At 43.4% G+C, this 72,089-nt stretch overlaps 1 protein-coding gene across 2 annotated transcripts; it reads right to left on the minus strand.

Moving 5' to 3' along the window:
• Nucleotides 1-13,768: 13,768 nt before the first annotated feature.
• LOC147641006 (isocitrate dehydrogenase [NAD] regulatory subunit 3, mitochondrial-like) lies at nt 13,769-53,488 on the minus strand. 2 transcript variants are annotated; one of them, XM_086817209.1, is made up of 4 exons: nt 52,759-53,488; nt 51,672-51,911; nt 14,373-14,451; nt 13,769-14,261 (listed from the first exon to the last, which is right to left on the minus strand). In XM_086817209.1, the coding sequence occupies exons 1-4, from the start codon at nt 53,335-53,337 to the stop codon at nt 13,987-13,989; spliced, it is 1,173 nt and encodes a 390-aa protein (XP_086673335.1). In that variant the 5' UTR covers nt 53,338-53,488; the 3' UTR covers nt 13,769-13,986. The 2 variants fall into 2 exon arrangements, with proteins under 2 accessions (XP_086673335.1, XP_086673344.1); XM_086817218.1 differs by having other exon boundaries at nt 14,373-14,488.
• Nucleotides 53,489-72,089: the final 18,601 nt, after the last annotated feature.

Consider the following 72,089-nt stretch of genomic DNA (forward strand, 5'->3'; position numbering starts at 1 on the left):
AGGCACTGGTCGCGGGCTATCAAGTAAGAGGGAAACTTGGTATAGGGTCCAGGTGTGCTCAGAGAGTATTCACTTGAGGGGAGGTGTTGAAATATACAAGTGAATAGGGTGTGTGCAGGAACAAGCCCTTGGTTAGAGGCTGTAAAAGAGAATGTGTAAATGTGAAAGAACCTATGAAAAGGTGAGAAGAATCTACTGGGAGAGAATAAAGGGTAGCATGAGAAGATCTAGGAAGTATGGAGATATTCTGGGAAAAGTGAAGAGGTGGAGAGAATCAAGCAAAAGAGGTGGAGATATTCTGGGAGAGGTGGAGTGAATCAAGGAGAAATCAGTGGGATTTGATGCTTGGATGTAAACTCTATAAATTGAGGCATTGGCCTAATGAGAATTTGCTGGTTTTTGATTATCCATGCCTACATTAAGCTATTTGCTAATTACTCACTAATTACGTCTTAATTATTTGCTAATTACTCACTAATTACTCACTAATTATTTGATAATCACTTTGTTAATAATATTGATTCTAGTATTTGATCCACCATAGCTCATCACATTGCTCTAATTTCAACATGCTCAACCTACATAGTTGGTGTAGGGTGTTGCAAAATTCAAATGTCTTGGACAACAATGTCGATAAACTTGACTTGTTTGTACCAAATGATATCCCTAATACACCAACCAACTACGAGGTTGTAACAAGAAGTTATCAATGAATAATTAGTCATGGATGGCTAGAAGTTTATCACACACACCAACACTTAAATATCAATGAATCTACCCTCTATCATCCTTATGGAATTCTCAAACTTTATCATTATATACATAAACATCTAGAAGCCATGATGACTATAGTAATCTATAACTTTGATAAAGTACACATCGAATATCCTAATATAAGTAATGAAGATATCATAGAACTCTAGGAGTTTATGAGACTTAACAAGCCCTCCTACCCACCCTCTAGCTCCGGAGAGGGTCAACAGGAAACACCAAGTTCTTCAAATCTTACCACTTATCCTGTGTTTTCCTCTATAGTAAGTAAACTACTACATCCACACCCTAGTGTTACCTCTACTAACAAGTATGAGGCAGATTGTATATTCTCTCGTCTTCCTTCTATCCCTTTAGAATTTCCCATTGACACTCTTGCCCCCGAGGAGTTGCCACCTAGCACCCCACCCATCTCCACCATGGCCAACTCAAGAGGTACGTCACATTCAACCACAAGACAAATTCAGCCTTTTATTGATGACACTGTGCTTGAGTCTTTATCTAGTGCAGAATATAAAGGATTAATCAAAGTAGGAAACCCCTTGTTAAAGCCGAAATTGATGTTCAAGGTGCTGATGCAAATCACACCATTTTAACCAACCAGAGGAATACTACCAAAAGCCTACTCTGAAGTCACGTCTACAAGGCAACCTCATGTACCATATCCTCTCCACACACCACTGCCAGAAGTGGAGGAATTTTTGCCAGTGGTGGCAGGAGAAGGAACTTTATGGGCAAATGTGGCAAAGCATACCAAACTGGCCAACCCTCATTTGGCAGATCTACTGGAGATCAGAATTGTTACCTTTATGATGAGAGCTACTATTTTTGCCGATGGCAAAAATCACATCTTGTACATACACGAGGGGGCTACACCACAATAGTCACAAATGATGCAAATCCCAAAATAGAAGATTTTGGTATACAGCCAGCATGGTGGAAGGAACACTTAACCATTCCAGAGTATAGTCAACAATACCAATGTGCCCCACCCACACAAAGAGTGGACCCACTGTACATGCCAGTAATAATAAGAAGGATGACGCCCCTAGAATTCCATGATGCAAAGCAACGCGACTCACATCTATGCCACAACTTTCCATTATTTGTCCCAGCAGCTTTTGCAACTATAGCACAACAACGACAGCAAATGCTGACATGGATATGTGCGTGGTGCCGTATTCCAGATCCAGTAATTGTGGCTAGTGTTCGATTCTTAAAAATGATCATGGTGCTCATTAACTAACCCAAAGAAAGATATGATGGCTTTGAGGTAGATCATCTACTCTTCAACATGAACTATGGCCCCAATGAGCGCGGCATAATGTTGTACTACCATCGCCTCTCAAATGTCTACCAAGTTACATGCATGTTACATTTGAGGACATGGTAGACACTGGGTTCTGGACTTCCCATTATACATTCAGAAAAACCCTAAAAAATCGTAAGTCCTATCAAAAATTTTATCATCATGAGTTCGGCAACCAGGTCTTTCGACCTCGAGAATAGGTTCTGAGGACAGAACCTACATCAGGTAGAAGGGGATGTTAACAAGTATGCTCCTCCATTTGAGCTAATTAGCTTGAGTTTTAGCTATTTAGTAGGTGCACTTTGCTAAGATGAGGTTAATCTCAGCATAAAAGCTCTATCTGAAAAGGCCTTCTCCAACTTGTTCCTGATTGTTGTAGCTTCCACAAGTTTGCCACATCTCAATGGCAAGATTAACAATGATAATCAATACCTAATGATAGTGTTTAATGGGTCAATCACCTCCTTGGACCTTGTACGCTCTATATAATCCTCTGCAAACCTCTGCGCTGGTTGTCATCATAGTGACATTTTTTGTTGATTATACCTTATACAAGCCCAAGACCAACCAATGTATTGCTTTTAGCAAGGTTTATTAACATCTAATGATGATATTTTGGCAGTTGAATGAGCTCAATTGTGGTTAGCTATACTGCTCAAGTTGGTTGAATGAGCTCAAGTGTGGTTAGCTAGCTGCTGAGGGTGGTTGATTGAGCTCAAGTGTGGTTAGCTAGCTGCTGAGGGTGGTTGATTGAGCTCAAGTGTGGTTAGCTACTGCTCAGGGTCTTTTAAGGGGTTTACGTTAGAGGACAGGCTGCTAGCTGCTTCAATATTGAGTTGAAATGCTTTCCAATTTGTTGCTAACTTCAATAGGCAATGTCCAATGCCTCAAATGTGTACATACAAACCATTAAGTGCTTCGCTCTTGCATACATGACCATGGATAACCACCTCTTTGTTGAGCTACTAATTGCTAGATTCCTCCACAACCAAAGCTTCAAATGTTGCTATAGCTTCACATCTAGATGCCAAAAACATTTGCTAAATTTCCATAATCAATATAACAACTCCACATTGCCAGACATTCACTCTAACCTCTTCACAGCTTCCATGAAGAGCTTGAAAAACTAGTTTTTCACTTGCTTGGGCAGCCCACTATTTGCTTAAACTTTGTTAAATCACCTGCAATCCGCTCAACTATGTTAAGCTATTCTTACCCGATAGTCCAAGCTCTCATATCTGTTGATTTGGTGTGCTCCACAGCTTCTCGTTGCTCCACAACTTCAATGGAAAGCTCCAAAAACCAGAATTTTTCCTTTTTCTTACTCACTCAAGAAACCCTAATGAGAGATACCCAGGCTTTAATACCATGAAAAGAGAATACATGAGACACACCTTAACCATAGTTTCTCACATAAGCTCCATAGCTTTCCTTCATTGCACTCCACAAAAAATTAGTACATTTCCTAATGATAAGTTCACACTGAAATAACCTAAAGCTAATGTCCACACACTTGGCCAATAGGACACGGCCATTATTGTCCACACACACACTACTAGACTGGTGTCCACATACTACCGCTATCCACTAGATCCCGAGATGAGCTTGTATTCTCAACAATAGATATGCCATGTTTATGATATGAATGGCTCTCAACACATTGTACCCAACCATGTGGTCACACCATTAGCTCTCAACATATTGCATTCAATATACAAGCCATATTACCACATTAATGACTCCCAACACCTTGTACTCAACAAGTAGGCCATATTACCACACCAATTGCTCTCAACACTAATCAATTAAGCAAGCCTTACTATCTATATGTGTCAGTGGCTACACTATCCCTCCTTAAATGTAATGGATAATGCTTTTGCCTTAACATATTGCGGGGAACTTGTCGACTCCGAGCCCGTATCTCTTGAAGACTCCAAGCTACACTAGTGGTTTCTAACTCCATTCATGTCTCTTGAAGACTCCAAGCTACACTAGTGGTTTCTAGCTCCACTCGTTTTCCTCCTCCCTCATGCTATCACCACCAAGAGGTCACCACTCTCCTTGCAAGGAATCTCTCTTACACTCATAGATATAAACACAAGAGGAACATGCACCAAGAATATATCACTCTCTCCTCTCAACTCTCTGACACACCATAAACACACCCAAGAGAGCAAGGAGATAATCCCACACTCAATTGGCACAAAGGGGGACTGTGTCTTTGCATTATGAGAAATTGGTATTTATACAACTAGTGCTTATTCACACTTGGGTGCCCAAACCTTAAAAAGAAATGAACTAAATGATTACAAAGCCACTTAGGCTTAGGCATGGCTAGTCGTTTTCATAATTACAACGTTTATAGTGCTGTTTCATGACACTTATTATGTTATCTCTCATGTGTAGTGGAGAGATGCTCACTTAACCAAATGGAGTTAACAGCCCCCTACCTCAAATGTAGATTCTATCCTCCGAATCTCACTGATATAGGGCATGTTTCCCTAGATATTCTTTGTATTGACTCTTCCTCATCTCGAGCATTTGAATTGTTCTTCTAAGAAAGTTTAGTGTTTTCCAGAATCCGATGTCAATCATGTCTTCAAATTTCATACGCACATAGGACATAGGACAGAAGACATCTAAGCCTATGGCAATAGTACATTATGTCACTGTCTTCAAATTTCATACGCACATAGGACAAAAGTCATCTAAGCCTATGGCAATAGTACATTATGTCACTGTCTGAAGGCCCTTTGTTTAGATTGAACTTCATTCCCTCCCTATTATAAATGTGCACATAGTCATCTTAGATGTCGATTAGAAGGATGATTAGCATGAAGAATCTTATTGTTGACTATGGCAGGATCTTGTATGGCCCTCCCATGCTTGAACTGTAGTGAGCATATACTACCTTTATTTATTCAGTCTGTCAAACCTACTATGATGGAAGTGGGGGAAATTATAGATAAAGTGAGAGTCCTCGGCCCTTATTTCTTGGAAATCCCTTTCTATATATCTTCTTTTGATCAACATGTATAGAGGGTAGATTATTAGTGGTCTTGGGTAGCTGTGTAGATGTCCGCACACTGGTTGATTGCATGGACCCTCCAAGCTACCTGGATACTAAATCTTTTTGTTGGTATGTGGCCATCGACATCAGCCTATATGTTGCCGTATACCCACCTCTTGATTCTTTTGGATTCTCTTTCTTTCCTCTTACATGTAGGCATAAGAAATCATAAATGTTACCACCCTGATTTCCAGCAAGTCTGTAAGCCACGGATTTGCGAGCCTTGAATTCCTTGCCACGTTCACCCACCATAATGTCTCTTTTGTTAGTGCAAAGATCCAAGCTCTACTACCTTTGGCCTATCACCAACCACTGGATATGGTGAACTCATGACTTTTGGGGCATTGTCATAAGCTTTTGCTATAATTGGCATTGTCGGATCAAAATGGTGTTATCTATAGAAGTGCCCTTCTCATGAGATGTAGTTTTAGCAAAGGATTGCATGTTTGGATTATCTACTTGTACTCTTTTGGCAGGAGACCTAGGATTGGATCTTTCCTATAGTTGGTTAGTTCTTCTTATCTTGGCTAAGGAGAGAAGGGTCAAACTCTAGCTAGCCATCCAAAATGGTTCCTCGGGGTCAAGTGGGTTAGTAGTGAAATCAAAAAAGGTAGAAGGAAAGTCACTCTCTATTAGTGGTTGGTTAGCTTCCCCTTCATTTTTATTATCAGAGATGTTAGATAAATAAGATGTGATTGGGCTAAACACTGGGTAGGTAGTAGGGTTTTCTTCTTCCTTATCCTTATCCTTATCCCCTTCATCGATGGGTGATGGTGGCTTTTTGGAGATGAATATGTCACATGAAGTGCATGGAAATCCTCCTCCTCAAGAAATGTTGGGTATTATGTAAGCACTTGGTCAAAATCATTAACAAGTGTGTCCATTAAGGTATTGAGATGTGCACATATTGTATCAAAAAGTTTTAAAATACCATATATATGAGATGTTTGGTTGTTATGTAAGAGTAAATTTTGGTGTGTATCCCAAGCCTCCACCCACCCATGTGTTAGCATCCACTCAAGGCTTCTTTGTATCTTGGGAAAGGGGGCTATACAAGAGTGGCAAAAATAGTGGGCTTTAGTAGCTCCTCACCCCCTCAGTAAAGTTAGTGGAATGAAAGAAGTACTCTACACTAAGATCTAAAGCTAAGAGCATGGGACGTAAGGGGTAAATATAGATGGATCCCCCTTTGTTAGCTCCAAGTTCCCATTGAACACAGACATAATTATGATAGGATCTGCATATCTAGTAGTATTTTGTTTGATCTGTTAGATTTGTAGAAATGTGATGAGCTACGGTGGATCAAATGCAAGAATCAACATAACTAGCAAGTGATTAGATGATGATTAAGATGAGATTAGTGTACAATTAACTAATAGCTTAATGTAGGCATGGATGCTCAAAAACCAACAAATACTCATTAGGCCAATGCCTCAATTTATAGGGTTTACATCCACAAGATGCCAAGCGTTAATCCCACTGATTTCTCCTTGATTTGTGCCACCTCCCCTACATCTGGGGGCACCTTTTCCTAGAATCTTTCCACACCCCTATATTCACTCATGCTACCCTTGATTCTCTCATCAATAGATACCTCTCACCTTTTACTGCTACCCACTCAATTATACCCCTATATTCACTCATGCTACCCTTGATTCTCTCATCAATAGATACCTCTCACCTTTTACTGCTACCCACTCAATTACAGACTCCCTTTTACAGTCTCTTGCTAAGGGCTTGTTCCCGCACACACCCATTCACTTACATATTTCAACACATCCCCTCAAGTTAATAACTCTAGCACACCTGGACCCTATACCAAGTTTCCCTCTTACTTGGTAGCCCGCGAGGGCCTCAAGTCCCTAACTCATAGTCCTTGACACTCTCTCTCTCTATGTGTCCAAAGCTACTACAAGTACCCGTGACCTTGACTAAAGTGCTTACACATACATCTACCACATGGCCTACATCATCGGTGGCTCAAAGGTGGTTTTACTCTGTTGGGGCAGGTTACATTGGGTTGTGGGGTTTCTCTCTCTTTCTCTCTTGGAAAAGATGTCCTAACTCCTCTTCCTTAGGAGTCTCCATGAAGTTTGCCAATGTTGATCCTTCTTCATTAAATTTGCTATAGCAGTCTCTAGCCATATATCCTAGCTTCCCACAATTGTGGTAAATGAAGGTCCTTCCTCCTCCCCTGCCTCTTCCTCATCCTCATCCTTGTGAGAATCCTCCTCGGGTGTAGAATGCTCTCTCCTCTCCAGTTGTTGGATCCAACCCTTTCTTCTCTTCTTTGACCTTGGTCTCTTGCTTTAGTAGAGCTCCTTCTATCTCATGCAGCTTCAATTCTGGTACATTCTTTAAGGTTACCACAATGTTCTCATATTCTCCTTTGTCCACACTCTTCAGAAGCACTGTTAGTGCCTCATCATCCTCTACCTTCTTCCCAATGGTTGGCTGCAAGTTGTTGCTTAATGCCTTTGTATTTGTTCAAGTGTGTGGTTAGAGGTTCACTTTCCTTCATGTCAAGTTTGTAGAATTGCATTAGCATATTTCTTTGAATTTTTTGCTTAAGTGCCAATGTGGTGAATGATTTCATCATTTAGGCTAAGTGCAATGAGCCCTAATGCTTTCTCATTCCTGCTCTTCCACTCATTCTCCCCAATCTCCTCTGGACATTCATCTCTTCTCTCAACTAGACCCCACAGATTTTTTCTCATGAGCAAATACATGGTCTTTGTTTGCCATGTATGGAACTGCTCCCCACCCATTAAATTTAGCTATTTCTTGTGCCTCTCGTGCTTATGATGATGTGAAGGGAGTCTTACCTCTTGATCCTATTCAAGATTCAAGGGCAGTGTCTACCCTTTTACAACTCAAATCTAGTGTTAAATGATGATTACAACAGATTTATGAGCATAAATTCACCAAAAATTACATAAAGCCAAGTGTAGCTGATCCTGTAGTAGTACTGAATGGTTGGAGTATCAAACCATCTCCAAGTTGCAATATGAAGTGATAGGGATCTGTATCAGATACCCAATGGTAAATTTGAACCATCAATTGTACCAAAAACTAGTGATTAGTATTAATTAATCATTGATTAATAAAATAATCTCTTTTTTGTGTGCAAAAAATAGAGTGTGCGGGGAGGCCAGATATGGTGCCTTAGAGTTGGCCGTGGTACTGGAAGTACTCCTTCTTGTTCTCAACCTTCTCGGTGTGGTTGATTATGGTTCCTTGACACTTCTCCATGAGTGAGCCAAGGTGGGTGGTCTTCTGATGCATCGTCTTGGCCGATTTTCCCTTGCTCTTCTTCTTTAGTGTTCAGTCTTTACCACACCCGAGGTCAGTGGTGACCCTAGCTTTTTAAGGAAGGGGTCCGAGCTCAACTCTTGGCCATGACACTGAAAAAAGAAGATTTATCAGTCAAAGGACTGGTAGGAGCACCTCCTTCCTTTGTTAGTGTTCTCTTCTTATTAGTTTGGGACATCTAGTGTTAGGTTGTGACTTCGGTATCAATAAAGATGTGTATGAGGGAACTGGAGGATGATTTTCAACTCTTTGGATTATGTCAGTTATGGTCATGATTCTGTAGGCTACGGAATCACAACATGCCACATGGCATTATTTTCACTTGTTTATGCACCAAAGACATTGGGAAGTATAATTGTCTTTGGGAAGTATAATGTAACTTGGTCTACGTCCTTTCATGTCGATCTTCTAACCGTGATTTTCCAGACACGGTGGACAGTGGCATGATTTTGTAGAGATAACATGGCATTATGATTACTAACGTGGCCAATCTCAGTTGTGATTTGGAAGGTGTAGAATCACGGTGAGAGTTTTGTTGAGATTCATCTTGGAAAGGGCTATTGGCATCTTCTTTTACATTTTGTAGTGGTTAATTAATGTTTGTTAGAGGTTTCAGCAGAGCCGTGACTCTTGCTGACATGGCCATCCCCATCGCCATGATTTTGTAGGTAGAATCACGGTGAGTGTATGGTTGAAATTCATCCTAAAAAGGGCCATTGGCATCTCTAATAATATTATTGTATTGCCAATTTTTTATTTTGTGAAGTCTCATTTGCCGTGATTCTACAATCACGATGCCAAGCCACCATGGTTGTGCAAATCTACAAAATCATGCTATTTGATGTTGTGATTTTTTTTATTTTGAGGGTTTAGAAGGATTCTCCTAGGCAGTGCATACCCTTATATGTGAGTACATGCAAGGTTTATGTCATTCATAAGAGGAGAAAAGAGATTTGAGTTATGTTTTTTTTTAAACGAGGGTTTCAATTAGGTGTGTTGATTAATGGATTGAAAGCAAACTCAACAACAAGAAAGAAAGAAAGATATATTAACGTCTCCTAAAGGCCGAAATGGCCCTTGAGACCAAAACAAGGTACAACTGATGATGATGATGCTCCCACCCCAAGTGTGTTGTGTGTGGTGGCGATTTATTGGCATCTCTCTTGCTTTGATGGATGAATATGCAGCACATGCAATCGTTTTGCAAGAGGAAGCAATGAAAGCTCAAAGCAGGAACTCGAAAATGACAAGAACGATGAAATAAATCACCTTTGTAGTCGATGGGATCACGACGGCGGTTGGGTATTAATGTGTGAGTGACACATGGTAGCATATCATTGGTCTAAGTATATGTGAAGTGATCATGCCAACCAATCACGATGAGAATCACGTCAGGCAAAATGAATCAAAATGGTGAAATATGCAAGCATAAGCAATCTTAGCTCATCATGGGGGTTTAGGATTTGGAGGTTTTGTCTCAATTTGATTCACAGTGATTGCCGTGATTTTGCAAGGGTAGGAGTCATGATCGTGTTTCTTATAAAATCATGACAATGAAACTTGTGAAGCATCAAGAAGGCTAAATATGCATTCTAGGAATCATGTATAGCTATAAATGTGGATTTTACCCATCTTGGTTTGGCATGATTTTGCAAGGTTAAGAATCACAACCGTGATTCCTTAAGAATCATGGTGATGAATGTGTCCCAATTTTCAGTAAAGAGGCTTTTGAGTGGTTGTTAATAGTATTAAAACTCAGTTAGCATGTAAGTCCACCTTGTTGGAGCTAGTTCTATGATTGTGATCACGTTATGTGTCATCCTTCTATTTTGGTGTTGCAGCTTCTTCCTAACTTCCTTTGCTTTTTTGGAGCTCGCTTGGCTAAACCCAAGCATATCTGGATGAAACTCTTGATGTAGAGGGGTTCTGTTGGTATAGCATTTCTAGTTCATCCTTGGATTGCAGTAACTCTTGATCCATCCATTGAATCAACCAGTCCATAGAATATGTAGTAGATTCTTATGGATACATTTCCTGTTTGGAGATGTGATCTTATGTGTCTACGACAACAGCTTTGCCTTAGGGTAGGGAATCATGTAATTCTTCTATTTTACCCCAGTTTTATTGGCACGTGTGATGTTGGCACTTAGTGTGACGTTGGGTTGGGAAGGTTCTTGTGGCTTTTATTCTCCTGTTTTACACCAATTTGATTGGCACTTAGTATGACCTTGGGTTGGGAAGGTTCGTGTGGTTCTTGTGGCTTCCTAGTGACAACTTTGGTGGGCTTTTGTTTGCATCGACATTCCCATCTAACCTTGACCTCTTGGGCTAGGATTAGTGAGGTCGGATTTTGACTTGGCTTCTATTTTAGCACCCACATCTTCTTTGTTACTTATCTTTGAGTATCTATCTTCTTTGTTTCTTTTGCTACTACTTCCCAGTCCGAGTTTGGCCAATTAGCTTTAGTGTAGCAGTAATGGGTTGTGGTAGTCGATGGTGAGGTGACATGACAATGTCTTTTTTAAGGGATTACAAATTCAATTTTTGGCTTTGTGATTATTTCATCAATGCAAATGTCCTTCAAAGTGTGCAACATACACTAGAAAGAGAAAACCAAACCCCTTCCAATTTTATCATGACCAAGTCAAGCAAGATTAGATACTTCACAACCATATATGACTAGACGTTTATCTAACAAGGCTTGCACAACTTCGTGTCTCCCTAAAATTGAACCAAGAACTATACTAAGTGTAAGTGAAAGTCCCTAATCATACCTATATACCATACAACTTCCCATGAGATTTCAGGCGCTTGTTCCACCTAGGTACGTTCTAGAAATGCTACTAGAACCTCCATATTCTAGCCCATTAAGGATCTAGAAAAACTACTACCACATTTAGCATGAAGAGACGAATCCGTTGATGCAAATAGAATTCATATTGGTGGTGTTGGTAGCAAGGAAACAACTACTAGAATCAAGGTCACCAATGTCAGTTTTAGGGTAATTGAGAGGCCGTGAATTATGTAAGATTAATTTTGATTGAAGGGATTCGAAAAAATATGAAATAGGCTCTTTTACCTCTCCTTCCAAGCCTTTTTTTTAACCTTTTTTGGGCCTTGTTTTTATTACCAAGAATGCAAGTTATAGAGTTATGCATAATTCTCTTACTAAAAATCAAAGGTAAACATACTATGGCAAGGAAAAAATTACGAACTATTTTTGACTCAAGGGTTATTTTTGAGGGGTCTTTGATATTGTCAAGCTATTTCGCTTTTTTTAAAAAAATTAAGAAAAATTGCCCAAAATTTTTTAGTTTTTAGCGAGTTCTAGAGACAAATTTGCCAAAAGTACACTGTATACTGCCATATAAGATAGAAATTTTCAAAGATTCGCCCAAGTTTCTAAAGTTTTAAGTTTATATAAAAAAACATTCGCCAACCCATCTATACTTGTACTATTTGACTGGTGTCTGATTTTTTATCATGAGTTACTATACTATATTTTTGTAATAGAGTTCAAGGCATAAGAAATAGGATAGAAAAGAATTCACTATAATTGACTTTTTTGAGTCAACCACTTAACAGAACTAAAAGTGTCCCATGCCACTTTTATATCCAATTACCAAACTAGTGCTAAGGAAGATTCGCAAGCCCCTGTAAGCCCCTGTAGACCAAAAGAAATCACATGGTTTGTGCCCATGTGTCTAATGTAGGATTCTCATATTTGTATAGGCCAACGAGGATGAAACAGAGGACATCTCTAATCATTCTAATGATCGACAGACATACCATACCATCTCTCGCTAGAAGGTCAATTCTTGAAAGGCACGTCTGAGACAATATCAAAGGCTTTGCCAAAGTTCACAAAGGAACAATAGACTCACCACTTTCACAACTTAGCATCCTCAATTATCGCATCCTCAATTATCGCTCTCAATGTAAAGACAAATTCAGATTTTATCACAAATCAACATATCTTGGCCACTGCACGTCCAATCATGATAATGCAATAGTCATTAGTGTCCAATGGATCCCCATCCTTGTAACTCATGTGCATGACCAAAGTGCTCATAAGTTCTCGCAGTCTTTACCAATGTCAATACGAAGTTTTCATAAGGCTTTAGTAAGATTAGATATGGTGAAGAGTGTAGCAATGTGAATCTAAGAGGTGTGCTAAGTTGGGAGGTGTAAGATTTGGTCAATGTGCGCCAAGTAGTACGGCCAATGATGGGAGTGAGTGATGTTTTTAAATTTAACTCTCACAATGCATCACTGCTTATCTACACTGGAAAATAGCTGCTCAATAGCAGGTAAAAGTCATCCTCACGCTTAGCCGAGAAAGTGACAGCAGATACTGCTAGGATAATCCTTTGCCCTTGGAGCTCAATAATCACCCAACCACCACCTTAACTTGTAAGATGCATAAGCATGTGGCTTTGCAATCTTCACATACTAACTATTTTGAGGCATGGTCCCACATGGGAGCTTAGGTGTGATGCTAGAAAGGAATTGTGACCCACCTCTGTGTGGTCAGATTGGGCACCAACCAATCCACATCAGCCAGACATCCATGTGGCAGGGAAGAGGGCAAATCAGACAGGACGGACATGCAACAATTGAGCATGCCGACCCTTGCCTAGGAACCTAAGAGGCTCTATAAATAGAACCCTCCCCCTGCTCACTAATCATCATCAGCTATTCAGCTTTCATCACCATTGACGCAGGCCAGAGCAAGAACCCACCTGCACATCTGAAGGATGTACTCAGTAGGAGATTGCCACTGATCAAGGAAAGTCCGCATTCTCCATCAGCTTGTTGTTGACCGTTTGTATTGTGCATACAATCATTGTACATTCTTTATTGTATAATTGAGCTTGGGTTCTCATAATTTACACCAAATTAGAGTAGAAACTTGAGTGTGCTTGTGTTGCATAAGTCTTCCAATGTAACTCTCTTTATGTTAACAATCATAACACCAGTAGGTCTACAAGAAGCTTGGGCGGATTCGTGCAAGCTATTGGTGAATTGGGCTGTGAGTAAAAACAATGCGGCTGAGGGGTCAAGGGTGGAGAGCCGATGGTAGAGGGGTTTCCCGTAAATGACGTCGAAGTCATGGTGAAAGTGAGCCTGTGTAGGAAAGGGGCCTGATATAAAAAAGGAGACGTAATGTGCACGTGCATGCGTGTGTGTGTGTGCGCGTGTGTGTGTGTGTGTGTGAGAGAGAGAGAGAGAGAGAGAGAGACTAATGAAGCAAACAATAACACACATGCAGAAAGCCAGCCCCACAGTTCATAACCCGACCAAAAAAACTAGACATCTAACCATGGTATTCTCATCTCAATAGTAGGAGGCTTCATGCTGGGTTCAGGAAAATTGACCTCTTTCATTCTGCTTCCTGTTTATGAACAGGAAACTGCTTTGCTTATTCTGGGTTGAATTCTCACAATACACCGTGTACGTTAACGGAAAACAAAAAGAACTCACAAGTGATGTCTGTTTACCACTCCAAAACAGGTGGTTCTACTTATCCCAATTTTTCAATCACGGCATCCACCATCTCTTGTGTTGTGCTGTTCCCACCGATATCCTTTGTGCGATGAACACCCTCCTTGATCACACCCATGACAGCCTGCTCCAGTCTATCAGCAAAGGCAGGGAACTGCAGATGTCTCAAGAGCATAGATGATGATAGAAGCAGTGCTATAGGGTTTGCTCTCTTCTGCTGTACAAGCTTCTCATTTCCGACATTGCCAGCTGAGGCTCCCTGCTCAAAGATAGCATGTTCTGCACCTACATTCCCTGGATGATGATGATCATGCTAAACGATTATATTCAAAGAGAAAAAGGTATTCTTGTAGAAATCCACTGCCACTGACAGAAACATAAAAACTGCTGAACACAGCTACTTACCTCCAGGCATTACACCAGTTCCACCAGCTATACCTGCTGCTGTATTTGCCACAAGGTTGCCATATAAGTTTGGCGTGACCTGCAATCCAGACAAGTTTTTCCTTGTGGGAATCAGCCTATCAAACACAAGAGAGCAAAGATCAATTTGCAACATGCAGAGTATGAAGATCACAAGCACAAGAAGCCAGATGTGGGGAAACCTGCCTCTCCCTCTCTCCCCCCTCTCTAAGGTTTCTAGAACCCCTCTCAACTGGGAGCCTCAGAAGTGGAAAGCCTAGTCCACCCTTTCCAGTCCAGATCATCCTGTCAGCTCATCATCCCAAACCCCACCCCCCACTCACTCTGTTTGCTCGCATTGCCTGCTCATCCCTCCGCACAACGTGGCCACCAAGGCTCATAACCCAACCAGCACACAGCTTCAACTAGGCTCTCTCCTGCTCTCACTAAAAAATACACATGATTTACTAAGAAACTTTAGATAATACACTTCATCTTGGAAAATGAAATGAAATTTTAAAGCAATACATCGTGTACTCAATGTAGTGGTTTAGAAATTGGAGGAAATTCAGAGAGGATATGAAGGAAAGAAAGACATGAAGGAAAGAAAGACAAGTAAAGAGGAAGAGAAGAAAGAAGGAAAGAGGGAGTATGTCACCGAAGCATCAAAATACAAATTGCTGACATGCAAAAACGCAATGCAGCGGAAAAAAAAAGGTTTTAAGAAAAGTGGAAATTTTTTTTAAAATGTACTGATGTGCTGTTGATGACGTGGCACTGCCACATAGCAAGATAGTTGAAGGGAGCTATGGAAGCTCAGCTGAAAGTTAGGGTTTCATGTGGGAGACACACACAGAGAAGAAGGGGGAGAGAGAGAGAGAGAGAGAGAGAGAGAGAGAGATGTGGGGATAAGTCAACTCACCAAGTATGAGTGTGTGACTCCCCTATCACACATGTATATTTGCTCTAGTACACATAGTGCACTTAGTACATTAAAAGTACTAAGTGTACTATGTACTATAAAACTTATGGGCTTGTACACACTATAAGGGTGGGCATAATGCCTTTACCCCAACAACCTCCCACTTAAAGGCAAAGTGCCCTTAAGTAAAGGAAAAGAAAAAATCAGCATGTACATGATAATATACAAGGCCATATCAAGGCTGAAACTGGCCTCATCCAATGCCCATCAAGTGTCTGCAATGAGCAAACCGCTCTGGAGGCAAACTCTTTGTCAACAGATCAGCCGGGTTGTCATCCGTATGAATCTTGACAAGCTGAATCAGCTTGTCCTCTATCACCTCTCTGATGAAGTTATACTTCACATCCACATGCTTCGTCTTTGCATGAAAGACAAGGTTCTTTGCCAACTGGATGGCACTCTGACTGTCACAATGCAACAATGGAATATCCCCTGTATAACCCAAATCAACCACTAACCGAGATAGCCATAATGCCTCCTTGCAAGCCTCTGTGGGCTGCAATATACTCGGCCTCTGTAGTAGATAAGGCAGTGCACTTCTGCATCCTGGATATCCATGACACAGCACCTCCTGTGAATGTAAACACATAACCGGTAGTAGACTTCCGGTTATCTGGATGACCGGCATAATCCGAATCCGTGTAACCATGCACTAATGCATCCTGTTTGCCAAAGCAGATGCACATATCCTGTGTGCCCTCTCATGACACCTTTCACTGCTTCCCAATGCTTCTTGCCAGGGTTGGCCATGTATCTAGTAACCACTCCCACTGCAAATGCAATGTCCGGCCTGGTAGCAACCATGGCATACATGAGACTGCCACAAGCTGAAGCATACGGAATCTTGGCCATATCAGCCCTGTCACTATCCGACTGTGGGCTGTCCATAGCACTGAGTTTCACATATGGAGGCAAAGGAGTACTAGTCTTCTTCCCCCCTTCCATATTGAACCTCTGCAAAACTTTGCCAATGTATTCCTTCTGAGATAAATACAACACATGCTGATTTCTGTCCCGAAGTATCCGCATACCCAAAATGTGATTTGCATCACTTAAATCCTTCATATCAAAGGTCTGATGCAGCCTCTTCTTCAAGGCATCCATCTCTTTACGAGATTTCCCGGCAATCAACATATCATCAACATACAAGATGAGGATCAATAGACTGCCATCCAAAGCTTTCTTGGTGTATAAGCAGTGATCTATGTCACTCCTCCTGAAATCCTCGGATTTCATGAATGTATCAAATTTATGATACCATTCCCTTGGTGCCTGTTTGAGCCCATAAAGACTCTTTTTCAGCTTGCATACAAGCTTCTCCTTCCCATAAAAAGCAGTCTTCACATCCATCTGAATCAAATCCAGATCATCATGAGCAACCAAAGCTAATACAACTCTAAGTGTGGTCATTTTGACCACTGGAGAGAAGATCTCATCAAAGTCCACACCATATTCCTGCTTGAAGCCCTTAGCCACTAACCTCGCTTTGTATCTTGGCTTTGCATCAGGTGCAACTTTGAGCCTGTAAACCCACTTGCATGGCAAAACCTTCTTGCCTGTAGGCAAATGCACCAACTTCCATGTTCCATTTTTGCGCAGAGAATCCATCTCTGACTTCATAGCACGCTCCCAAAGAGCCTTGTCTGCCCTCTGTAAAGCCTCCTTATAACAAGAGGGCTCCCCACAATCAGTAAGCATCAAGTAGTCAACCCCTAGAACAAACCTGTCAGGGGGTCTGGAGGGTCTTGTGGACCTCCGTACCCAATGATCATCATTTGCAGATTGCTGTCCAGCCTGCATATCACCTATTGGTGGCTCCTGTTCCATGCCATAAGGTTGAAAGATCATGCCAGGTATCTCCTGGAACTGTGGGATATCCATAGGGATATCTTCTGTCATCTCTGGCTGTCCATTTGGACCATTTCCAGCACCATTTAAGGGCTGGTTTTGTTGCTGTAATGGCTGATTTACAGCCCTTGGTTGTTGCCCATGATGTCCATCATCATCAAAGATGACTCTGCCAGGCTCCTTATACATGCATGTTTCATCAAAAATGACATCATTGCTGCGTATAATCTTTCTATTCACTGGATCCCAAAGTCTATACCCCATTTCACCTCTGTCACCATATCCTAGGAATATGCATTTGTGAGACTTAGGATCAAGTTTGGTGCGTATTTCCCTGCGTATGTGCACGTACGCAACGCAACCAAACACTCTCAAGTGCTTGTAGGACGGAGGCTTCCCTGTCCATACTTCCTCTGGCACTTTCCCACCAAGTCTCGTGTTAGGTGACCTGTTTATAAGATGAACGGCTGTCATAACAGCTTCAGCCCAAAAACCATGAGATAACGCAGCATGTGACAACATAGAACGGACCTTCTCTTGAATGGTCCTATTCATCGTCTCTGCTGTCCCGTTTTGTGGAGGATCATAAGGAGTAGAGAGCTCCCTCTTGATGCCTTTAGCATCACAAAAGTCCTGAAACTGTTTGGACATATACTCTCCACCATTGTTGGAACGCAAAGCCTTCAATGTTTTGCCAGTTTGATTCTCAACATGAGCAACAAACTTCTCAAACACTGAGAATGTATCACTCTTCAAACGAAGAGGATAAACCCACACCTTGCGTGTGGCATCATCAATAAAAGACACAAAATATTTTGCCCCTCCCAAAGAAAGCTGAGGCATCTCACATACATCTGTATGCACAAGCTCTAACTGAGCATCTTTCTGTCCAAGAACTTTCTTGTGGGGGCACTGGAGTTGCCTGCCATATATACAATGCTCACAAAACTGAAAACTTGAGAGCTTCAGAGAAGGCAAGTAACCAAAACGAGACAATTGCTCCATTCCTTTGACACTCATGTGTCCCAACCGGCTATGCCACATAGAGATTTCCGGCAACTCGGTTGCATTTACATTAGCATGGTGACAAACACCACCATGCATGAAGTAAAGAGTGTCCACCTTAGAGCCTCTGGCAACAACCAGTGAGCCCTTACTAATCTTCCACTTTCCATTACCAAATGTGGTAACATAACCAGCATCATCAAGCTGTCCAGTAGAAAACAGGTTCTTCTTGATCTCAGGCACATGCCTGACATCATGGAGCATAAGCTGTGAGCCATCTGAAAACACAAGCCTCACATCACCTCTGCCAAGAATCTGGCATGCATGGTTGTCACCCAAATAAACTACTCCTTCATTGCCAGCAGTATACCTGACAAACAAGTCTCTGCAACCTGTGACATGAAAGGAGGCACCTGAATCAATGATCCATGAGTGCATACCATGACCATCTCTTGCATGGAGTGAATGGGCATCAAGTGAAGACATGAATAGGACTTCATCCTCACTGTCACCTGCATGTGACACATTGACTTCTTCAATCTTGACTCCACTTTTGCCCTTTGGCTTTGCATCTTTGGCTTCATCTTTGTCTTTGTCTTTTCCTTTGTCCTTTTCCTTTTGATCATTCTTCCATTTGTAGCATTGCTTTTTGAAATGTCCCTTCTTGCCACAATAATGGCATTCCAAGTCCTTTTTGGAGCGGGACTTGCTCCTTCCCCGTTCTTGGCTTTTACCCCTTTGCTGGGATCTCCCACGTGCATTCATTGCATTGGACTTTCCAACAGAGTTGTTCTTCCTGTTCATCTCCTCTTGAAGGAGAGCACCCTCCACATCTGCATATGACAGCATAGCATTTGAATTGCTAGTGGCTGTCCTGAATGTGTCCCAACTCTCTGGCAAAGTGCATAAGCGAAAGGTGGCTTTGAACTCATCGTCCATTGTCAACTTTTGATTGATGACCTGGCTGACAACACCATTAAACTCATTTAGATGGGCTGTCATAGACGCCCCTTCCTTCATTTGAAGACCTATGAGTTTCTTCAACCAATACACTTTGCTTGAGGCACTTTGCTGGGCATACAAGTCCTGCAATCTTTGCCACATTCCCCAAGCTGTCTTCTCTTCACGTATGCTGAAAAGTAAAGAGTCTGACACAGACAACATGATGGTGGATCTTGCCAGCTCATCCATATCTTCCCATTCTTCAGCAGTAAGAGAAGCGGGCATTACACCCCTTTCTTTGATGGGCTTGTGCTGCTGCTTCTGGAGCAACACATTATAGCACTGGGTTTGCCAAATGTCATAATTATGTGAGCCTTCAAGCTTCTTGATGTGAAGCAATGAAGAGCCCTCACCTGTGGTTGCCATAGCAATATGCAACCTTTGACACAATCAATGCCTGACTCCCTGCAAGATGTGCAAACACTGCACCAAAAAAAGCACACAAAGTGCTCACAGTTGTTCTCCCAAAGTTTATCTCCCACTGCGGAAGCACGAATGCAACTCTCCTCCCACTAAATGTGATAAAATCACCAAAATCTGGTTGCTGCAGATTTATGACAGCACCTTAGATGTGCTCTGTTCCCCTTCCAAAATACTGTACAATAGTACTAAGTGCTCACCAATGATGTACCAAATCTGTACCGCCAAGTACAGCAGCTGAAAATGAGCCTTTTCCTCACTCAAATCAATGTACAGCCATGCCAAAACTTGTACAAAGTTGTACCAAATCTGTACCAGCAAGTACAGTAGCAATAAATGCTCTCCTGGCTGTCCAAATGAGTGAAAATCAGACCTTGACAGTCCCCACCATTGCATACAACAGTCCCGGACAGAAATTGGGCAAAAGCCCCTTGACTGCAAGTGGATTTCTGAGGGTTCAAGGCATAAAAGTCTTCCTTGCTGCTTTGCCAAGCTCAACAAGCACAAAATCTTGAAAAGCCCCTTGATTCAAGATCAATTTCTGATCATGAATGGTACATTAATGCACATGAAGGCATCCAGAGTCTTCACAATGCTTCCCCCTGGCCACATATACATCCAATACATAAAAGCCCTTTGATTTACTGGCACATTGTGTGCTTGACAGGCATCAACACATTGCCCAAAGCATCAAATGCAAGTGCCTGCATGCAAAACAACCCAATTGGCACAAAAGCCCTTTGATTTGCACTCCAATTTCTTGCAATTTAGCCCCGAATGTGAGATTGCTCACATCATACAACATGTATGAATGCCCAATGGCACAATTACATCAAAAGCCCCAAATGTTGACACACAATTTCCTGCCAATTGACCCGGAATGTGACCAATGTCACCCAATGTTGCCAATTGTGCTCAAATCTGAGCCATTAGGACCTGTACCTGCTCAATTGATGAAAATGGACATGCAAATCCCAAAAAATTGAAGCAAATACCTCTGAAGCGATGATCAATCAGTGCTGCACACGGCAGCACCTGCTCCCAGGCCTTGGACACACACTACGATGACTGCACAATCTCAAAGCTCTCTGAGCCCAGACGGTAACAATCATGGCCGCTTCTCTGACATCACGATTGGCCCCTTCCTTCGTCCAGCCTGCGCTCGAGAAGGGCTCTCTGGCTGCTCTCCAGCCCGCTTCTGTGGCTGCCTCCTTCGGCCTCAAGCCTTGCTCTGCAGCCAAGGTCTCTTGCTCTTTTTCAAGATGATCTGAAGGACCTGGCCTCCAAAAGCAGCGAGGCGGGCAAGCTTGCCGCCGTGAGCTTGATGACCTCGGCGCTGCCCTGGAAACGACCCCTGCCGCCTGCGTTGCTTTTGCTTTAAGCTGCAAGTGGGCGTGAAAGCACCGGGGACGCCGATGACGATGACCTTCTTGCCGGCCGCGTTGGAGTGGATGGAGACCTGCTGTAGCTTGTCCTCTGCGTCGAAGTAGGCCAGGGCGCCGTCGGGCAGAGGATCACCCACTGCGTGGTACTTAATCTGCAGAAACTACCCGTGAAGCTCTGAAAAGCTTCTTTAGAAAGAGAGGAAGAACTCGTTGGCTTTGATACCAGTTGAAGGGAGCTATGGAAGCTCAGCTGAAAGTTAGGGTTTCATGTGGGAGACACACACAAAGAAGAAGGGAGAGAGAGAGAGAGAGAGAGAGAGAGAGACATGTGGGGATAAGTCAACTCACCAAGTATGAGTGTGTGACTCCCCTATCACACATGTATATTTGCTCTAGTACACATAGTGCACTTAGTACATTAAAAGTACTAAGTGTACTATGTACTATAAAACTTATGGGCTTGTACACACTATAAGGGTGGGCATAGTGCCTTTACCCCAACAATAGCAGCACAAGGCAACCTTACAGGCTTGGAATGATGCAACCAGCTTTTGGAAAGCAAAAGGTTAAAAAGCTTTTTAAATACTCAAAAGAGGAGCTTTAATTATTAAAAAAGATGCTTTTTGGGCTATGAGTGAGTTTTAAAGCACTTTTCCCACTTTTGGGCAAGAACTATATATTTAGCTATTCTCTCATTGTTGAGACATGTAAAAAGACGAGGGCTCTCTAGCTCTAAGAACTTGTACTCACGACTCCTCCAAGGGGTTTTATCTAATATAACTCGGAGAGGGGGGGGGGGGGGTCAGCCCAAGGCTATTCCGACCCCTAGTGTGGTGTCTTCTCTCTCTACTCTCTCTTTTGTTTATTTTTAGATTTATCAAGGTTTTACGTGTGAATTTATTGTTTTCTTCAAGATAAGCAAAGTACCCGTCCCTAGCTAGTTGGGTAGTGGTTGCAAACCAGGTTCTTCTTGCCACCATGTGGTACATTACCTCCTGCTCGTCTTTCTCCCACGCATGTATTAGTCAAGTTTAGAGTTTGATCCGAAACTTTATGTGGGCTGGCAGTGATGGGAGACCGGCCAGAGCCAAGGTGGCCTGGAAAGTGATCATTCAGCAACACATAGGGGGCTTGGGCATTGTCAACCCCTCCATTCAGAGCCGTGCCTTGTTGGGTAAGTTGATTTTCGAGATCTTCTTCCTAGCGGTGACCCTTGGAAGGACTTCCTCTTGGCTAGGATCTCCGCCTGCACCCCGATCCTGGGGGGCCCCTTGCCCTCAGAGCACGAGATGGATTTCATAGAGATGTGGCCACATGGCTTCAGCCCAGCATTTGAGGACAGATTTGCAGCCAGTCTCTTGCATGCTTGGAATCATCTCAAGCCAGCCCTACAGCAGTCAGCTTCGGTAGCCTCTAAGGAGCGGCCCGGCTCATCTCGAATCCTATGGTCCATCCGCCTAGTGGTCACATGCTCGGGCTCGCCCACACGTATCATGGGGAGCCTTGAGTACGGGCCCCGGTAGGTCACTTGGAGATTGGCTTGCATTCAAACAGCTACCACAAGAGGCTGAAGAGAGAGGCCTTACTGGGATTTAGGGTAGAGACTGACTTAGCCTCGACATCGACTCTTCCATCCCTCCGGAGTGGCTGGTCTTGATACCGGATCCTTCTCCTCCACAGTGGCTGGGAGTGTTCACCGTCTCCACATTCTGGCTGGGACCTTGGTGTCTCTTTGGAGGCAGAAGGTTGGAAGAACTCCATGGTGTCTGAAATCTTTTGAAGGATGGGGGAGCTGGCTTTGGCGGGACTTTCACAATGAAGGCTTTGGCAAAGTCCTTCGCCATTTTGACGGCTTCAGCCATGGATACTGGCTTGGCATTCTTGACCATTGTGTCTAAGGGTTCGTTCATTCCCCGAATGAACCTGGCCATGAGTTGCTCTTCATCTAGAGGTGGTGAATATTTGAGTAGAAGAGCGAATGCCTGGTGATATTCTTCGATGGTTTTGCTCCCCTGTTTTAGTTTTAAAAATTCATTCATTTTGTTTTCTAAAAACCCAGGGAGACAAAATGCCTGGTTGTATCCACGCCCCAGAGGGTGAATATATTCAAGACCTTGTGAGAGAAACTGGAGTACATGGGCACTTTTCCACACCAAGAAGAGGAATAGGCTCTCAACTACATAGTTGGAGAGGCTTGTGTTCTGTCATTGCAACTTGCGAGTGATAGAGCAGAAGGGCAACCCCATCGAGCCTCGCCAAGTCAATCCTGACAAGATTGATATCACAAAGTGCAAGGAGATCCCCGACATCCCTAGGAGAAGAGAGATATCTATTCCATGTTGTATGAGGAGATTACAGCTACATCTCATGATACACGATCCCAGGCACTTGCTAGTACCAGTGCGACACCAACAAATCATGAGAATGAGACATTTGAGGAGAACTCAGCCAATGGTACTAGTAGTGAGAGTGAGGATCAGCGTGATGGAGAGGATGATGAATATGATGGGCAGGAGGATGAGTCTTGAACTCTCATGAGCCTTGAGTCATTTATCTATGTACTTTTTTTGGATTTGGTGGACCGTGGGACATTGTATGATTGTCATGATTCTTGGGAGTCATCATGATTTACCTTTATTATGATGTTTTTTATCGTGTTAAGTGAAGTACCATACTCTTGGCTGGCCAGTATCATGTATGGAATGTAGATTCTGGAGAGATGAATATGTTGTTTTCTAGCATTGAATCACTGTTTACATTGAATAATAACGAATCCAATGTATTTTCTCATGAGTCATGTTTCTCAAGTATTCTGCTTGCTGAAATAGGCTAAGGCCCAAACACTTATTTCTTGTACTATTGAACATTCTATATTAAAAATATATATATATATTCTTGCATTTTTGTTTGGAACTTTTTTTTGCCGTTTCAAAAAAATATAAAACTTTTGAAGCGTTTTTGAAACCCGTTTCAAATCAGGCATTTCTTGAACTCCTAGTAACTATGCACCTATGGAGGAGGACCCTCCTGAAGTTGAGGAAATGGAAGAGATTCTCCAACCTGAACAGAGCAAATTCTTGGATGCTAAATGGTTGGATGAACAAACATTAAAAGATTATCCAAAAATTTTGGATGCCTACTTGGAAGCTTTTCAGTTTCGGTCAGCTGTTTAGAAGAGGAGGGAGATGCCACCATTCGGCTCCCTGAACAACAAGGTATCCTTAAATAAATGCAAAGATGATTCTCACTGGATCTTTCTATGCATTTGGACACCAATTTGATTGGCGAATCAATGTTCAGTATTTGGGCTTTGCTGATATGATCAGTAGTCCTATGACATGGACTGATATTTTCAGAGGGATGAGAGCTTTGCTGATATGATCAATAGCACGTCTAGCAGTGCTAGTGTGACTAGTAGGCCTGGAGGTGTGACCAATATGACTGGAAACACTGGAGCTCGGGGTCATCTAGTATGACTAGATCCTTGGGTGAGATACATGGCTTGAGAACAGGGGATTTCCAATGTATATTTGCATATGCACTTCATTTTATGTATGTGCGAATATAAAAGATTTATTAGATGCATGACTTGTTTTCGTGTCCTGCATGCTTGCGTATGTCCGGTTTCGTAGCGCTGGGGACGCCCGGAACTACTAGCAGCAACTAGCTACGAAACTGTGTGGATGCCTTTGCTTGTTGATTTCTGATTGGGACACCCACTTTTAAATCATTTACGAAGGCTGGTGGTATTTTAGAATAAAATAAATAAATAGGACATTGATGGCCACGTGGGTAACTTCTAGAGCCCTCACACGCTTATAGTATGGTAGTCGACGTGGGGAAAAGAAGGTGGCTGGCTGGCGAAGAACCGGGCACCGTCTGACTCTTTCGCACACCGACGGGGAGAAGCATTGGAAGCAGCCGGAAACATTCGAGACCTTTTCTCTCTCTCTTTCTTGTGGTTGGCGAACTGAAGCGAAAAGGACACCTACCTCTCTCTTTCTCCTGCAGTCCGCGAACTGAAGCGAAAAGACTCCTCTTTCCCTCTCTCTCCTGCAGTCGGTGAACTGAAGCAAAAGGAGTTCTCCCCTCTCTCTCTCTCTCTCTCTCTCTCTCTCTCTCTCTCCTGTTCCCAGTGGACTGAATCGAAGGGAAATCCTATCTCTCTCTCTAACTGATGGACTGAATCAGTTGCACCTTAGAGGAAGGGAAAAAAAAGCTGGACACAAATTCTGTTTTTCTCTCAAGGCAGTTTATTACATACAGGGCTGCGTACAAAGTTACTCTCTTCTCCTATGAACAGATTGCTGCTTACAGGCTGCACATAGAGCACCTTTCTCTCTGTCTCTGTACAGGGCTGCTTATGGGACAGTACCGCAGGCCAGTGAATCCATTGGCTCTTTCATCTACACCCGGGCTGCAAACACGGAAGTACCGCTGTTATCATTGTTATATTATCTCACATACACTCAAGTACAATCATAAACAAAAGTGTGAGACCTGCTAAAGCCTCTCCATCATCAAACCCTTTCCTTGATACAAGTGCCTTAAAAGAGTATCAATTGGAAGGTATGTACTAGAAAGAGTTGTTGCACACATATGTTTCAGTATATGTTTGAAGACTAGATGAGCATGGCTCTCTAGATGCATCCAGCTCAGTGTGAGACTAGGAGAGCTTGTGAGATCCACATAGTTGACTATGTGAGACTGGGTTTCTCTCGTGAGATCTACACTAGCCTAGTGTAATGGTAGAAGTACCCCTTGCCTTGGGCTTGGGCGAAGGATTTGTTTTATATTGTTTTCATCTTTGATACTTGGAAATCCAGTGCAAAAGCACCCTCTACATGTATCTGTAAATACTCCCTGTAATAAAGTTGTATTTAGGGGAGGGGGGGTGGCGGTTCCGGACCCATTGTGTTGTCAGCTTCTCCAAATCTTTTATACTCATTAAGTTGGCTACAACTTCATCCACACCTCCAACATCGGCCACTAATGCCGTCCAACTCTTACTTGCCTTAAACTTAGTGCCAACAATGGTATTTGATGATAAGCAAGAGGGTGAGGTTGAGCGGCAAAAGAAAGCCTTCATTCGTACCTATGGCACAGCAAAGAGATAGCAATTCATTGTCCTCTTCGATATGAGTGTGGGTGAGTGTGGTTGTATCTGGTAAAGCTATTTGTACTTGTGTCTTTAATGTGAGGTTTAATATTCCTGGAAATTTGGATTGTACTTCCCACCTCGGTTTCAGATTATACCAAGTGGCACACTGCACAAGCCTCCAAGACCTCTACCTCCACAGTAGCCACCGGCAACTCTAAGGATGCCATTTCTCCTCAGGTGGCTAAAAAGATGAGTTGTACACTTGTGTTAGAATTTATGCATCTTAGTGTATTTGGGGTTGTCCCATTTATTGAGTATTTTAGTCATTTTTCTCCTATTTTAGGAGTCGTGGAGCTGTCGGCCAGCTTCCACACTACACTATAAAAGGAGTCACCTCATTGTGCGCTTTCCCATCCATTCCTTACACAAGTTCAACATTCTCTTGCTAGCTATTGCCATTGTAAAGCTTCAAGCTCTTATAAAAGGTGATCTTGTCCACAAGCTCTCTACTCTCTCTCTTGTTCTGTTTATGCTTCCGCCTATGCATTCTCCAACATGGTATCAGAGCCGGAATGTAACACGCCCATCTTCAATAATACTACCTGCCCATGAATTTATGGTCTTTTGTGATGTAAAAAAATCAACAATTTGAATAAACGAGTTGTTTCCACTTAGAATCTTAGAATTTTGAGTCCAAATTCGGAATCTGCACGCGATTTTACCCTAATATAGGATTTTACAACATTCAAAACGAACACTGGATCGAGCCTATACGTAATTTTTAATTATTTTCAGTTAAAATAAGGCAAACTTAAACCTTAATAAATGCACGACCGGGTGTCCAATTGACAAACGGTCAGCACCCCTACGACCAAGGAGATACCCCGGACATTTTCGCACAAAAAAAATCCGCACTATCGGGCGCTTCGGCACGCATATCGAGGCCGACGTCCCAAATTAAGGATCCTTGCCCCAAAAAGATGTACGCAAGGACCAAAGGCCGACCGCCCTAGTGTACGGTCCACATAGACCGCCACGTGGACGCCCATGCTGCCTCTGCTCCTGAAAGGTACATGCGTACCATAGCTTTTGTCCACGCACAGGTACCACTCCTTTTCCCAAGCTCATGCGGGCCGGTGTACTTTCACCGTACACCGTCCTTTGCACCCACGCTTTGCTCTCCTTTTCCCTGCACCCATACCCGTACTTGCACCTATATAAACCCCCTAGTACCTCGTGGCCGAGAGACCCCAACCCACTACTGTACTCGTACTTATCATTCTGCCAACGTCTGCACCCAGTTCCCTGTGCCGTACTGAATCGCCGTACTGTACCTGACAACCTTCCAGCAAGCCATTTTCCACCATCTCCAAGTAAGGCCTCTGCAGGATATTTCTTGTCTCCTCTCATCCTTGAGGCTAGAGTATCCTTAGCTACTCTCCCTCCCCCGTGTGAAGACTTAAGGGGAGGACCCCTACGACCAAGGAGATACCCGGGACATTTTCGCCGGAAAAATATATATATATATATATCACACCGTCGGGAGCTCCGGCACGCATATCGAGGCCAACGCCCCAAATTACGGATCCCCGCCCCAAAAAGATGTCACACACACTCGGGCGCCCGTGCAAGGACCAAAGGCCGACCGCCCTAGTGTACGGTCCACATAGACCACCACGTGGACACCCATGTTGCCTCTGACCCGGAAGGTACATGTGTACCATAGCTTTTGTCCATGCACAGGCACCACTCCTTTTCCCAAGGACATGCAGACCACAGGCTTTTCACGTGTGAAGTCGGCCAACAGCAGCAGACAGCAGAGAGAAGCACGGAGAAGCAGAACCAGTCGGCCATCACCTGGATCACTCCAAGAACCTCAAGACAGCCTCCCACACCTGGTAAAAATAGGAAAAAATATGGAGAGTGGGGAAAAATGAGAAAACACCTAAATCGGGCGGACACACCCACAACAGAGGCCCTGGTGTAAGTATACAAACAGGAGATGACTACTAACAAGAGCAACTAAGGACACTCTAGCCTCAAGGGTGAGAGGAGGCAAGAAATATCCTGCAAAGGCCTTACTTGGAGATGGTCGAAAATGGCTTGCTGGAAGGCTGTCGGATACAGTACGACGGTTCAGTACCGCGCAAGGAGCTAGGTGCAGACGCTGGCAGAATGACAAGTACAGGTACAGTAGTGGGCTGGGGTCTCTCGGCCACGAGGTACTGGGGGGGTTATATAGGTGCAAGTACGGGTACGGGTGCACGCAAAAGGAGAGCAAAGCGTGGCACTACTGGTACAAGAGCTCTTGGGTGCTGATGATGTGAGTGGGGATGTCATAGCACATAGTTTATGCTACGCACACTAGGGCTGGTCGATTGGAGCTGGTGCAGGTCATGGACCACCATCTGTAGGCTGTCGGTTGTCCTTACTGCTGGCCGACTGCTCGTGGGGCCATATAAAACGGCCCCTTGCTCCCCCACTTGTTGTATTGGGTATTCAGATTTCGGGATTTTCTTGTGTATATATAGCAGAGTTACACGCCTCTCTCTCCTTCTCTATTGCTGTATTTTTCTGCAGTGCACTTGCTCTTGTGTTCTCAGATTTTGTCTTCATCTCCGCTGCATACTCTGACTTGGTATCAAAGCTCTAGGCTCTTGATAAATCTTGGGAACTGTGTGAGCAAGAGGGGGGCTGTTTTGTTGCTGATTGGTGGACTGTTTTGGACTGATCGGGAAGAGGAGAAGCAAGAGGAAGGCGGGCTGATTTGCTGGACAGCCACTTGCAGGTTTAAGAAGTTCTTTTTTCCCACCCACCCACCCTTTTCAATTACACTCCCGCAATGGCAGATCTACTTAAGATGGCTGAGAGGCATGTGAAGATCCCGACACTCCCCACGTTCCCAGTGGACCATCAGTTGGACGGGAACAACTACGGCATATGGAAGGTAATGATGGAATCTGTTTTGGAGTCTTATGACCTTGCTGATTTCATTGTTGTTGGGGTTCCACGGCCGGAGTTAAGAGGAAGGGCGATTCGGAAGGAGCGCGAGGCACAGGCACAGTTATGGGATCGTGTCAACGCCAGAGTCCGTTCTTTCATTTTCCTCAACTGCACACCGCAGGTAATCAATCATATCAAGCATATGACGTTGGCCAGAGGTATATGGCAGCATTTGGCCTCTCTCTATAACAGAGTATCGCCCATGAAGAGGATTTCCTTGGAAGTACAGATGCGGGTGATGACTCCTGCAAAGTCGTCGACAATGCGGGAGCACATCAACAAGCTGCAGGCTCTTCAGCAAGAAGTTCTTCAGGCTCGGAAAGAGATATCATCGGAGGATATGGCCATAATGATGCTGTCACATTTGCCCTCTCAGTACTCAGCATTCTACTCTTCTTTGATTACCAGTGGCAAGCTCAGCACCATCACATGGGAGGAGCTTGTGCCCGTGGTCTTGGACCAAGAGGAAAGATTCACAAACCCTCCACAAGGCGGAGGTTTGGAGGCCTTAACTGGCCAACGGTCAAAAGGCCGTAACAACAAGGGCAAAGGGAAGGCTTCATCGGAGAAGTCTTCTGAGAAGATGTCCAACACAGACCGCGAGAAACTGAAGGCAGAGAGGACCTGTAATGATTGTGGCGAGAAAGGCCACTATTGGAGGCAGTGTCCCAAGCGGAGCACCGAGAAGGGTGCCAAATCCTCAGCAGCAACCGTGAAGACTCCAGCTTTTGTGCACATGGAGGTTATGGACACCAGTGTTTCATTTTCTTCGTGCAGGGAGGAGGTTGGAGGACTCTCCGCTACGGATACTCGAGAGTGGATTCTAGACAGTGGTGCTTCCAAGCACATGACTCCTTCCCGTTCAGATTTACAGGATTTCTGCCAGGTATTCTGGTCACATTCTTACTGGGGATACATCCACTATCCCAATTCATAGTGAGGGCAGGTTGGAGATAGTTCCCGATGGCAGAGGGGGGAAGCATTCTTCCCAGGTGTTGTGTTGGGGTAAAGGCACTATGCCCACCCTTATAGTGTGTACAAGCCCATAAGTTATAGTACATAGTACACTTAGTACTTTTAATGTACTAAGTGCACTATGTGTACTAGTGCAATATACATGTGTGATAGGGGAGTCACACACTTATGCTATTGATGAGTTGACTTATCCCCACAACTCTCTCTCTCTCTCTCTCCCTTGCTTCTCTGTGTATGTCTCCCACATGAATTAACCTAACCCTAATTCTTCTCTCTCCCACACAATTGGTATCACAGCCTTCAGTTCCTTCGAGGAGAAAGAAGTGGGATTTTCTTTAGGTGTTGCTGAGGACAAGGCAGCTGCAATTGCTGACAGTCGTCTTTGAGCATGACTCTCACTTGATTCTCCATCAACTTAGTGGCGGGCAGCCACTTCTGGGCGTTGAATCATTCGCAGCCAGGCGAAAGCGAAGAAAGTAGCGAACACAAGCGCACAGCAAGCGGGACACCCAAGAACACGCGTAAGGCTGTAAGTGCGCTAGGCGAAGGCAGGCGGTCGTAGGCTGACTGCTGGACGTGAGCGAAGGCGAGCTTTGGTCGACGGCTGGCTATGTGATCGAGTACCCGTAGCGAACCGTTAGTGCGAAAGGAAGGGCAGCATTAAGTACGCGCTATCCATCCGCCGGGCAGCCCCAGCTCTGCATCACTTCACGCGCTCTTTCGCCTCCGTGGGAACCCAAGTCGACACGGATGCCACCATTCACATCCAGAAGGCCCGCACGTGGGAGAAAAGCTCCACCACTCCTCTGCGTGAGATTTTTTGAGAGCTTTTCAGCAAAATTCTGCATTTGCCCATCGCATTTGTGCTTCCGCAGTGGGAGATAAAGCTTGGGAGAAAAACTGTGAGCACTTTGTGTGCTTTTGGTGCAGTGTTTGCACATTTTGCAGGGAGTCAAGCATTGACAGGTTGCATATTGCTATGGCAACCACAGGTGAGAGCTCTTCATTGCTTCACATCAAGAAGCTTGAAGGCTCGCATAATTATGATATTTGGCAAACCCAATGCTACAATGTGTTGCTCCAGAAAAAGCAGCACAAGCCTATCAAAGAAAGGGATGTAATGCCCGCTTCTCTTACTGCTGAAGAGTGGGAAGATATGGATGAGCTGGCAAGATCTACTATCATGTTGTCTGTGTCAGACTCATTACTTTTCAGCATTCGTGAAGAGAAAACAGCTTGGGGAATGTGGCAGAGATTGCAGGACTTGTATGCTCAACAAAGTGCCTCAAGCAAAGTGTATTGGTTGAAGAAACTCATAGGTCTTCAGATGAAGGAAGGGGCGTCTATGACAGCCCATCTAAATGAGTTTAATGGTATTGTCAGCCAGGTCATTAATCAAAAGTTGGCAATGGACGATGAGTTCAAAGCCACTTTTCTGTTATGCACTTTGCCAGAGAGTTGGGACACATTCAGGACAGCCACTAGCAATTCGCATGCTATGCTGTCATATGCAGATGTTGAGGGTGCTCTTCTTCAAGAAGAGATGAACAGGAAAAACAACTCTGTTGGAAAGTCCAATGCAATGAATGCACGTGGGAGATCCCAACAAAGGGGAAAAAGCCAAGAACGGGGAAGGAGCAAGTCTCGCTCCAAAAAGGATTTGGAATGCCATTATTGTGGCAAGAAGGGACACATTAAAAAACAATGCTACAAATGGAAAAATGATCAAAAAGAAAAGGGAAAAGGCAAAGACAAAGAGAAAGATGAAGCCAAAGATGTAAAGCCAAAGGGCAAAAGTGGAGTCAAGATTGAAGAAATCAATGTGTCACATGCAGGTGGCAGTGAGGATGAGGTCCTATTTACTTCTTCACTTGATGCCCATTCACTTCTTACAGGTGGTCATGGTATGCACTCATGGATCATTGATTCAGGTGCCTCCTTTCATGTCACAGGTTGCAGAGACTTGTTTGTCAGGTATACTGCTGGCAATGAAGGAGTGGTTTATTTGGGTGATAACCATGCATGCAAGATTCTTGGGGCAGAGGTGATGTGAGGCTTGTGTTTTCAGATGGCTCACAGCTTATGCTCCATGATGTCAGGCATGTGCCTGAGATCAAGAAGAATCTGTTTTCTACTGGACAGCTTGATGATGCTGATTATGTTACCACATTTGGTAGTGGAAAGTGGAAGATTAGTAAGGGCTCACTGGTTGTTGCCAGAGGCTCTAAGGTGGACACTCTTTACTTTATGCATGCAGGTGTTTGTCACCATGCTAATGTAAATGCAACCGAGCTGCCGGAAATCTCTATGTGGCATAGCCGGTTGGGACACATGAGTGTCAAGGGAATGGAGCAATTGTCTCGTTTGGGTTACTTGCCTTCTCTAAAGTTTTCAAGTTTTCAGTTTTGTGAGCATTGTATATATGGTAGGCAACTACAGTGCCCCCACAAGAAAGCTCTTGGACAGAAAGATGCTCAGTTAGAGCTTGTGCATACAGATGTATGTGAGATGCCTCAGCTTTCTTTGGGAGGGGCAAAATACTTTGTGTCTTTTATAGATGATGCCACACGCAAGGTGTGGGTTTATCCTCTTCGTTTGAAGAGTGATACATTCTCAGTGTTTGAGAAGTTTGTTGCTCTTGTTGAGAATCAAACTGGCAAAACACTGAAAGCTTTGCGTTCCGACAATGGTGGAGAGTATATGTCCAAACAGTTTCAGGACTTTTGTGATGCTAAAGGCATCAAGAGGGAGCTCTCTACTCCTTATGATCCTCCACAAAACGGGACAGCAGAGAGGATGAACAGGACCATACAAGAGAAGGTCCGTTCTATGTTGCCACATGCTGCATTACCTCATGGTTTTTGGGCTGAAGCTGTTATGACAGCCGTTCACCTTATAAACAGGTCACCTAACACGAGGCTTGGTGGGAAAGTGCCAGAAGAGGTATGGACAGGGAAGCCTCCGTCATACAAGCACTTGAGAGTGTTTGGTTGCGTTGCGTACGTGCACATACGCAGGGAAATGCGCACCAAACTTGATCCTAAGTCTCACAAATGCATATTCCTAGGATATGGTGACAGAGGTGAAATGGGGTATAGACTTTGGGATCCCGTGAATAGAAAGATTATACGCAGCAATGATGTCATTTTTTATGAAACATGCATGTATAAGGAGCCTGCAAGGCAACAGGAGCCTGGCAGAGTCATCTTTGATGATGATGGACATCATGGACAACAACCAAGGGCTGTAAATCAGCCATTACAGCAGGAAAACCAGCCCTTAAATGGTGCTGAAAATGGTCCAAATGGACAGCCAGAGATGGCAGAAGATATCCCTATGGATATACCACAGTTAGAGGAGATACCGGGCAAGATTTTTCAGCCTTATGGCATGGAACAGGAGCCACCAATGGGTGATATGCAGGCTGGACAGCAACCTGCAAATGATGGTCATTGGGTACGGAGGTCCACTAGACCCTCCAGAGCCCCTGACAGGTTTGTTCCAAGGGTTGACTACTTGATGCTTACTGACTGTGGGGAGCCCTCATGTTATAAGGAGGCTTTACAGAGGGCAGACAAAGCTCTATGGGAGCGTGCCATGAAGTCAGAGATGGATTCTCTGCACAAAAATGGAACATGGAAGTTGGTGCATTTGCCTACAGGCAAGAAGGTTTTGCCATGCAAGTGGGTTTACAGGCTCAAAGTTGCACCAGATGCTAAGCCAAGATACAAAGCCAGGTTAGTGGCTAAGGGCTTTAAGCAGGAATATGGTGTGGACTTTGAGGAGATCTTCTCTCCAGTGGTCAAAATGACCACACTTAGAGCTGTGTTAGCTTTGGTTGCACATGATGATCTGGTCTTGATTCAGATGGATGTGAAGACTGCTTTTCTTCACGGTGATCTCCATGAGGAGATATATATGCAGCAGCCAGAGGGTTATGCAGTGAGTGGAAAGGAGAAGCTTGTATGCAAGCTGAAAAAGAGTCTTTATGGGCTCAAACAGGCACCAAGAGAATGGTATCATAAATTTGATACATTCATGAAATCTCAGAAATTCAGGAGAAGTGACATAGATCACTGCTTATACACCAAGAAAGCTTTGGATGGCAGTCTATTGATCCTCATCTTGTATGTTGATGATATGTTGATTGCCGGGAAATCTCGTAAAGAGATGGATGCCTTGAAGCAGAGGCTGCATCAAACCTTTGATATGAAGGATTTGGGTGACGCAAATCACATCTTGGGTATGCGGATACTTCTGGACAGAAATCAGCATGTGTTGTATTTGTCTCAGAAGGAATACATTGGCAAAGTCTTGCAGAGGTTCAATATGGACGGGGGGAAGAAGACTAGTACTCCTTTGCCTCCATATGTGAAACTCAGTGCTATGGACAGCCCACAGTCGGATAGTGACAGGGCTGATATGGCCAAGATTCCGTATGCTTCAGCTTGTGGCAGTCTCATGTATGCCATGGTTGCTACCAGGCCGGACATTGCATTTGCAGTGGGAGTGGTTACTAGATACATGGCCAACCCTGGCAAGAAGCATTGGGAAGCAGTGAAAGGTGTCATGAGAGGGCACACAGGATATGTGCATCTGCTTTGGCAAACAGGATGCATTAGTGCATGGTTACACGGATTCGGATTATGCCGGTCATCCAGATAACCGGAAGTCTACTACCGGTTATGTGTTTACATTCACAGGAGGTGCTGTGTCATGGATATCCAGGATGCAGAAGTGCACTACCTTATCTACTACAGAGGCCGAGTATATTGCAGCCACAGAGGCTTGCAAGGAGGCATTATGGCTATCTCGGTTAGTGGTTGATTTGGGCTATACAGGGGATATTCCATTGTTGCATTGTGATAGTCAGAGTGCCATCCAGTTGGCAAAGAACCCTGTCTTTCATGCAAAGACGAAGCATGTGAATGTGAAGTATCACTTCATCAGAGAGGTGATAGAGAACAAGCAAATTCAGCTTGTTAAGATTCACACGGATGACAACCCGGCTGATCTGTTGACAAAGAGTTTGCCTCCGGAGCGGTTTGCTCATTGCAGACACTTGATGGGCATTGGATGAGGCCAGTTTCAGCCTTGATATGGCCTTGTATATTATCATGTACATGCTGATTTTTTCTTTTCCTTTACTTAAGGGCACTTTGCCTTTAAGTGGGAGGTTGTTGGGGTAAAGGCACTATGCCCACCCTTATAGTGTGTACAAGCCCATAAGTTATAGTACATAGTACACTTAGTACTTTTAATGTACTAAGTGCACTATGTGTACTAGTGCAATATACATGTGTGATAGGGAAGTCACACACTCATGCTATTGATGAGTTGACTTATCCCCACAACTCTCTCTCTCTCTCTCCCTTGCTTCTCTGTGTATGTCTCCCACATGAATTAACCTAACCCTAATTCTTCTCTCTCCCACACATGTTGTATGTTCCATCACTTGGGTTTCATCTGTTGTCAGTGCATCAGGTTTGCAAGACTGGCGTACGGGTGGAGTTTGATGAGCATTTTGTTGCTCTCCAGGACAAAGTAACAGGCCAAGTAGTTTGGGAAGACGAAGTGGAGAATGAAGTTTACAAACTTTCAGCACTCTCTCTCCCAGGTCCTCAGTTTTGTGTGATGAGTGGCAGTCTGGTAATGGCCACTTAAATGTGGATACGCTGCAGGTGCAAGCTTTCCGGGACCAGATGGTGGATGGCTTGCCAGTTGATGGCAGCCGTTGGCAAGAACTTTCCAATACAGATGTTGGTAGTTCTTGTGTTCGTCAGTCAGAGGAAACTTTGCAGGTAACCTATGCTCTGATGTCTCGTAGTATTCGGGACAAAGAAACTCTTGTAGATGAGGAAGTTCTTTCCACGAAACCTATTGGAAAGCCAGGCAGGTGACAGTTGATTACTTGCAGAAGGAGGTGGATGTTGCACATTCTCCAAGCTTTGTGGTTCCGGATTCAGAGGGGGTGGTTTACAAGTTTTCGAAGGCCTTGAATGGTCTTCAGCAGGTTTCCAGGACTTGGCATCCCATCGTAATAGGTGTTGATCCTTGTGAGCAGTATGATGTCTCCTTGACTGGGAAGCAAAATGGTTCATTGATCTAGTTGCTAAATACCAGATTGGACGGGAGCTTCCTGATGAGGCTGTTGAGCTCATGTTTGTAGAGGACTCTTTGCGAGGCAGGATTGCGTATCTTGTGGTTTCTGCAGCATGCAAAGGATCTTGGACTCTTTTACACACAGAAGGGGGATTGAATGATGGAGTCAGACTCCACGGTTGGAGTGACTCAGATTGGGGAAGAGAGACAGACACGAGGACTTTGATATCATGCTACAATTTTTCCCTTGGCTCAGGAGCAGTTTTATGGAGCAGTAAGAGGCAACCATCTTTTGCCTTGTCGTCGACAGAGGCAGAGTACCGGGCTCCTTGTGGTGCTGCTTGCGAGATGGTGAGGTTGTAGAGGTTACTTGGCAGGATTGGGCTTCCACTGGTGGAACCCACGGTCATCCAGAGGCATTTTGTTCGTGAAGAAATTGTTGCTGATGACATCTTTGCTAGAGTTCTGTTCAACGGAGGACAGTGCGGTGGACCTCTTCACGAAGTCTCTATCTCAGGCTTTGCTCCGGAGGCACTCCAACTCCCTGGGGTTGGTTTCACATCCAGGAGCTGAGAGGGGAGATAGCAGTCATCTCCTGTCTGTATATTTACACCAGGGCCTCTGTTGTGGGTGTGCCCGGCCGATTTAGGTGTTTTCTCATTTTTCCCCACTCTCCATATTTTTCCCCTATTTTTACCACGTGTGGAAGGCTGTCCTGAGGTTCTTGGAGTAATCCAGGTGATGGCCGACTGGTTCTGCTTCTCCCTGCTTCTCTCTACTGCTGGCCGACTTCACACGTGTGAGGGCCGACTCACTGGGGCTGGCCGACTGGAGCTGGTGTAGGTCGTGGACCATCTGTGTGCTGTCGGCTGTCCTTACTGCTGGCCGACTCCTCATGTGGGGCCATTGTATTGGGTATTCAGATTTTGGGATTTTCTTGTGTATATATATATAGCAAGGTTACACGCCTCTCTCTTCTTCTCTATTACTATATTTTTCTGCAGTGCACTTGCTCTTGTGTTCTCAGATTTTGTCTTCATCTCCGTTGCATATTCTAACAACCACTCCCCACCCCCCCGTGTGAATAGACTTAAGGGAAGGACGACTCCTCCTCTCCCTCTAGTTGCAGCCATCTCCTTGCAAATCTAGTTTAAGGACACCTTTGCCCCCCATTAGCAGTGACTTTAGTAAGGGATTTTAGTCTCTTAGAGGTGATTCACACCTAGGGATTGTTTGCTCATAACTTGAGCAAACGAGCTCCAAATTGTGATCCGACTGAAGCATTGGATTTGTGGCATCGCGGTCTACAAGAAAGCGGGCAGAATGGCTTCTTCACGAAAACGCCAAAATATCGCCCTGAGAGCTACGCACACCAACGAGTCTCGAGAAGTTGTTCCAGATACCGCCCCATCTCTTCCCTTGGGAGCCCCACAAAGAAATAATGACCAGGTTAGCTTGGTCATCGTTTAAGAGAAGATTTTTATTTATTATTAATCTTTAATGTTAACTTCAGAGGCTTGTCACATGCACTCTGCACTGTAGTGCATGGTGACAAACTGGCTTATCATCATCAGTGCAACATTGTATCACTATTAGTACCTTTCAGGATGATATTTGTCGTACGCCGTGATCCCATTGTAATCCTCAGTCCAGGATAAGTCAAGCACGAGCTACATTCATCATAGCATTCAAGCGCTTGGCATCTTCAGCACAAGGAGCATAAGTGATTGCAGTTTCCAGCCATCATACCTCGGCGTTTTCCTCCTACAGCACTAGGCGCATCAACGCATGAGCATACATTAGCAAAACGCAGCAGTTTCAGCATTCAGCCAGCATTCCACCTTGTGTTTTCAGCATTCATCTACTCATCGTTTTGCTCCAGCCACTTGGTGAAGGTAAAACGCAGCATTCATACTCATTTACAGCATTCATACACAGTCTAGAACAGTCCCAAACAACCCCTCTCTCAGCCTCAGCTTTGCATCCCTCCCTCATTCCATTGGGAAGAGTGCATAGGTTCGAGATTGGACATCATTGGTGCTTCTATAGTCGTGTACAGTTCAGCCCAACTCTCGGTCTTCAGAGATCTTGTGTTTGGCTTATCGTCAGTCTCTTCAAAGATAATAAAGCAAATACTATCTCGGTAACGGGATAGGGGGCCCTTTAGTGGGTAATTCATGACCCCATACGGTGTACAGTTATCATCTCTCTCTCTCTCAAATCACTTAAAAGTTTGAAGTCTTAAAGTGGATTGCTAAACTCATGAAACTCAGGATACAGAAGACGGTGTGAGCATTTGTGTGACAGGATCCTCCAATACGAATACTTCCGCTGCATGTTACAAGGCTATTCTTCTTTATACCAGAATTCGCAGAGAAATTGTTGTTTTTCTCAAGAAAAGTGATGAAATCTATCATGTTCTAGAATTCTGTTTGTAAAGTGTTATCTTGATTGAGTTAAAAAGTACAGGAATATTCTTCTCCCGCCTCAACGCTATCCCCGTTTCCGTGCTTGGGTAGCTGAGTACCGACGTTAGCAAGACCCGGAGTCGACCCAAGGTATTCCTCATACCATTGGGAGAATAAGATTTCGCCAATGGAGGTGAATATTGTGATGCTCCCTAGTTCTGCGGGCCTAGGCTAGTGCGGTGAATAAGCCCTCCCTAGTGCGTAGACATCCCTCTGAGGAGCGGGAGGATCAAGCGATGGAGCTTGAGAGGGCAACAGGCCGGCTCGAGTCCTCGCCAATTGCCGACGATGAGGTGTATGGTCCCGTAAGGATTGCCAAGTCCGTAGAGGCTGAAAGGTTGAATTCTAGATCATCGACAAAATAAAGTAAAGAGCCTGGATTTGGCTATGAATAATTTTGAACATTGTACCTATATTTTTTAATAATACTTTGTTTGTAAACATTGTGTATTATTGATAAAGACTGTTTAATCGAACCATGTGTAAGGCTTTTAATTAATGAACTTGTTTATTTATGTTAAATAGTGTGGTAGGATTAATTAGAAAATAAATTGACGCGTAAGTTGGGTGAAAAGTGGAAGGATGAGACGCCCTGACGGCAACATCCTACGGATGGGTGGACTCGATTAGTTTGGTAACTTTCCAATAAATTAATTAAAGCGCTACGTTAGATAAATAAATCCATGGGCAACCCTACTCTAGAGGACTAGGTCAACGGCTATGCCTTGCATAGATAAGGAAAAAAGCGTTGTTTCTAGAAGTCAAGAATAGAGGTTACCCGAATTAAAGTCGATCACTCTACAAGTGGTTTGATTTTAGAAACCCTTTTAAAAGACCACGCTCTCCCTGCGAGATAGAACTAGGTCATACCTACTAATCGTATCCTTGTATCTTACATGGTCAAGGTGTCGATGAGTAGGAAACTATCCTAAGATAGACTTAGTAGACTATCTTAAAGGTTTCCCCTATTTAGGAAGCAGGGAACCTTACACGGAAGCATAAACAGAACAAGAGAGAGAGTAGAGAGCGCTTGTGGACGTGATGTGTTTTCTGTCCACTGTTGGGGATTATGGGAGCGGTGTGTCCAGCAACTCATCATCTATTCTTGGGGTTTGCTGCACACTTGTGTGGGAATTCGTAGCCAGCAAAGTTCCTTGCTGTTCGTGGTGGCATTTTGTTTCGAGGAAACAAGTTGGCGGGTGCTCCCTCCGAGGTGATTCTAGTATTCCAGTGCTAGAGAGTCCATGGTTGCATCTTCTTCCGACTCTTACACACTATGCGCTACAGAGGGGGTGTTAGAATTTATGCATCTCGGTGTATTTGGGGTTATCCCATTTATTGGGTATTTGAGTCATTTTTCTCCTATTTTAGGAGTCGTGGAGCTATCGGCAAGCTCTATGAGCAATTGACCAGCTTCCACACTACACTATAAAAGGAGTCTCCCCATTGTGCACTTTCCCATCCATTCCTTGCACAAGTTCAACATTCTCTTGCTGGCTATTGCCATTGTAAAGCTTTAAGCTATTATAAAAGGTGAGCAGTCGGCCAGCTTCCACACTACACTATAAAAGGAGTCTCCCCATTGTGCACTTTCCTATCCATTCCTTGCACAAGTTCAACATTCTCTTGCTGGCTATTTCCATTGTAAAGCTTCAAGCTATTATAAAAGGTGATCTTGTCCACAAGCTCTCTCTACTCTCTCTCTTGTTCTGTTTATGCTTCCGCCTATGCATTCTCCAACAACTTGTACCCCATCATTGTTAGACATCATCCCCTTGTTGCTGGCTTCCTGTTTGGTGTCCCATTTTAGCCTCTAGGACTGACCATGTTAGCTATAGGGGTTGGTCACCCCTCACATATGTTTTCCCATATTATTCCCCATTTTATGGAGTCTTGGGCTTTTTTCCCTAGTTGTGGAGGATCTTTTCCCTAGTCAGCTGCCTACTTTTGGGCATATGTATAGCTAGCTTGCCTCCCTCATTCTTCACTTCTTGCTTAGCATTGTTTGCTGCAGTCCCTCACATACGAGGTTTTCTCCCCACTTGCTCGAGACATGTATTCCTTTGGATGATGATATTGCGAGCAGGTTCTCACCTGTGTTTCCTCTCCATCTCTCTTTCTCACTCTCTCTCCTATGCTTCCACTTTCCCTTCTTCCGCTGCACATTCTATCATGGTATCAGAGCACCGGTGATCTACAGTGTTGGCTGCTCCCTCCTCTTCCTCCTGGCTGCGTTTTTCTGCAGATGGACATATCTGCGTTTTTTTTTCTCAGAGTTGCTACTGGTCACCTACCTCTTCCGGGCGTCTTCTCCATTGCAGCTATTGGTCATCCTTTACAGGTTTTGATCCCTAAGATGCACCTATTTTCTGCTCTGTTTTTAGGGCAGCAGCACCTAGAGTGCTGCGTTTTTCTATAGGTGGTTTTCTACAGCAGTTTTTAGATTCATCTTCCCCCGTAGTGCAAGCAGCCTGTTCTGTGCAGGACAGCAGCCACACATGTGCTGCGTTTTCTTCTCCTACAAGTTTTCTGATGTTGTTTGCTGATCTGAGGCTTGGTGGTACCATATCTCTACTGCTTTTTGTCATGACCCTGTGAAATTGGTACAGCATAAGTGTGAGCATGGTGGTTGGTGAGCAAGATAAATATTTTCAGGTTCATACTTGGGTGGCCGGACAAAAAAGGAAACATGTGTGGACAACCCCAAGTGTGAAGGGGGACCAAGGGATTAAAGTTCATAAGGTTTATAACCTTGGGTGGGCCCCTAGGAAGGTTTTAAAAACCTTAAGTGGCCCCTAGGATATTTATGGGGGGGAAGGGGGGCACTATATGTGGAAACTCTGCCTCGACCATTTGACCCATTGCCTTGCAGTTAGAGGCGTTGTCGGTCACCACCTGCACAACATTGTCCTCCCCAACCTCAAGGATAGCCTGTCGAATGTGGCCATAAATGAACTCCCCTGTGATCCTGTCTCCTGCTCTCCCTGCATCCACGGCACGCAAGAAATAGGTGCCCAAGCAAGATGACACAAGGATATTGATTATGTGCCTCTTGCGAATGTCTGCCCACCCATCTGAAATAATAGTGCATCCAAACTCCTGCCAACCTGCTTTCACAGGAGTGAGCGCCTTGTCTATCAAGGCCTTCTGCTCATCCAACATGGATGTACGCATCTTCGTATACTCAACACCTGTCCACGTCTCAATAGGCCCTACCTGCGCAATTGCTTTCACCATTCTTTTCCATTGGTCTGTCCTTAACACATTGAAGGATATATTACACTCAATAAGAGTACGACAAATCTCCATTTTTGCCACCCTTTGCCGCTCCTTTACCCAAGCTTGTGATGAGATACAAGAACGCAGAGTGGATTGCTTTGATGCCTCCCCTGTACCTCTCGCATCTTGTGGCAGGAGGTCCTCATCATCGGCAATACGTGCCCTCTTCCTGCCTGTGGTGGATTGGGCTGAAGCCGAAAGACTTTCACCCTCATCTAGTGTACCTGAACCTGTAACATCTCCAATAAAAGCATCATGGAGAGCATCTTGCGTACTTTCACCACCTCTAACACTGCTTGCACCACCCATTGCAGGACAATTCTCCGCAATCAATTGGTCCCTCACAGCTTGTGGTATTTTATCACATGGACCACATTGACTGGTGCACCCGATACCTGTCATGTGCTTGATGACGCGAGTTATGGTGCTAGTGTACTGCTCCCCGCAATACTTGCATGCCCATAGCCGAGTACCTGACCCTTGCTGAGAAGGGGTGTTAACAACCCTCAGGACATTGGTGTGGATTGCCCAGTTCGGGTTAGTCTTGCGCGGCATGATGAAGTCTGGGCGGGAGAGAGAGCGAAGAAATTTGCTCTGCAAAGTTTTGCAGGTACACAGGGGACACGATTTTGCAAGTACACACAAAATGCCCAAATTTTGGTTGCTTATCTACAATCGCATGATCGCCACACAAGCGCCTCGCCACACGCCACACATTTTTTATTTTTTTTAAATGTTTCTGTACGGATCCGTACAGTACGGTACCGTACCGTACCGTACGACTGTACCGTACTGTACGGATCCGTACGTACGTACGGCAGCAACCTTGGTTCCACCAACACATGGTAGCAACAATCTGCAAGAGAGCACGTAGGACAAGAGAACACTACACAGGGTATGTGATCTTGTAATCCGGTTCCTCCCTCCTGCTACTTGCTTCCATATTTAAGCATTAAAGCTTACCAATTGCAAGTAGAGTCGATGACAGCAGAAGTCTTCGCGATGGAAGTCCTTCGAGTGAAGAGATCTTCGATTTGTCGCAATTCTTCGTGACAAAAGTCTTCAAGAGGATGAAGGGAACCTTGGGAAAGCTTCCCCTATGGTTCAACTTGAGAAAGGAGGGCTGAAATTAGGGTTTTCAGCAAAAAGACCAGAAATTACAGCAATAAAGAGAGCTGTTTTGCTGAATTTCAGTCATTGGGAGTGTGTAGGAGAGTGATTAGCATCCAGAAACTGAAGCACATGCGGGCAATATTTGAAGAACTCTTCATCTACCCATTTAGCATCAATGAAAAGATAGTTCTTAAACTTCACAAGGTAATGCCTCACAACTTTGCCTGCAACAAGCTTGCGTTCCTTGTGATAGACAATCTGCTCTGGCTGCAATATCTCCTCAAGCTCATCCACTTCTGGTGGATCCTCAATGACCGTTTCACTGGGCTCCGGCCCTACATACTTGCGAAGGAGACTCACATGAAAAGCATTGTGTATGTGCCAATGACTAGGTAATGCCAATCTGAAAGCCACTTCATTGATCTTCTCAATTACTCGAAAAGGCCTATAGTACCTGGTTGCAAGCTTAGGATATGCACCCTCTTTGCCAGGCCTCTTTGCAAGTCTTGCTTTCTCAAATTTCAGCAATACCCAATCATTCTCTTTAACATCCAATTGCCTTCTATGCTTGTCGGCAGCCTTTTTATGCTTGTCTTGTGACCTTGCAATGGCTGTCCGCACCTAAGCAAAAGCAATATCCAAGTCTCTTACATACTCATCAGCTGCAAATATCTCATCCTTTGTGCAAAGGATGGGTGGCAAAACCACCTTACCATAAACAATCTCAAACGGGGCCTTTCCGGTAGATGCATGCACCGTGTTGTTGTATGCAAATTCCACAAGCGGTAAGTACTTCTCCCAAGAAGACTTCTAATCCGTCACATAACATTTCAAGAGATCCAACACGGCTGAATTTGCAGCCTCACTTTGCCCATCCGTTTGAGGGTGATAAGTTGATGAGAAGTCCAATTTGGTGCCCATATTATCAAATAAGGTCCGCCAAAAGAGACTTGTAGTCCTGGGATCTCTATCCCCCCCCACAATGGACTTCGGCATTCCATGATGCTTGAACACTTGTGCAAGATATATTTTAACCATATGCTCAACTTTGATGGTCTTTTTGACCAGCAAGAAATAAGCTTGCTTGCTAAACCTGTCCACAATTGTCCAAATTGCATCATTACCCTGTTGGGTGCATGGCAAGTCCATAATGAAATCCATTGTAATACTTTCCCATGGCCGCGTGGAAATAGGCAATGCTTGAAGCAAACTTGGTGCCTTTTGCCTATCAAATTTCACCTTTTGACAGGTGATACATGCACGTACATGTGCCTCTATGTCCTTCCGCATACCTGGCCAAAAGAAATACCGCTCAATCATGTGCGTAATAGGCATTATGCCTCTATGACCAACATATGAAAGAGCATGGCACTCATCCAAAACCTTTTGCCTCATGTCAGACACCACACATAGGCAATTATCTTTCATGAGATAACCCTCTTTGATCACATATGAGGCATGTGCATGACCAGCCATCAAATCAGCCCAAATAGTGGCAAAATCAACATCCGTATGATACAAATCACACATGGTAAACAAGTCCCCATGAGATGCAACCGAGATAGCTAATACATACGGCTTTCGTGACAATGCATCTGCCACTACATTCTTCTTTCCTGGGGTGTGCAAGATCTGAAACTGAAACATAGAGAGGAAATTGGCCATCCTCATATGCTTCTCTAACAACTTAGTTTGGATAAGAAAATACCTCAAACTCTGGTGATCTGTCTTCACAGTGAAATCAGCCCCAAGAAGGTAATGTTTCCATATAGTAAGTGCATAAATTACAGCCAAGAGCTCTTTCTCATAAATGCCAAGAGATAGCTCTCCATCATGGGAAGAGCTTGGCTGAACCAAACCCTTCTCAAGAAGCTCATTCACTTGCTTCATGATCTCCTCTTTTTGGGATGCACTTACACGATAGGCTGGCCTATTAGGTGGTGAGCTACCTGGCAAAAGATCAATGCGATGATCTTCCGGTCGTACGGGTGGCAACTCATTTGGTAACTCATAAGCAAAACAATCATTGTGTTCTTGCAAGAATTTCAACCTATCATTACTAAGAGTGTTTACATGTACATTATTTTCCTCAACATGATCTCGTACAAAAATCAAGTATGCAAAAACACTCTTTTTCATTACTTTCTTAATTTGTACATGAGATACAAGGGAAATGGTATCACCCTCTTCACCAGCATCAATTTCATGCTCTCGGCCTTTATGCACGAAGGTGATCCTGTTGGTCTTGTAAGCCTTGCACGGATCAATACGTATATGCCAAGGCTTTCCAAGCAATACATCACAGCCATTCAAAGGCATCACAAGAAAATCCTCATGATCCACATAGCCTTGAATGTGTATGCATAACTTGCCAAAAATAGGCATGACCTGCACTTCTCTACCAACAAAGGCAGCCCCTGCTTCAATTTGAGGATCCATGTCCTCCACTTCAATATCCAAAGCAGCTACCATCTGTGTGGATATGAAATTTTCAGATGCACAATCATTAAACATGAACAAAGCGGGCTGATCCTTGAGTTGTCCCCAAGCTTTACATACAACCCTGTCTTTGCTATCATGTGAAGTGTTGCCCTGCACATCCGGAACCATATGCACATTAGGCTTTGATGCATTTGCATTATCACGCTTCTTCTTGTTTGGGCATGCCTTTGCAATATGCTCGGTGCTACCACAAGTAAAGCATTTCCCCTCACTCATATATTGCTTTTTCTGCTCCAGAGTGAGACCATAGTCTCTCAGTTTGAAGGGACGCTTCTTGGTAGTGTTATTTTCAGCCTTTGGACCATTTTTATCTTGGTTAAGTGGCCATTACCAGACTGCCACTCATCACAAAACTGAGGACCTGGGAGAGAGAGTGCTGAAAGCTTGTAAACTTCATTCTTCCCAAACTACTTGGCCTGTTGCCTTGTCCCAGAGAGCAACAAAATGCTCATCAAACTCCACCCGTAGGCCAGTCTTGCAAACCTGATGCACTGACAACAGATGAAAACCAAGTGTGGGAACATACAACACCTGGGAGGAATGCTTCCCCTCTCTGCCATCGGGAACTATCTCCAACCTGCCCTCACTGTGAACTGGGATAGTGGATGTATCCCCAGTAAGAATGTGACCAGAATACCTGCAGAGATCCTGTAAAGCCGAACGGGAAGGAGTCATGTGCTGGAAGCACCACTGTCTAGAATCCACTCCCGAGTATCCGTTGCGGAGAGTCCTCCAACCTCCTCCACGCCTAAAGAAAATGAAACATCGGTGTCCATCACCTCCAAGTGCACAAAAGCCGGAGTCTTCATGATTGCTGCTGAGGAATCTTCACCCTTCTCGGTCTTCCGCTTGGGACACTGCCTCCAATAGTGACCTTTCTCGCCACAATCATTACAGGTCCTCTTTGCCTTTAGTTTCTCGCGGTCAGCGTCAGACTTCTTCTCAGAAGACTTCACCGATGAAGCCTTCCCTTTGTCCGTGTTATGGCCTTTCGACCGTTGGCCAGTTAAGGCCTCCGAACCTCCACCCTGAGGAGGGTTCGTGAATCGTTCCTCCTAGTCCAAGACCATGGGCACAAGCTCCTCCCACGTGATGGTGCTGAGCCTGCCCCCACTGGTAATCAAAGACGAGTAAAATGCTGAGTACTGAGAGGGCAAATGCGACAGCAACGTTATGGCCATGTCCTCTGACGATACCTCCTTCCCAGCCTGGAGAACTTCCTACTAAAGAGCCTGCAACTTGTTAATATGCTCCCGCATCGTCGACGACTTTGCAAGGCTCATAACCCGCATCTGTACTTCCAAGGAAATCCTCTTCGTGGGCGATACCCTGTTGTAAAGAGAAGCCAAATGCTACCAAATACCTCTGGCCAGCGTCATATCCCGCATCGTCGACGACTTTGCAAGGCTCATAACCCGCATCTGTACTTCCAAGGAAATCCTCTTCGTGGGCGATACCCTGTTGTAAAGAGAAGCCAAATGCTACCATATACCTCTAGCCAGCGTCATATCCTTTACATGATTGATTACCTGCGGTGTGCAGTTGAGAAAGATAAATGAACGGACCCTGGCGTTGACACGATCCCACAACTGTGCCTGTGTCTCCCGGTCCTTACGAATCGACGATAACTCCCCTTCCTCTACCTCCGGCCGTGGAACCCCAACAACGATGAAATCAACAAGGTCGTATGACTCCAAAACAGATTCCATCATAACCTTCCATATGCCGTAGTTGTTCCCGTCCAACTGACGATCCACCGCGAACGTGGGGAGTGTAGGGATCTTCACATGCCTCTCAGCCATCTCTAACAAATCTGCCATTGCGGGGATGTAACTGAAAAAGGGTGGGTGGGTGGAAACAAAGAAGAACTTACACCTGCAAGTGGCTGTCCAACAAATCAACCCGCCGTCCTCTTGCTTCTCCTCTTCCCGAACATTCCACCAATCAACAACACAACAGTCCCTGTCATGTGCACAGTGTGTATCTACCGTGTGCTATACGCATGCAAGACTAGTTTCAAGGCTTGGGAAAGCTTGGAACTAGGCAGGCTGATTGACGAGCCGAGTTAGGGAAATACTAACGGGCGGGCACCCAAGTATGGACGGACGGGCGGCCAAGTGTGGACGCCCGATGACCGGCCAAGAGCCTATAAACGGGTTTCCAAGGTTAGTTATTGGGATATAGAGAGTCTCGCGAGTTTGTGAGAGCTCTATGGTCTTGGAGCCTAGATCTAGTGCAGACGTGCACCTGCTTTATGCAGCCGAGACCGGCAACAATCTCGAGGCCCGCGAGGGGAGCTTCGTGGCGGTATGGGACGTCGCGAGGAGGAGATTGGTCGGTACGTCAACCTAGTTAGCTCAGCTCGTGGCTCGGTGGGGACAGCCAAGACTGTGGGCTTGCCCACGACTGTCATGGTTGGGAGGTGAGTCAGGCCTGCGCCCCCCTTGTTGTTTGTTTGTTCGTTTGTTTGCAGGATTCGAGTTTCGAACCAAGATCGATCACGAGGGGATCCGTGGGGATTTGACAGTGGTATCAGAGCATACCTCGTGAATGAGCAAGTCGGTAGGTAGAGAAGAAGAGGTCGAAGAAAGGTATGTGTTAAAAGCTTGCTGTTTTTCTGTGCATACTGCAGATTTCAGAATAGTATGTGTTTTTTCTTCATCAAAGACACCCATGTTGATGGGAGATGGTAGATGGAAGGGTTGATTGCATTGCAAAGAAGAGGAAAGACAGTCGCATGAGAGAAAAAAAAAAGGGGCATGTTCGTTGCTTTTTGGCGCATGAGAGAGAGAGCAAGAGAAGAGCTGGATCGTGTATTCGAGTTGGCGAGTGGGCATGCTGGCCGGTTAGTGCTGGACGCGTGCGGATGGCCGGGTGTAGGTTGATGCTGCAGGTGGCCAGGCTTGCGTGGCCAGCCTAGGCAGCGCCTAGGCCAGGCCAGGCCGGCGCCCAGGCTTACGCAAGCGCCCCAGCCAAGCCCCTGTAGGCGGCCAGCTTTATGTTGGCAGGCGGGCCAACGCACGTAACAAATGGCGCAGGCACAACCTGCCGTGAAGGCGCCGGCAACCACTTCAGGCGTCGACAGCATCCACCGAAGGAAAAGCATGCGCCAGCAGCTCAAGCGCCAGCGTTAATCCTGGAGGGAAGAGAAAAAAAAAACGAGGAAAGCCTTCGCGCTTTCGTTTTTTTTTTAGTTTAATTGTTAGAGTTTACAAAAACCCCCTCTCCAAGGTTTAAAAGTGTGTGTATATATATATATATATATATATATATGGAGTTCCGAAAGATTCCGAGACTTTACGGACAAGTAGATCTCCGAAATTATCCCCTAGATACTATGGACCATTTCGTATTACACGACGGATTGGTTCAATTGCATATGAATTGATTCAATTTCATATGGACCATTTCGTATTACACGACGGATTGGTTCAATTGCATATGAATTGGATTTGCCTTCTCATGTGAAAGTTCATCCTGTATTTCATGTCAGTAGACTTAAGGAAGTACTGGGTGAAGCAGATCAGTTAGTTACTCCTCAAGAAATTATAGATGTCGAGGACATGACATTTGTTCCACACGAACCTGAAAAGATTCTTGGATTTCGTGAACGAACATTGCGTAACACGCTTATCACGGAATACAAGATCAAGTGGAAGGATCGTGTTGAGGAGGACGCTACATGGGAGACATTGACTACTCTTCAGAGAGATTAACCTGGCTTTTTAGTGAGCTCAGGAGTGAGCTCTTAGAGGAAGGGGAGTATGTCATGTGCACAGTGTGTATCTACCGTGTGCTATACGCATGCAAGACTAGTTTCGAGGCTTGGAAAAGCTTGGAACTAGGCAGGCTGATTGACGAGCCGAGTTAGGGAAATACTAACGGGCGGGCACCCAAGTATGGACAGGCGGGCGGCCAAGTGTGGACGCCCGATAACCGGCCAAGAGCCTATAAAAGGGTGGCCAAGGTTAGTTATTGGGATATAGAGAGTCTCGCGAGTTTGTGAGAGCTCTATGGTCTTGGAGCCTGGATCTAGTGCACACGTGCACCTGCTTTATGCAGCCGAGGCCGGCAGCAATCTCGAGGCCCGCGAGGGCAGCTTCGTGGCGGTATGGGACGTCGCGAGGAGGAGATTGGTCGGTACGTCAACCTAGTTAGCTCAGCTCGTGGCTCGGTGGGGACAGCCAAGACTGTGGGCTTGCCCACGGCTGTCATGGTTGGGAGGTGAGTCAGGCCTGCACCCCCCTTGTTGTTTGTTTGTTCGTTTGGTTGCAGGATTCGAGTTTCGAACCAAGATCGATCACGAGGGGATCCGTGGGGATTTGATAGTCCCCCTCTTGCTCACACAAATCCCAAGAATTATCAAGAGCCTAGGGCTCTGATACCATGGGCGATTCTCGAATGGGATGCTGCTCAAGAGATCCACTCTTCTGTAGGTCTCTTGTAGGTCTCTGTCAAGCATACAATTCCCACATGGATAAATTTTCAGACCTTATAGCACCTCTTAAGGACTTGCTCAAGGGCGTGAAGACGAGTCGACAGAAAGTGTCCGTTATGGACAAAGCACTCAACGCATTCCATGCAATGAAGAAAATTGCCTCCTAGTATCCAGTTCTCAAGTCAGCTTCATGGGATGATCCTTTTGAGGTGATTCCCAATGCCAGTAATTTAGCCATGGAAGCTGTCCTCCAGCAAGAAGAGCGCTCGGTAGCTATTATAAATGACACAAAGAAAAATTATTCACTGTATGACAGAGTTATTCGGGGTGATGACGGCTCTTAAGCATTGGAAACCTTTCCTATTCAGGAGAGAGCTCATAGTTAAGATAGATCATCACGCACTTAAATGGCTACAAATCATGCCTAGTGCCCAATGGAGTGACATACAAGCCAGATGGAGTCAAATCTTCCAGCAATTTGGAGGTATGACCAAATACATTCTTGGCAAGAATAACCTTGGTGCCGATATGCTCTCAATCGCAATGTACCATTCAAACTCTGCAAGAGTCCCTTGTGCCGAAATATTGGGAAAAGATTTAGAGAGTATGAAGGCATAGTATGAGAATTCTTTGGAATTCGGGACTCAATATAGATTGGCCCTTCAGTCAAAAGTAGGTGAATTATAAACTTGTACGTCATTTATAATATATATATTATTATTTATATATGCTAATTGAAAAAGTGAACGTACTCAAAGTAATTATCTCGATGCATGCTTTGTGTACTCGTACCATTCCGCACTTTACCTATAGTACTCAACCACTATGCCATCCAGACACATATTTGTAACCCTCTTGGGTCAGCGAGCACTCACACCCTATATAAAGGGCAATCCAGCCCCAGACACTCCATCTCACTTGCAAACCCTAGTGTTGATACAGCTGGCTAGAGGCAGCCTGAAAGCAAGCACCTGGAGGTCTTCAGCCTAAACCCTAGTGAGCATACAGATGGCTACAGCCAGCCTGAACACAAGCACCTGGAGTTTACAATTCAGCCTACATCAGCGTTGAAGCAAAATGCAGTACACAGCCTGTGGAAGCAAAAAGCAAGCAGCAACACCCCTGCATCCGCCCTCCTCTTTGGTCATCTTACAAGTCCTATAGTCAGTAAAAAACAGGGTTTCAACCCTAAGGTTAGTCTTTTACATTCACATACAGCAATACAAGCAAAATACACCTACGGGTGGGGGCCTTCTGAGGGTTATTGAGACCCAATCCTGTGTCCTCTCTCTTCTCTCTCTCTCTTGTAAAATTCAGTTATGATCTCTGCATGTTTAATAAGTAAAGTTTTTTCTAACATTCTGCATGTAACATCCTCGTTTTTTATCACGGCAGTACCACTTTGGTCTCATTTTTCTGTAAAGCCCCTCTGCATGTGGTTTTTATAAAGGCACTTTTCAAGAACCATGTAAAAAGACATGACACAAATGCAAATAGAGTTAAAATCTTAAAACCTTCTACATGGTCCTATATAGAGGTCTGTGGACTTTCATACCATCTAGGAAAGGCATGATGATGTGTTTTAAAACTTATTTTCAACATACATCCAAATTTTGTCAACGACAGTGAGAGCTTCCAGAGTACAAGTCTTACAAGTGTAAGAGAGGTAAGAGGGTTACCATAACATCAAATTGTTCTGGACGGGCTACAAGTTGCATACAACAGTTGTCCACAATAATTTCATTGTATTTGATCCCCGGGTAATTCTTGGCCACTTCCCGACATGACTCCAAGAAAAGCCCATCAGCCAGCTTCATAATGTTAGCTTTGTGAACAGCTGTAACCACCTTTCGATTGTTCAAGTAAGCATATTCAAATGCATATTTAGCAATGCGCTCAGAGCAGAACTTTGTGATCACCTAGCAGTGCAAAGAAATGGGATCTTTTTTTTTTAAGGAACTAACACATCTCTCTCTCTCTCTCTCTCTCTCTCTCTCTCTCTCTCTCATATATATATATATATATATATATATATATATATATATATATATATATATATATATATATATATATATATATATATATATATATATATATATATATATATGATGCTCACTGTGATGATGTTGATGATGATGCTCACTGTGATGATGTTGATGATGATGATACGATAGAGATATAGCTAGTCTATCCTTTGGTATGAGTCCTCGATTTCCTATAATATGAGCCTGCTACCTCCTAGATCCCCATAAACTTTGGTGTCCAGTTTCCATGTTTAGGGCTTTTCAAACTAGCTTCTCAACAGAAGTCAAGAAGTTAGAGCAAGCTGAACCACAGCTGAGGGTGGAGCATTATTACCCACATTCATTATAAAAGAGTAGCCAGTAGAAACAGCTCCTCTATTACAAATGATATAAGGGCAGGCATGCACTTGGAAATTTAAGGATGTGCATGGGCCCCTAAATACCCAAGACATGCAATTGGGATTTAAAAGGGATGTGCATATGCTCCTACATACCCATGCCACAGCTACTTATTTACACCGCTTGACAGACAATCAGCTTGAAAGTAAAATGCCTGTCATAGGACAAACCAGATAGGACGCATAAACTCTATTCCTGTATTAGGCTATGGATGTGCCATCCACTACTTGTCACCAAGCCATCATGGCAGTGAACCCCTACCCGTCAGGCCCGTAGGACGGGGACACATAATGTGTCACCAGAAGAATTACATAATGCAACCAATTTTAGGGTTCAGGGTTACCTTGAGACTCTCAACTACACCAGGGATGACTTCATGCTCGAGCCCTGAATATTCACCCTCGGTATTCTCTCTGATGACCACTATGTCCACATTGTCATGCCGCGTTGGTAGCCCCGGCAAATTGAAGCAATGCACCAGCGAGGCAAATATATCCAGTTCCTTCCGGAGCTGCACATTGAGGGAGCTGACTCCTCCTCCAACTGGTGTAGCTAAGCCCCCTTTGAGGCAGACTTTATTCTTTCTGATGGAGTCAAGGACTTCATCGGGCACTTTATCCATCTTGCCACTGACTTCAAAGACTTCAAAGTTGAGAGGGGCATGCATGGCCTTCATGATATCAACGACTGCACCGGTGACAAGGGGCCCAATGCCATCACCGGGGATTAGGGTTACTGTACGGGGGGCACCATCGCCGGGCCGTGGCATGTACGTGATAGATCTTACATGGGTCCAGGCATGATCTTTCATGCCATAGCCGTGGCTGAATGTGATGAAGGGATGGCGACGCAATGCTGATGATAATGTTGATAAGACCCTGCACCTTCTTCCAAGACAAGGGACTAGTCGCCGCAGCGCCATGGAACCTACACAGAAGAAAAAATGCTGTAGAAGCCCCCGCGTTCCACCGGTAGACGACGATACTGCGAGTTGTGCGCCAAGCTTTCGTGCCGTAGGCTCATCTCAGGTAGTTATTACAGTGCTCTCAACATTCTGCCAACATGGGTCCTTTTGTTTCTCATAACTCCTCGGCAAAATCATTCAAAGCATATGAGGGATCCTCACAGAATATGTTGTTCCCTTCTAGTAGTAGAAAAAAAAAATCATATAAAATTCACTCTTAGAATTGCAATGTACAAATATAAAAACCTTCACATAAACTGGAAATTCAAAAATTATTTTGTATAAAATAATAATTTTAAATACAACATTTAGAAGGTCAAGGCTCAATAAAAAGAGAGAGCAAATGTCCAAGAAAAGGGTAGCACACACTAAAAGGCCTTATACATGTTTTAGCAAGAAAATGGCATATTAGCCCTTATCTCATAAAATTTTCATGATTTGTTTAGCTAAGAGAGAGAGAGAGAGAGAGAGAGAGAGAGAGTGTGTGTGTGTGATTCCACGTCTCGAATCGGCCCAACAAAGTAAGCAATAGGGGCCTGCAAAACAAGTAAGAAATGAAAATCAATTAATTAATCTATGCTGCCCCTATTAATGCTTAAACCTTTGATATTATTAATGTCAAAGGTTGAGGCATTGTTGTGTGGATTAATACTTGTTTAGCTAAGAGAGAGAGAGAGAGAGAGAGAGAGTGTGTGTGTGTGTGATTCCACGTCTCGAATCGGCCCAACAAAGTAAGCAATAGGGGCCTGCAAACAAGTAAGAAATGAAAATCAATTAATTAATCTACGATGCCCCTATTAATGCTTAAACCTTTGATATTATTAATGTCAAAGGTTTAGGCATTGTTGTGTGGATTAATACTTGTTGAAAAATGAAACTTTGTGCAACCGACCCATGTTGTTAATGAATTCTGAGCTACACTTGGGAAGCAACCAGCATCCTCTATCTCTCTCTCATTTATAGTGATATGAAGCTAGTGTCATCATATCTCCTACTGAATAGTACACACAATAAACACATTTCAAGACTTTTTTTCCCATGCATCATCAACATATTTATGATGTCTGAATGAATTAATTAATCTTTCTCCCATTTTACCTCTACGATGAAGTTTAGGATATAGGATTTTTATAGGAGAGCCATTATGCATTTAGGCATGCCCCTCTCTCTCTCTTGCCGTGGAAGAGGACTCCAATATGTATACCATCTCTCTCTCTCTCTCTCTCTCTCTCTCTCTCTCTCTCTCTCTCTCTCTCTCTCTCTCTTGCCGTGGAAGAGGACTCCAATATGTATACCATCTCTCTCTCTCTCTCTCTCTCTCTCTCTCTCTCTCTCTCTCTCTCTCTCTCTCTCTCTCTCTCTCTCTCTCTCATCATCGTTTTGTCAAAGAGGGCTGTGTGAATATGTTTTATGGTGGAGGAGGGTTGTTTCTCTCAATTTTGAATCCATGAGTATTTTTGTCATCACAAATTTAAAATGTATAGTTTTATTTTTGTCTTCCTCTATCTAAATCGAGAGGTATGAAATTTTTCAAAGAGAAGAGGCATTAGGAGAGGGGAGAGAAAAGAAAATCGTAATTCACACCACAATAAATTCTCTCTTTTATTGCCAAGTGGCCAAGCCATTAATTTTCTATATCCTCCTAAAATTTGTAATTCATAAAACCTAATCTTAGTAGCTTTTTAGTAGGTAAACTCTTAAAATTTGTAATTCATAAAACCTAATCTTAGTAGCTTTTTAGTAGGTAAACTCTTAAAATTTGCCATTCACTAGACAAAAAACCTAAACTTTTTGTAAATGTTGCTCGGTATCAACGATAAGTATGGTATAATAGTAGAGTATTCACTATCATCAATTCACAAGCTTAGTCAAAGGTGATAGTTGAACTAAAGTTGCCTTGAAATCCCTTGTTCACCCCACATCACAAAACTAGTGTCTGGGAAGTTTTTTAAGGAAACATACACATTTCTCTTGGTGTTCCACTTCATCGAAAACTTGAAAAGAAAAGGCATATATAGACATTTCTCTTGGCATTCCACTTCATCAAAAACTTAAAAAGGAAAGGCACATAATTAATCAAATCCTAAACTATTTATACTATAAGTTAAGTTCCTTTTTGAGCTCAAATAAACTGATGATTTTAAAATTTCAAGTGGCTTTGAGATGAGTTGAGGCACACCTTTTCCAAACACTAGTGGCAACCCATTATTTGGAACCAAGCTTGAAAGGTGCACACATGAAAGGCATCACATGTTTGAAGTTAGAAATTAATCATTTCTTATTTAGGAGAAATGTCACCTTCTAGCAGCATACAAGTGTAAAAATTGCCCACTAAAGCTACTCAAGATACTAGTCGTTATTTAGGAGAAATAAAGTATACAAGTGTAGAAATTGGCCCCCAACAATGCTACTCAAGGTACTAGTCATTATTTTGTACAACTTAAGCATATCTTATTTATGAGAAATGCCACCTTCTAGCAGTATGACGAGAAAGCATACAAGTGTAGAAAGTGGCCCAACAATGCTACTCAAGTTACTAGTCAATATTTTGTATAACTATGGATGACAAAACTGAATCAAGACATAGTCTCGTTTTGGAGAATAGTAGTGTGGAGACAAGGGTTTGATTGAGGCGAAGGCAAATTCCTTGTTGATGCCGCCCACAATAGGGGATAGCTTGATGACATCAATGGCCACATGGACACCCAAGAGACTAAAGGTGCTATTGTGGTACAACATGATGGCAATGTTGAATGTCTAATAGAGGAGGAGGGTGAGGTTCCACTATCCTGCATAGCCATACCATCCTTGCACATGCCCGAAGTATGTGGAATTCAAAGAAGCACCCGTCATGAGAGAGTTGTTATAGGTGTGGAGAATCCAAACACAATGGCCTAGAGCTGGTGGAGCTCCACGAAAATATTGCTTACTCTTACTTGAGCCTCTTATAATGCTTCTTTAAAATGGCTATCGACGATGATTGTCTTCTCTTTGATGAAAGCTAATACAATGCCATGCACCAATCAATTGTAAATCCTTTTTTGACCTTAGGTATTCAAAGTTCCAAACCTTATTACTCATAGCCTTTGTACTTTTTTCACAATTCATGGAATAAATCATTTATTTCATAATAACCCACATAATAGCTTCTATATTACTCCTTTTTATTATATCGATTACTTAGTGGGGCAAGACCATAAGTTCTAAGGGTGTAACTTAGTAAATCTCCCTTTATAAAAAGGGCCCAACCCCATTAGTTCTAGGGATATACCTTAGTCAACTTAGTAAATCTCCCTTTATAAAAATGGGCCACCCCCATTAGTTCTAGGGATATACCTTATTCACCTTAGTCATAGCTTTCCTTTTTACAAATGACCCACCCCCTTGTAAAAAACCAAGGTGTTTTTTAAACCTTTAACCACATATTTAGTAGACATGAGATCTACCACTAGGCTACACCGCTTTGAAATATAAAAGCTATCTTTAGCTGGACTTTATTTACTGCTATGTTTCTTTTTTGTTGTGGTTTTTTTGTAACATTACTTTTGTTTTGAAGGCATTGTGTTACCCTTTTTCATAACCTTAGTAATACAAAATTCTTTGTACTACTAAGGTTATTTATGTTACTTAAATCTTCACAACACACAAAATGCTAAGTCTTATATTTAATTTTTCGTACTTAGGGCCCTTCCACATATAACAAAATGGACACATTTGAACTTTTGGATGGGGATAACCAAGCCTAAGATTCCTCACCCCACCAAATTGGATAGCTTTTTGGTGGGCAAGTATATGCATAAAAGTTGTTAAACTTGATCCACACATGAGGTAGGTTACTTGTTCTTTTGGCCATCCAATCCCTCTTCCATTGTCAAAACCAGGATCTCATTATCTCCTTACCTATAACAACACCATTCTTTTGGCCATCCAATCCCTCTTCCATTGCCAAAACCAGGATCTCATTATCTCCTTACCTATAACAACACCATTCCTCTCTCCATGCCACCCTCTGTCCCTTGTAAATGTAAAATAGCACACACATACCTCACTCTACAACCATTATCATTATTCTTTCTTGGTCATGATGGGACTATTACCTAACTCATAGCCAAGTTCTCACTAATATTACACCTTGCATTATCCATATGGTATTAATCATAACTTAGTTGACCCATGTGAAGGATATATCATAGATTAGATTGGAGGATTGTAGGGTTTTCTAATTAAGGTGATCAATAGGGCCTTTATAAAAGAGTGAAGGATATATCATAGATTACATGGTAGGATGGTTGGGTATTCTAATTAAGGTTATCAATAGGGCCTATAGCCTTTATAAGAGAGTGAGTGTGCACGTTATTTTAAAACTATCAATTAGCAAATGCACTTGTGTGTGTGTGTGTGTGCGCGCGCACGCGCATGCACGTGCGCACATGTTTAAGTGAGGTTGGGTTAGAAAATCTTAATGAAAATGAAAAAGTCATTGGGTGGTGCAATAGAAGACATCATGAAAAATTCCATGGTTCATGGAAATGATGGTGCAGAAAGAATCAAGGCAACATTATAAACTTAAGGAATTCCTAAGAAGGGTAATTATCTCAATCTCACGAGGAGCGCATATGGTAGTGGAAAGTAGTATTAGCCCCATCAAAGTTGTAAGAAATAAGGATGAGATGAATATGAGTGGAGACAATGGTCGGATTGCATATTTGACTCTTCCAAATCCATTTACCCTTAGGAGAATTGAGAACTGGCTTTTAGTGTTTATTTGTGAACATATGAAATCCAAGAAGATTACGATCTATGGGATGATCTCAGGTAAGTGAAGCTCAATATAACTTTGTATCACTTATTTTGTTTAGTTTCCACATATCACACTTAGTGAATTCAAAATTTGATTTGAAGGGATTGACTTGGATAAAGAAGATGGCATATAAAGTTTGTATCATTGTCTGAAATCGATGTTCAAAAAATCATTAATCTTTATAATCCATAAGTACACTTGTTTCACCCACTTAATAAACCAAGGGTTCCTAAAGATGTCAAAGATTTGGTGGTAGCAAAGGAAGCTCGTGTGACAAGGAGATGTGACATATGCATTGGGTCAAAGAAGATGCTCTCAAAGTCGTGAATCTTGTGGAGATGAAGCTAATATGAAGATGGTTTAAGTCATTAATACAAAATTGGATCCAGTTCCTCTCCACAGAGGTTGGCTTTCTTCAAAATTACATGCATTTTATTGATTAAATAAACAATAATATATGCTTTATTAGCATAATACTAATGTAGCAACAACGTTATTGGTGCATATTAGGAAAAGTTAATAAAGGAGGAAATTGATAAGTTGGGATTTATTTATCTAGTGGATAAGGTGAATTTCTTATCTCATATTGTGATTATTTCAAAGAAGAATGGGAAATAACAAGTGTATGTGGATTACAAAATGCTAAATGAATCCACCAAAACAAACACATTCCTCTTCACTAATTCTTTTCTAGATGTTGGTGTAGGGGCTTGAGATGTACTCATATGGATGGATTTAGTTAGATAATCAAGTGTTGATGGCTCTTAAGAACAAGGCTAAAATATGTTTTATGATTGAATGGGAAGCTTATGCACCCAAAGCGCCTCAGCCACTTCTCAAAGAAATCTTTTATGAATTTATATCAACTTTTATGTCAATATTCCTGAATAATTTTCAAAGAAAATGTTTATGAATTTACCTCAACCTTTTGATATTCTTGAATGATTTTACTATCTTTAGCAAATTTTTTTAAGTACATAAAGTGTTTATCCAAATTCTTGGTGGAGAAGTGTAGAGGAGCTTGAATCCCTTAAATGTGTATTTATTTACTCATGTAAAGTGAGCAAACAAGACAAGCCACATTGGCTAAAATTTGTAAAAATATACTATGCCATCGGATCTTCCCAAAAAATCAACTCACTTTATTCAAATTACAAGCTTTTCATTATTTTAAAGTTCCTATTATCATTGGCTCCAAAATTGTAACAATTAATAGATTAGGCCCGTAAGCCTTTTAATGTTTTGTGAATGCTTTTGATGTGGCCATTTGTTTAAGAATTCGAGGGAGCATGGTATTGGCTTATGCATTATGATATCCATATAATTGTCAAGTGTAGAAAGAGTGTGAAAAGACATTATTCCACAAGTGAAAGAAGCATTAGGCATGATCTATTTATGTCAACAAGTTTTGCCATATTTATTGGGCAATTCATTTTAGTTTCAGCAAAGCAAGATCTACTATATCTAGCGAACAAGCTTCAATTAGCACATTGGATGCTTTATTACAAGAATTTATATTCTTCGTACACTCCAAGCAACCAACATGTAGTTATTGATATTATTTCTCAAATGAGCAAAGCACCCAAAGGAGTAGTTAATCATCCCCCTTATGTTGATCTATTTTTTGTGGATATACCTCTTAGATTGCTATGATAAGATGTTTATATTCTTGTCAAATGGTACTTTTAGGATGTATCTCGCAAACGATCCTAAATGCCCAACCATGGGTACAGGTACTATTTCTTTTGTTTCTAGCAATGGTGATACTAAGAAGTTATCTGATTTCTTTTATGTGATATCAAGAGGAATCTATTGGTAATTTTCAACCTTAGTAGTTGACCATGACTTGAAGGTTATGTTTTAATAAGGCTCGTTCAATCATCACAAATGCCATTGGTAATGTCATAAGGGAGAGGAATCCAGTGCAACAACGTGTATGAGCTATCAGGTTTTATACCCCAAGCTGATATCAAGACAAACAAGCTATGGTATGAAAGATTTGGGCACTTGAGTCTTATAGTCTTAAAGAATATGCAAGGGGCTATGGCATATCTACTAGCATTTTAGGCCCGCCCTCCTCATCAAGGGTATAGTAAGTCATCCCACCCTCCTCGAGAATGTCATTTGCCTCCCGCCATAGGCTTAGCACACATTTCCACAAGAAAGCAAGAATTGTGCAAAGGCTCCTCTATAGATCTTGTCCATGCATATCTTTGTGGTCATTGCAGTGGGTGGTTCTTCCCGCTTTTTGTTATTGATCAATGATTTTCATAGTGTGGGTATATTAACTTTAGGATAAGGCTGGAAAAATTCAAATATAGTAGAGTTTCATGAAGAATGAGACTGAAAGAGGTTGAATAAGTTTCGAATAGATCGCGAAGGAGAATTCACATCTAATGTATTCAATGCCTACTACAAGGAGGACTCAAGAGAAACTTTACTTGTGTTCTTGTAGAGCACAAGAATCACATGATTGTGGAGACGCGCGGAGTATACTTATAGGGAATGCTGAATTTATTTTGGGCTAAGGAAGTTAACCTTACAATGCGTATCCTTAACACGAGTTTCATAAAAGCCAGTGAAGGGCATAACACCTTAAGAATCTTATTTTGGTAAGAAACACTCAATTGCATTTTATAGGACATGTGTTTGTGACTATTTTGTGCATGTTATAGACTCAACTAGAACCAAGTGGGATTTCAAGAGTATAAAGCCTATCTTCTTGGGGTAAAGTATGGAGTCAAAGGGGTATCTGCCTATATACGACCTGAAGGCAAAGAAGATAATAATCATTCACACTATACTTTAACAAAGAAGTAGCCTAGTTTAGACATAGCCACCCCACCAATAATAGTACCAACTCCACAAGAGGTGGATTCATCCAATAATGTTCAAGTTAAAAGCTTACCTTAGCCTTACAAAAGCATGTGTCGTTGGGTCTTACCTTAGAGTTGCAATCTGTAACTTTCCTATGTGGGCACGCTAGCACGTTTGTCACGTCCTCACTCTATTGTCACATTGAAATTCTCCTTGCTAAAGAAGTGAAGGGAGAGCTCTCAATGCTAGATGGAGGCAAGAAGAGATGGTCCTTCATGTGGTTCTCTCTCGCAAAAGAAAAATCTAATGGATGAGGGAAACTTACCATCACACCTATTTAAACACACATCCATTAAGCAAGTTGTGCACTTTTGCCGCACGAGTCGTAGCTGGGGACTTGCCGAACACCGTATACGAGCCACGAATGGCTGCAAAGCATACAACTAGGAAAGCAAGCTCAAACAGAATGCAAAGGTGTGTCACTCACCACTCTAACCGTCGCCGTGAAGGATTCTCGCGTTGCAGCAGCAGTGAAGGAGGAGCCGTCGTTGTCGCTCTACCGCCTCGCCGCCGCCGTGCCGCTACACAGTGCTCGATCGCTCTCTCTCACTCTCTCTCTCTCTCTCACACACACGCAGGAGAAGGAGACCAAGGAGATAAGGCAAGAGCACTCTTGTAGTCAACACATGAGAATGAGGGTTTTAGGGTTACATTTGACTCTTATAGGTGACTTGACCGTTCACACATGGGCGTCCATAGGTGGCCGACCGATCCTAACCCTTACCCTGCTGAGATTCAAGGTGCGCCTCTCATCGGCGATCACCCAATCCCTTTATCCTTAACATATGGTGCCGACAAGCCCGGCCCATGACTCAGAATATTTAAATTAATGACGTAAAACATAGTACGTCTCAATGTCCGTCACATAGGTTAACATGCCCCCCTTCCTGATGTAGATTCCGTCCTCGGAAGCTATGGTATGGTAAGCTCGATAGGGTTGTTGTGGTAGACCGTCTGCAAAACAGGGAAGTAGAGTGGAATTCAAAAGATATAAAGTGTATAAATTCAAGCATGTTAGACTACAATGGATGTTGCTATGAGAACTTAGTTTAAGGGGTCACATGAATGAGCTGGTGTAGTAAATTAATAGGAGTTTAAAATTATTGAAAGTAAATCAAGAGTTAGCAAGGTGTCAAAGGTTAATCAAGGTTTATAACTGGCCTAAGTCAAGGAAAATAACCAAGCTTAATAAATAAACAGATGACCACACTGTGTATACTCTAAGAACAAGTTAATACCACGAGCCTAGGGACACAAGAAACATCAGAGTTACAGGAGCCTTTTGCATTTATTTCTTTATGCACATGACAATTTTTACACACAATGGCGACCTTCCGAAGGCAAAACTAACATCGATCCTGGTACCATGTTTAACACAAGGCATTATCCAGGAATCTATTAGTTCACCTTAGGCAAGGTTACCCCCTACCAACCAAGGCATCGGTCTGGAGTAGAATACTCCTCGCCTACCAAGTATCAATAAGGCGATAGGCCAACATTAGAGCACATAATAGACTTGTATTGCCATTTATTGTAGGCTTTTTCTTTTTAAATATTTCTTTTCATCTTCGCTCCTGAACGATAATTTGTCTTGCATCCTTTCGACAAAGGGGTAAAAGCTATGTCCTAGAGGTCAACACACACACAGCCAGGTTGTTTAAACATTACGATGGTTTTAACCCTAGACTTAAGACAATCGTATTCCAAGGTTAACTAAAGACTGCATGCATTCTCAAGAATATATCCAATAAGGTTAAACTCATTAATGATTCACACTAGCACGTCAGGCAACTTCAAAAACTAAGTAGTCTTTGACAAGTTCCATGTGGTCATGCCTTCAGTTGATGCAATTAATTAAACAGTAAAAATGAAAGAGAGTGGGCATGGAAGAATTACACCTGTATTTTGGAGATCTCCTTGATTCGATGAGAAAAATGCCCGCAATTTGATGAGATATTTATGTATGAGTGTTGCGGCTATCTCAGGACTTGAAAGCGAACCCATCTCAAACTTTTCCACCTGTACAACCAACTAACAAGCACTATACCTCGAGAGGCACATCACTGTGAAAAATTAAAGACTCATTTAAGGAATCCAAACTAGAAAAAACTTGAAAACACTATCCTACCTACCAATCACCACACTACTACTGAGGATACGGTAAGAGGATGTTGTAGAGTCCTGTCTCTAGCCCTAAGGCTAAGTCTCTATCCGCATCATCCAAATAAATAAAGTCAGCCTCAGTAGTGCTATGAGTTTCATCCGTCCATTCATCGTCGTCTCGTCAGATATATTTTTTTCGTTTTTCCATCCACATAGACTCATCAAGAATGTAACCATGCGAGGATAGTCATCTTGTGGAAAAGGAAAGTCTTGGGCTATCGGGGATATGTCCTCTCTACGGAGTAGGGGTCAGTCATGGTCAATAGGCATATTAGCCATTCTAATTCCTCAACATTTTCCTCTCTGGCTAGTACATCTATATTATCCAATTCGGTTTTAATCACAGGATAGCACATGTGAAATATCTGAGAAAGGTACAGATGATACCTCTCACCAAAGGTGGATGAAGTGTGTGATGCTCTTGCATTTGCCATATCTGCAAACACAAATTTAGCATCAGTAGGTTTATGACAGGTCAATCTAGTTCCTGATTGTATACGGATATTTCTTCTCTTTTTGTGCTCTTGCTCTTTTTACTATTTTTTGTTTTTCTTTTCTTTTCTTTTTTTTTAATGTATGAAGCTATATATATACATCCCCTTGAATTTGGCAATTACATGGTCAGGGGAGAAGGTTAGGGAGGAAGCATTAGAATGTCGAGCGTGAGTTTAGCTCCCCCTTTCCTTGGGTAGATCATATTTTTTGCAATGATGTTGTAGCCTCTTGGAACCAATTTGTCCAGCGGGTCATAGGTTGTGATATGGGCAAATAGCTTTTTATGACCCTTGTGGCCACATCCAATTGCAGAGATGTTAGTGTACGCTCCCATTGACGAATGGAGGAAATGGTTTCCGACGATACTATTACAAGGGGAGATGTAGACTCATCGGTCTTTTGTTGGGTGTTGACAAGAGTAGGTGTAGAGCATGTAGAAACTTCTATATCAGCATGTGCCTGGCATGAGGAGCTAGAAGCTTCATGTGGCTCCCCCCTTCCTGAGCTAGGTGGTAATGATCGATATCGTTTGGGAATCCAAACTAACTTTGGAAGAAGTGGTGCGGAGCACTCTGTTACCTTTCCCTTACCACGGTCTTGAATTGTTGTTGGGGTGGCAACAATTGGTTTGCAAGGTTTTACAGGTGATGTAGAGGGATTCAGCTTATGTTTAGGGACCCAAATCTGGTCATTCCCCTCGTAGTACCCTTGGGCTACTAATAATTTTTTAGGGATCCATCGTGATGTTACATTGCCCTTTCTCGGGTGGGTAGCTGCTTTCCTTCTACAAGGCTTCTTGTCTGAACGAGGCTTCTTGTCTGAACGAGATTGAGCAGGGAAAGTAGCTGTTTTAACGAAGCTTTTGGGACCCATTTGTATGTACTTTTTAGCATAGTATACGGAGCTTTGGAGACCACATAGCCTATTTCCACTCTTGGCGTTGAAGCGTTAGAGGGGTGGCAAACAGTCAAAGATGGTTTTGCCACTGGACTCTGTGATTTTTTGTTATCCAGCATTTTGTCCAGAGTCGATGGCTTAGGAGCAGGATTTTGAGCGGTCATACTGAGTGTTGGTTCTTGCGTTGTGACTCGTCTGGTTGCCCAATCGATATTGCACTTGGTGGCCAACATCCATTTGCGCCCTAAGTTTACAGTCCCTTCCATGATACCAGCAGGCATAACCAAAAAGCTTTGAATTACGGTCTCCTTGTCATAGGCAACCGGAGTGTGTAGAATTCCTGAGACAGGGGTTTTCTTCTTGTTGATACCTTTAATTTGGATAGTACTCTTGGATAAAGGTGGTTTTCCAAGTTGACACCACATGCCATATGATAGCAAATTGTGTTGAGCTCCTGTATCCAATAATACATTATACAGCACCTCCCCGTAAGGACTCTGTAACTCAATTGGGTATCTTAGAGGCAGGTCAGATTCCAGTGAATCCTCCTCTGCTTCCTCGAAAAATACTTGCGTAATTTCCAAGTTGGCTTCTCGTTGTCGCCTAGCACGCTGTTGACGTTCTTTGGCTTCAACTCTCGCTTGTATCTTCTTAAGCTCAGCTTGTTCTTTAGCTGCCTTCTTTTGATGGATTGCATGTAACTCCTCTTGGCTCAGGGGGTCATAGTATCTTTTGAATTTACTCCCATTAAGGAATCCAATGGTTTCAACTCCGTCGAGAGTCTCCACTCGGATGGTACCTTGTGGGGTAATTTCACATACTCTATACGGTCCCTTACCAGCATATTTGAGCTTCTTCTTTTCGTTACGCACTCCATACATTAGGACTTTATCCCCAACCTTGATGTCCTTGTCTTTTAGGTGGCAATCAAACCATTTTTTCCTTCTATCTTTCTCCACAAGGGCATTGTACATAGCCAATTGTCTTTCTTCGTTTAGCTGCTCAAGAATATACAGACGTTCTACTAAGGGATTACCATCCCAACCCTCTTGAGTAGCAACACGAAGACTAGGAATGACAAATTCCCACGGCATGACTGCTTCTTAGCCATATACCATCTTGAATGGTGTGCAGTTAATAGCCACTTTATACGCAGTACGATAGGCCCATAAAGCTGTCGTAAGCTTTAGATCCCAATCCGTGCGATGAGCTTCAACAGTCTTTGTCAGAACAGAGATCAATGTCTTGTTTGTACTCTCGGCTTGGCCATTCGCTTGCGGATAATAAGGAGTAGATTTATGATTGGATATCATGAAATTTGTTGTGAGCTCCTTAATCACGTCATTTATAAAATGCGTCCCATTGTCGCTCACAAGTTCAAAAGGACAACCGAAGCGTGTGATTATATTTTCAAAGAGGAACTTGGCTGTTGTCCTTGCATTTGCCTTACGGGTCTCAGCCCATTTGGTCATATGGCCACAATAATATAGCGAGATTGTGTGTTTCGGGCCTCTGGGCTAATTGGACCTACAAAGTTTAAACCCCACTTTTCAAATGGTTGGTTTACTTTGGTTTCTTGTATCGTTGGCATTCATCGCAACCCTTCACAAAGAGTGATGCATCTTGGAACATAGTGGGCCACCAATACCCTGATTGTAAGATCTTTCGTGCAGTTAAGTCTCCTGAGAAGTGACCACCGGCTACGCCCATATGTGCCTCTTGCAAAATGTATAGATACTCATCCTCTCGGGCACAACGCCTAAGAACGTCATCCTTTCCTCTTTTATAAAGAGTCCCGGCTATCAGGCAATAGGGTTTGCATTCTTTGATCAGCTTTTGAGCTAGATCTTTACGAAGCTCCTTGGGTGGAAAGCCATTAACCAAAAAGTTAACAATCTTCTCACTCCATTCAGGCATTGTCTCCACCATGAACAGGGAAGTGTCAGGTAAGTCATCATCATCAACCCCCGTAGGAGCCTCACCATTAGGTATGCGAGACAAATGATCAGCCCCATAACATGTTTTTTGCCAGGTCTCACAACAACAATGAAATCAAACTTAAGAAGAATCAATAGCCATCGTGTGATTCTTCCTGTGGAGCATGGTTTGTTTACAAGATACAACAATGCTTGATGATCCACATAGAAAACAAACTTGGTGGCAAGGAGGTAATAACGAAATTTCCTTACTTCACATATCATTGCCAACCCTTCTTGCTCCGTAGTGGTGTAGTTCATCTCAGCATCGTTCAACTCTGGCGACTGGCAAAGCTAATGGGGTAGTCTAGTTTGTGTTCTCCAGGTTGAGTTAACACACACCCAATAGCAAAGTTTGATGCATCAATATGCACATGGAAGATTAAATCCCAGTTAGGCATTCTCAAGATTGGAGCACTCGCCAAGGCCTTCTTTAATAACTCATAGGCACGGTCACATTCTTCAGTCCAAATAAACTCGATGAGAAGCTTATACAATGGTCGAGCTGTCTCGGCGAAGAATAGAATAAACCTTCGATAATAACCAACGTGGCCCATAAAGCATTGGACTCCCTTAGGGTGGGGGCAATTCCAGAATGACCTTGATTTTACTCTCGTCAGTGGAAATCCCATTTTTGGACACTATATGCCCTAAGATAACTCCGTGTTTAACCCAGAATTGGCATTTGAAAGGATTCAATGAGATGCGATATAACCTACACCTTTCAAATGAGATGCGATATAATCTCATTTGAAAGGATTCAATGAGATGCGATATAATCTACACCTTTCAAATATTTTTCGTAAACACATCAAGTGCTCATCCCAAGAAGAATGAACACAAAGATCATCTAAGAAAGCTTCACAAAAGTCCCTTAGATATTCCTTAAAGGCTGTGTTTGTCAATCGTTGGAATGTTGCAAGTGCATTGGTCAAGCCAAAAGCCATGACACGAAAGGCAAACACTCCAAACTCCGTGAGATAAATGCTGTTTTAGCTTGGTCCTCGACTGCAATTGTGATCTGATTGTAACCCGAGTACCCATCTAAAAAGCTATATGCCTCCTTGTCTGCCACTCTTTCAAGCACATGTTCAGAATACGGCAAGGGGTAATGATCCCTTCTGGTGGCTGCATTAACCTTTTTGAGATCAACGCACACCCTGAGTTTCCCATTCTTCTTTGGTACGATGACTATCAGAGAAACCCATTCTGAGTGCTCAGTAGGGTATATGAATCCACATTTTTATTGCAGTTCATACATTAGCTCGATAGCGTTGGCGCTTATGTCTCGTTTTCTTCTTACCAAGTTTTTGATTTTTGTTTCTATCAGATTCGGACTCACTTGGTCGATCTTCACTTGTGTCCCCCTCACTTTCGGATGAACTGCAGGAGGTCACTGTCCCAGGCCTTGAGCATCTTGCTTCCACATTTGGGTGAATATTTGATTCATCCCCTCCATCAGGCTCAGAGTCAGTTTCTTCTTGAGATTCATACTCAGAGTTGCATTGGTCAGAGTCTTCGCTACTTTCAGTGTCAGTGGAGTTTGCCACTTTCTCGCCATCAGGAGTCAAGTGCATAACACCTATCATGTTTATTGGCACTAACGGTGGCATATCTTGCCCATCAGGTGTTACCCAACTTGTGCCTCTATTTCCCCATGTGCCTATGGTTGCCGCTAGGTGTACCCAATCCATGTTATCCGACTCAGTCATACCCGGTAGGACATCCATATAAGGAGAATCTTTCCCATCATCAGTCTCTTTTTTGCATGTATAGCAATACCTTAATGGGGCAGAGTGAATAGTGGTATCCGATCGATTACCGATGATAACCTTGCTTCCTAAAGGATGTGCGCGACCATTCTCAAGATCAACTCGAATGACAGAGTCCTGGAATTGTAGATAGACATGGTTTTTCGACCAGTCATGTACCATTTGTGCTTCCCTCATGAAAGAACGTCCTAAGGTCATTTGATATGACATAGGATGCTTGGAGAAATCCATTACAATGAAGGTATGTCTTACCTTGTATCCCAGAACCTTGATCTTAAGGTCCCTTAACATTCCAATAGGTTTAGCAATAGTTCTGTTTGCCATCTTAACCACTATGTTTGTGACTTCGAGGTGAGGTCTCCCCATAGATTCCCAACAGTTTTTAGTCACAATGCTCACTCCAACACCACCATCAAGGATTCCCTTTAGAGTTAATCCCTTGGTAGTAATGGGGAGGGTGGCATTAGATTCGTCACCTTCAAAGTACTGTCCCAACTTGTTAACAGGTATTTCCACGACCGATTTTTCATCTAGGTTGGGTTGTAGATCCCAATGTTCCCCTTCATCTTGAAGCATGTCGGGTCTATCCATATTTGCAAATTGTGGTAGCCCCGCCTTTAGTTCTCCATTGAGAAATGCCCGAAGAGCTAAGAATAGCTCAGGATCTCCGTATAATTTGGATATGATCGTGGTTCTGATTTCAGAGGACATGAAATCCATTAGCTTGGACACATTCAACGGTACTTTTCGAGACATCGCCCCTTGACTAGGGACTGGTGAAGATGGAATCACTTCCTCTTCGATGGGGTCAGGCATTCCCTCACTAAACATTCTTTCCAGCAAGAAGGGTGGTTGCCCACTTCCTGATGTCCTATCCTCACTTTCTTCCCGAATGATACTAGGTGTAGCTAACGGTTTATGGTTCCTGTGAGGCTGAACTTGTGTAGGAAACACTGTGTCTGGAATTTTGATTCTTCTAGGGTCTGCTGGCTCCAGTTCTCTTTGTGTTTCTTCCACCAAACCCCTTAAGTGTTGCACTTGTTCAATCTCCTCAACTGGGTTTGGGTAAGTTCCAATCTTTTTCTTGAGGGTTTTTGGCCCACGTGGCTTGTCTTTGGGAGTCTCAGTCAGTTTGGGTGGCCGAGAGGGCATTAGCTGACTTGGTTGTGGGGCCGAGGGAGTTTCCTTTTGTTTCCCCTGATTTATGTTTTCGTTTGATTCTCCTTCATTGAGCTCCCGAGTGGGATCCTCCCTTAAGGTAGTGGCTTTGGTCCCCATGGTTTCTATTGTATCGGAATCATCTTCAGGATCATTCATATACACGGGGTCATCTCCTGTTCCTATGTTAGTCTTTGAACTAGGCTTGGAGCTCGTGGCATTAAGCGATCTCTTCCATCGCGTTTTCTTTTTCTTTGCTTGAGCAATTGATGCAGTATCCCTCTCTTCAAGAATGTAGTTTTGATTTTGAAGCATTGACCGTGTAACTACATTCGCGGGCACAACAGGTATGGTTCCTTGTGTCTGGTTGGTGACCTCAACCAAATTCAATGGCGTAATCTTGGGTGCATTAGGATTATGTGGACATTGAGCAATCAAATGATATATGCCACAACGATTACATGTAAGTACCGGCATTCCCGATGTGCTCCCTTGATTTGGTTGCATCTGAGTAGCGATCTTCTGTAGCCTATTAGGGCACTCTGCTACACGATGCGGTCCACCACAATCGTAGCATTGAAGAGGTGGTCTCCTCGCCAAGGTATTAAGGTTTTGCCCTCTTGTGGCGAGAGCAGCCGCTTGATATACAGGCTTGACTTGCCCAAAATGATCCTCCATGTAGTACTGGGGAGTCATTTCAAACGTATCAATCCCATATAGAGTAGTGGGGTCTATCTCCTCTTCATAATCCCCACACGCGCTATGTGACTCACAACCCATCTGGTTTATAGGGGTAATCCTTGGATGTGGAGCTTGTGGTCCTAGCACTGGCGGTGGTAACGGCACAGACTGGACTACATTCGGGTTCCTTGGAACTATGTGACGGTTGCTCAACAGGTGGTGTAGGTATCAGCGTGGGTACTTGAGGTGTGTTTGACCAGGCTAGGGGTGCCTGATTTGCTAACATACGCTTAAGTACTAGGCAATCCTTAGATTAATGGCCATACTTACCACATGCATTGTAATTCCCATTGAATTTGACTCTAAATGTGGGACATTCACTCGTACTATGTGGTCCTAAGCAAACCGAACACCATTGTTGCTCTCTTCTTGGGTACATATGGCTATTTTGAGGAGCTCGATTACCCCTAAAGTATTCTTGGAGAGCCTTAGTAAGGTCGGTCATAGACATTTTGGATATCTTGGGCTCCTTGGCAATAGGTTTTACCGTCATTGGCTCGTGCCCAGATACTTGCGAACTAACGGATTTTGTCTCCGAAGACACTTTTTTACCTGCAATCATCAAGTTGTCTTCTAACTGGATTGCATTGGCAGTGATTGCTTCCCACGTTGTAAGACCTCTAATGACTAGGCCATTGTATATGTCCTCATGGCGCAATCCTCGGATGAATCTATCAAGCAGTTGGTTATTATTGAAGCGCTCATCGGGAGTGCAGGGAGAATTTAGATGCTTCAATCGACTAATAAAGTCTCTCACTGACTCCCCTTCCTCGCGTTCAGCTTTTTGGAGTTGAGATGCTACTCCCCAAAGCACACCCTCACGTATGTATTCTTTCAAGAACAATCTCTTGAGAGTGGGGTAGTGAGTATGCTCTTTAACCCTTAAGGTTCGATACCAATCTCCGGCCTTCCCACTCAAGGTTAAGCCTAAGGCTTTGCATTTATGTAGCTCATTGTGCTCTTCCAAGGAATCACACACGTGTTCAAAGACTTCAATGTGGTTCCTAACATCTTCGTTACCACTGAAGTTTTGAGTGAGCTTAGCCACTTGGACCGCCTTGCTTCTGGGTTCTCTCTCAGGCATGCCCCGCATGTTTTCCGCAATAGATCGTCCGATCGTCTGAGCAAATGCTGTGAGATCACCTAGGTGAGCAGGCATAGCTGGTGGAGGTACTTCTGGGATAGCCTGGTTGATAGGAGTTGGCGTTGGTCTCGGTATGTAGGCAGCTGACGTAGGATATGATATGTGACTAGGCCTAGCTCCTCTTGGATAAGGGTTATAAGGATAAGGTGGTCGTGGAGCATATGCCATTGGCATACTAAGAGGCGTAGGAGCTACATGAGCATGAGTAGCGATAGGTACATATGGTCAATAGGCACTGGCACGCACTATTGTAAGTACTATTCCACTAGGTAGCGGTGTCATACTAACTACAGTGGTAACAGGTGCACCTTCTGTCATGCTCATCATCGGAGTAGGCATTGTGGATTCCCTAATGGAAAGTTGAGCCAAGGTTGGAAAGCTAAAGTTACTGCTCGTGGGCTCAACTTGCATTGAGACAGGCGAAACAACATATGAAGGGTCTATGGGACTCACCGAGGGAGTCACCGAGGGAGTCTCCACCAATTGTGATAGGGTTGATTGTTGGCCTTGCTCGTATCCAAAAATCTCATAGGGCCAGTGGAAACTAGGTTCACTCCCCTATTTTGCCTGTCAAATTGGATAATTCTATGAATAACCTCACATATCATTTGTTGTTGCTCCTCTAGATTAGTGGCGCTAGATGTAGATCGTATGACTTCTAACCAGCCTACATGGTATGTGTAACC

This window comes from Cibotium barometz, chromosome 2, assembly GCF_041138505.1.
Source record: "Cibotium barometz isolate CiBa-2024 chromosome 2, ASM4113850v1, whole genome shotgun sequence".
Lineage (NCBI taxonomy): Eukaryota > Viridiplantae > Streptophyta > Polypodiopsida > Cyatheales > Cibotiaceae > Cibotium > Cibotium barometz.

Coding starts and splice junctions, on each gene's coding strand:
- LOC147641006 (XM_086817209.1), bottom strand. CDS start 53,337: ATGGCGCTGCGGCGACTAGTCCCTTGTCTTGGAAGAAGGTGCAGGGTC. Junction 14,452..51,671: donor CAGAACAATTTGATGTTATG/GTAACCCTCTTA, acceptor TCTGGATTGCAG/GTCACGCCAAACTTATATGG. Junction 14,262..14,372: donor AACTGGTGTAATGCCTGGAG/GTAAGTAGCTGT, acceptor ATCATCATCCAG/GGAATGTAGGTGCAGAACAT.